Source organism: Delphinapterus leucas, chromosome 21 (genome assembly GCF_059928025.1).
Source record: "Delphinapterus leucas isolate spDelLeu-1000000601 "Yukka" chromosome 21, BTC_Dleu_Yukka2, whole genome shotgun sequence".
Lineage (NCBI taxonomy): Eukaryota > Metazoa > Chordata > Mammalia > Artiodactyla > Monodontidae > Delphinapterus > Delphinapterus leucas.
In genome coordinates this window covers 17,026,763-17,098,851 of record NC_143149.1, presented here as the reverse complement: position 1 = coordinate 17,098,851, position 72,089 = coordinate 17,026,763, and the positions used below count along the sequence as shown (strand labels likewise).

The following is a 72,089-nucleotide window of genomic DNA, read 5'->3' as shown; positions in this document are numbered from 1 at the left end:
TCCTGCCCCCGTGCAAGTGGGATGCACCACCCTCCCAGGACCTGGACGCATTCACCAACCTTATGAATGACAGAAGGTATTCCTATCTGAGAAATTCCAAGAGTTTTAAGGAGCTTTGTGCCAGGATCCAGATCAAAGACCTAGTACAATTCTTATTACACCACAGTCTAATTGTAAAATATAACAGACACAGAAAACCGCATGAAACAAATTCATAACAATACATTTTATAAAATACACATCATTTAAGCCACTACCTCGGTCAAGAAATAAAAGGAGGGGGACGGGGAGGGGGAATTGGATGAAGGTAATTAAAAGGTACAAATTTCCAGTTATAAGATAAATAAATACTAGGCATGTAATGTCCAACATGATAAATATAATTAACACTGCTGTACGTTATATATGAATGTTAAGAGAGTGAATCCTGAGTTCTCATCACAAGGAAAAATAATTTTTTTCTTTTATTTTGTATCTAAATGAGAAGATGGATGTTCACTAACTTATTGTGATAATCATTTCATAATATATGTAAGTCAAATCATTATGTGTAAATACATCTTCAACTTACACAGTGCTGTATGTAATTATATCTCAATAAAACTGGAAGGAAAAAAATATTAGGTTTTAGATTGTTGCCAGAAAAAAAAAAAAATAGGAAAGAAATAGAATGTTGCCAAGCACCCATCCTAATCATGACCCCTCCTTCAGCCCTAATGGTAAACACATTTTGATTTTTATGATAATCACTTCCTTGCTTTTCTTTGTAATTTTATCATCTATTTTTCTATTCCGAAAGAATAAAGTTTAGTTTTGCCTGTTCTTTTAAATATTTATTTTAATCTGCATGTTCTCTTTCTCTCTCTCTCCCTCCCGCTCCCCCATTCTCTTTGCAATATATTTGCTGAAGAAATGGGATCATTTGACTTGTACAATTCCCCACTGTATGGATTTTGCTGATGCACCCCTGTTCCTTTGTTCTATCTCCAGGTGGTTGGGCCTACAGGCTTGATCAGATTCAGGTTTGATCATGATTGAGGGAAGAATACCTCATCGATGGTATTGTGTTCTTTCACCAGGTGGCATAAAATGACTGGTTGACTCACTTTTTGTGATGTTAGCAGCCATGGATGCTCAAAGCCTTCATCCATTAATTCATTAGAGGTTGCAAAAACAAATGATATTCTAATTCAACTGTTCCATCCTCACATATTGGCTGGAATATTTCTACAAAAAGAAACATAATTCTCCACTAATATTTCATTACCCAGTGAAATAGGTAATATAGGAAAAATTGGGGAAAATACTCAGTTCTTTCCCTATATTTACCACCTTTAATAAAACAATGAGCTATTTCCCTGGAATCCTACAAAGGTAACCATATAGGTCTCTGGTTTTGTTTTCATTATAAACTCTTATGTTTCAGTCCATTACAGTTATTATAAAATTTTCTCATCTTTGGCCTTTGGGAGCATCTTAAAGTTAGCGGAGGCCTTGTCACATGATACTAGAAACCTTTGAGAACTTCCTTGCTATGTGATAAGACAATAATTTCCAGGATTATCTTGTATATTTCCAAACCCAGACTTGGAATTAGTCATTTCTCTAAGAAGCTGGTTTCTCTTAGTGGTAAGGGGTATTCCTAGATCATAATCTGAGTGCTGAGGAAGTTCATTGATGCTGGGTTAGTCACTATTTCTAGGACAGAGCTAGGCAATATTCTATACATATAGCTGTTACCTATTTTCTCTATCTATACCTAGACCAAATATAAATTTTCCACACTGAGAATCTTGATTTACAGGGACAAAGGAGATGATAGAACTAGAAAGTTACATAATTATTTATTTACTTAATCACACAGTATACACACACCACACAATGGCCCCAGAACACAATATCATTAACACCAACTCCAATGAGATTACGGCAAACAACTAAAACTTTTTTTTCAAATTCTGAATTTTATTTTATTTTATTTACTTTTATTTACTTTTTTATACAGTACGTTTACTTTTTTATACAGTAGGTTCTTATTAGTCATCAATTTTATACACATCAGTGTCTACATGTCAATCCCAATCACCCAATTCATCACACCACCATCCCCACCTCCCCGTGACCTTTCCTCCTTACGTGTCCATACGTTTGTTCTCTACATCTGTGTCTCAACTTCTGTCCTGCAAACTGGTTCATCTGTACAATTTTTCTAGGTTCCACATACATGCGTTAATATACTATATTTGTTTTTCTCTTTCTGACGTACTTCACTCTGTATGACAGTCTCTAGATCCATTCACATCTCAACAAATAACCCAAATTCATTCATTTTTATGGCTCAGTAATATTCCATTGTATATATGTACCACAACTTCTCTATCCATTCATCTGTCAATGGGCATTTAGGTTGCTTCCATGACCTGGCTATTGTAAATAGTGCTGCAATGAACATTGGGGTGCATGTGTCTTTTTGAATTATGCTTTTCTCTGGGTATATGCCCAGTAGTGAGATTGCTGGATCATACGGTAATTCTATTTTTACTTTTTTTTTTGTGTGTGTGTGTGTGCGGTACGCGGGCCTCTCACTGTTGTGGCCTTTCCCGTTGCAGAGCACAGGCTCTGGACGCGCAGGCCCAGCAGCCATGGCTCACGGGCCCAGCCGCTCTGCGGCATGTGGGATCCTCCCAGACCGGGGCACGAACCCGTGTCCCCTGCATCAGCAGGCAGACTCTCAACCACTGTGCCACCAGGGAAGCCCTATTTTTAGTTTCTTAAGGAACCTCCATACTGTTCTCCATAGTGGTTGTATCAATTTACATTCCCACCAACAGTGCAAGAGGGTTCCCTTTCCTCCACACCCTCTCCAGCATTTGTTGTTTGTAGATTTTCTGATGATGCCCATTCTAACTGGTGTGAGGTGGTACCTCACTGTAGTTTTGATTTGCATTTCTCTAATAATTAGTGATGTTGAGCAGCTTTTCATGTGCTTCTTGGCCATCTGTATCTCTTCTTTGGAAAAATGTCTACTTAGGTCTTCTGCCCAATTTTGGATTAGGTTGTTTGTTTCTTTAATATTGAGCTGTATGAGCTGTTTATATATTTTGGAGATTAATCCTTTGTCCGTTGATTCGTTTGCAAATATTTATTTCCATTCTGAGGGTTGTCTTTGCGTCTTGTCTATGGTTTCCTTTGCTGTGCAAAAGCTTTGAGTTTCATTAGGTCCCATTTCTTTATTTTTGTTTTTATTTCCATTACTCTAGGAGGTGGATCAAAAAAGATCTTGCTGTGATTTATGTCAAGGAGTGATCTTCCTATGTTTTCCTCTAAGAGTTTTATAGTGTCTGGTCTTACATTTAGGTCTCTAATCCATTTTGAGTTTATTTTTGTGTTTGGTGTTAGGGAGTGTTCTAATTTCATTATTTTACATGTAGCTGTCCAGTTTTCCCAGCACCACTTATTGAAGAGAGTGCCTTTTCTCCATTGTATATCCTTGCCTCCTTTGTCATAGATTAGTTGACCAAAGGTGCATGGGTTTATCTCTGGGCTTTCTATCTTGTTCCATTGATCTATGTTTCTGTTTTTGTGCCAGTACCATATTGTCTTGATTACTGTAGCTTTGTAGTATAGTCTGAAGTCAGGGAGTCTGATTCCTCCAGCTCCGTTTTTTTCCCTCAAGACTGCTTTGGCTATTCAGGGTCTTTTGTGTCTCCATTCAAATTTTAAGATTTTTTGTTCTAGTTCCATAAAAAATGCCATTGGTAATTTGATATGGATTGCACTGAATCTGTAGATTTCTTTGGGTAGTTTGGTCATTTTCACAATATTGATTCTTCCAATCCAAGAACATGGTGTATCTCTCCATCTGTTGGTGTCATCTTTAATTTCTTTCATCAGTGTCTTATAGTTTTCTGCATACAGGTCTTTTGTCTCCCTAGGTAGGTTTATTCCTAGGTATTATATTCTCTTTGTTGCAATGGCAAATGGGAGTGTTTCCTTAATTTCTCTTTCACAGTTTTCATCATTAGTGTATTGGAATGCAAGAGATTTCTGTGCATTGATTTTGTATCCTGCAACTTTACCAAATTCATTGATTAGCTCTACTAGTTTTCTGGTGGCATTCTTAGGATTCTCTATGTATAGTATCATGTCATCTGAAAACAGTGACAGTTTTACTTCTTGTTTTCCAATTTGTATTACTTTTATTTCTTTTTCTTCTCTGATTGCCATGGCTAGGACTTCCAAAACTATGTTGAAAAATAGTGGTGAGAGTGGACATCCTTGTCTCATTCCTGATCTTAGAGGAAATGCTTTCAATTTTTCACCATTGAGCATGATGTTTGCTGTGGGTTTGTCATATATGCCCTTTATTATGTTGAGGTTCACTCTATGCCCACTTTCCGGAGAGTTTTTATCATAAATCGGTGTTGAATTTTGTCAAGAGCTTTTTCTGCATATATCGAGATGATCATATGGTTTTTATTCTTCAGCTTGTTAGTATGGTGTATCACATTGATTGATTTGCATGTATTGAAGAATCCTTGCATCCCTGGGGTAAATCCCACTTGATCATGGCGTATGATCCTTTTAATGTGTTTTTGGATTCTGTTTGCTAGTATTTTGTTGAGGATTTTTTTTTTTTTTTTTTTTGCGTACGCAGGCCTCTCACTGCTGTGGCCTCTCCCGCTGCAGAGCACAGGCTCCGGACGCGCAGGCCCAGCGGCCACGGCCCACGGGCCCAGCTGCTCCGCAGCACACGGGACCCTCCCGGACTGAGGCACAAACCCGCGTCCCCCGTATCGGCAGGTGGACTCCCAAACACCGCGCCACCAGGGAAGCCCTGTTGAGGATTTTTGTATCTATATTCATCAGTGATATTGGTCTGTAATTTTCTTTTTTTGTAGTATCTTTTTCTGGTTTTGGTATCAGGGTGATGGTGGCCTCATAGAATGAGTTTTGGAGTGTTCCTTCCTCTGAAATTTTTTGGAAGAGTTTGAGAAAAATGGGTGTTAGCTCTTCTCTATATGTTTGATAGAATTCACCTGTGAAGCCATCTGGTCCTGGACTTTTGTTTGTTGGAAGATTTTTAATCACAGTTTTAATTTCATTACTTGTGATTGGTCTGTTCATATTTTCTATTTCTTCCTGGTTCAGTCTTGGAAGGTTATACCTTTCTAAGAATTTGTCCATTTCTTCCAGGTTGTCCATTTTATTGGCCTAGAGTTGCTTGTAGTAGTCTCTTAGGATGTTCTGTATTTCTGCAGTGTCTGTTGTAACTTCTCCTTTTTCATTTCTAATTTTATTGATTTGAGTCCTCTCCCTCTTTCTCTTGATGAGTGTGGCTAATGGTTTATCAATTTTGTTTATCTTCTCAAAGAACCAGATTTTAGCTTTAGTGATCTTTGCTATTGTTTTCTTTGTTTCTATTTCATTTATTTCTGCTCTGATCTTTATGATTTCTTTCCTTCTGCTAACTTTGGGTTTTGTTTGTTCTTCTTTCTCTAGTTCCTTTAGGTGTAAGGTTAGATTGTTTGAGATTTTTCTTGTTTCTTGAGGTAGGCTTGTATAGCTATAAACTTCCCTCTTAGAACTGCTTTTGCTGCATCCCATAGGTTTTGGATCATCATGTTTTCATTGTCATTTGTCTCTAGGTATTTTTTAATTTCCTCTTTGATTTCTTCAGTGATCTCTTGGTTATTTAGTAACGTATTGTTTAGCCTCCATGTGTTTGTGTTTTTTACATTTTTTTCCCTGTAATTCATTTCTAATCTCATAGCATTGTGGTCAGAAAAGATGCTTGATATGATTTCAATTTTCTTAAATTTACTGAGGCTTGATCTACTGGTGGTCGGTAGAGCTGACTGTTGCTCTGGTGGGCAGAGCTCAGTAAAACTTTAATCTGCTTGACTGTTGATGGGTGGGGCTGGGTTCCCTCCCTGTTGGTTCTTTGGCCTGAGGCAACCCAACACTGGAGCCTACCTGGGCTCATTGGTGGGACCAATGACAGACTCTGGGAGGGCTCACGCCAAGGATCACTCCCCAGAACCTCTGCCACCAGTTTCCTCGTCCCCACGGTGAGCCACAGCCACCCCCCCCCTCTGCAGGAGACCCTCCAACACTAGCAGGTAGGTCTGGCTCACTCTCCCCTGGGGTCACTTCTCCTTCCCCTGGTTCCTGATGCACACACTACTTTGTGTGTGCCCTCCAAGAGTGGAGTCTCTGTTTGCCCCAGTCCTTTCAAAGTCCTGCAATCAAATCTCACTAGGCTTCAAAGTCTGATTCTCTAGGAATTCCTTCTCCAGTTGCTGGAACCCAAGTTGGGAAGCCTGATGTGGGGCTCAGAACCTTCTCTCCAGTGGGTGGATTTCTGTGGTATAAGTGTTCTCCAGTCTGTGAGTCACCCACCCAGCAGTTATGGGATTTGATTTTACTGTGATTACACCCCTCCTACCATCTCACTGTGGCTTCTCCTTTGTCTTTGGATGTGGGGTACCGTTTCTGGTGAACTCCAGTGTCCTCCTGTCAATGATTGTCCAGCAGCTAGCCGTAACTCTGGCATTCTCACAAGAGGGAGTGAGAGCACGTCCATCTACTCTGCCATCTTGGTTCCTTCTAAAATTTTTTTTGTATTTGCTATCCCCACTATCTTTTCAAGTTTTATAGCTGTATTTTATCTACATTGTCAAGTGTATTGCCACTGCAGATTGTAGCCTCACACATCCTTATTTAGTCTTATTTGTCCTAGCGTAAGTACAAGTACACATATACATACATACAAATATATGCATATGTGTATGTGTGTATTTAATGCTTACGCCAGTCCATATGCCAATGTCTCTTGTCATTATGGTTGTCTGAAGCTGGTTCTCAAATAGATTCCTTAGGAAGTGCTCCTGGGAACAACATTCCCTGAGTTTTGCACCACAGTGATAACATTTTGTATGCAGCCTTTATGCTTAAGAGCCCTTGATTCACATTTGATTACTTTGAATATCTTAAGTATGTTATACCATTTGGTTCTGTCTAAATCATTGCTGTCAAAAAGTTTGATGACAAATCTGATTGTTTTCCTTTATAAGTGGACTTTTTGCCTGGATGCCCAAAAGAATATTGTTCTTTTTTTTCTTTTTTTCTTTGCCATGCCACACAGCATGTGGGATCCTAGTTCACTGACCAGGGATCGAACCCATGCCCCTTGCATTGGAAGCGTGGAGTCTTAACCACTGGACTTCCAGGGAAGTCCATAAGAATATTGTTCTTTAAAATCTAGTAATTTTACTATAATATGTATTGATTTTGCTAGTTCTGGGTCAATTTTTACAGGTATATAGTATAACTTTTCAATATGTAATTTCAAATATATATTTTTTTAAATTTAAGAAAGTGTCCTTGATCATGTTTTCTTGCAGTTATTCTGCCCCTTGCTTTGGTTTTCTGCTTTAGGGACTCCCATTAAACATTTGTTATAGCTTCTTTGACTATTTCTAAATTTGTCTCTTTCAAATTCTTTCAGTATCTTTCCTTCAGTTCTTTTTTTCTTGTAATTTTTTTCTCTTTCATCTTCTATTTTTCTTAATTCACATCTCTTGTGTTTACTAATTTTTTTTAATTAATATATTTATTTGGCTGCACTGGGTCTTAGTTGTGGCACACAGAATCTTTTGTTGTGGCGTACGGGCTCTTCATTGCAGCATGAGGATTTCTCTTGTTGTGGTGCACGGGCTTCTCTCTAGTTGCAGCACGTGAGCTCTAGAGCGTGTAGGCTCAGTAGTTGTGGCATGTGAGCTTAGTTTCCCTGTAGAATGTGGGATCTTAGTTCCCCAACCAAGGATCGAACTCACATCCCCTACATTGGAAGGCAGATTCTTAACCACTGGACCACCAGGGAAGTCCCATTTGTGTTTACTAATTCTTCAGTTACTTTTAGTTTAGTCTTCATTTCTGAATTGATTTTGTTTCTGTTTCTAACTTTTTCCTGAGTTTTATCACCTCATTTCTGAGGTTTTCTAGTTCTCATTTTTGTTATTGTCCCATATCTTGTACAATGTCTTTTTATTATTCTTTAATTTCAAAACTATTTAGAATTTTTTATTTTTTATATTCTTCCAGTTTTATTGGACTATAATTGACATACAGCACTGTATAAGTTTAAGGTGGACAGCATAAAGATTTAAGTTACATACATCATGAAATGATTACCACAATACGTTTAGTGAACATCCATAATCTTATATAGATACAAAACTAAAGAAATTGAAAAAAATCTATTTTTTCCTTGTGATGAGAACTCTTAGGTGTTACTCTCTTAACAACTGTCTTATATAACATACAGCAGTGTTAATTATATTTATCATGTTGCACATACATGTATTTATTAAATAAGATAAATGTATTTTTCTTGTAAGCATAATTTTATAACTTTTGATCCCCTTCATCTAATTCCCACTCTCACTAACCCCCACCTCTGGTAACTGCAAATCTGATCTTTTTCTTCTGTGAGTTTATGTGTTTGTTTGTTTTTGAAGTATCTTGTATGATTTCTTTAATGTTTTTAGCTCATATTGAAAAAGTAGGTAATGGTTTTATCTTTTTGGTAGGCAGGCATTTTTGTTATTGTCTGTATGGATGTTATTCAGTTTCATATTTTCTTTTTTCTTACAGTGATTTTATATGGAATTTAACCTTGATAATTTTTTTTCTCATTTTATGTTGTCCTGAACTTTTAGAAGGAGGCCAGGATTTGAGATAGCTTTTCCAATTTCACAGCTCTATTACTCTCTTTTTTGTTGTTTTGTGTAATGTTTAAAAATACAGCAGCTTACTTTCTGAGATCTTTTAGCTGTTCTCCTTCCTCACTTATTGGACTCTCTCTTTTCTTTGTCTCTATTGTCCCTGTTATACTCAGCATTATTTTCCCAGAAGTTTCTCTTCTGTGCTGTGCTTGTCCTGGAGTTGAAATTTGTCTGATTAATTTTGAACATTCATTGAGCCCCTCCAGACACTTTGCACACCCCTGCCATCAGTGTGGGCAAAATTTCTTCCAGTTTTAGCTACGATTCTCAAAATGAACCAGCAAGCTTTCTAGTAAGCATTTTTTGGCTGTTTTGAGACTCTCAGATCTATGAATGCCTCACTGTTTCCCTCTGCTTTTACTGTACAGCTGCAGCTACCACCCAGTTCCTGTGGCTGTACTTTTCCTCAATTACTCATATCTTGGGGTTCATGCAAATACCTTATCACCTATAACAAACCTGTTATAGGTGCTATCCACGGGTTTTGATTTTGCTACCCGTGGTCTGCTGTTTTTATGAGGAGATTGATGACCCTCTATCTTGCAGATACAGTGACTATCAAATAGAAGCTCTTGGTCACCACAAACCCTGTATGGTGGACATTTCTTGACAGCACAGAGAATGAAATTTTCAGACAGGTTGGCAGAAGCCCCTGTGGATGCTAAAAGGGATCCATAGAGAAATCAAAGGGAAAGAGTAGAAGGCAACAGGCTTTTACTTGAAGTCTACTATGTGCCAGGCATTTTGCTAGTAGTTTCCACATCTGTTATTTCCATTTGCTTTAATCTAATCATCACCACGATCTTCTGAAATAGAATTTAAACCCAGGTCTTCATAAGCCCTATGTTCATTTCACTTGTAATTATGAGAAATGTAATCTCTGTGAAGGAATAAGAATTGATTAAAATGCGACAGTAGAGATAGCTGCTTCAGCATGAGAGAACCTTGGAGGATCCCTTTGTTTTAGTCAAAACTATGTTGTTTGGTTGGAATCTTGAAGTAAGGTTATGAAAATCTTTTAAATGCAAAGGATGACATAACTGAAATTAAAAAGCATAGGAAAAATATGTTTACTAAGATGTAAAAAGAGTGGATTTAATAACAGAGATGCTCCTATCAATGCAGGCAATTCAGAAAATATAGGAAAGTTGGCACAGCACTGTAAACCAACTATACTTCAATAAAAAATTTAAAAAGAAAATATAGAAACATACACTTGAGAAGTTACTGATTAAACAGCAGTAAAATGGTAGCTTGATAGGTAGCATGGATTCAAGAATTTCTTGGTTAAAATTCTGAGTCATTAAGGTTAATTATGATTATAAAAATAATAATACCAAACCTTGATTGTGTGCCATGCACTGTTATAGGCATTTTATAGTTTATATATGTTATTTAATTACTCACAGCAACCCTATTAAGTAGGTATTATTTTACCCATTTTATAAATGAAAAATTGAAACCCGGTTTGGTTAGAAATACGCCCAGTGTCACACAGCTAATAAATAACAGGATTAGGATGGAAACCCAGGTCAATCTGACCTCCAAGCACCAAACAACTGTACTTTATAACTCTTCATAATTCTCCATTAGATTTACTTTTGTGCTCCAACCCCAGATCTATAGCTCAAAAATAATACACAACTTAAAACTAACTGTAAGTTTTAAATGAAAGGATCAGGAATAATTGTATAATCTGTTGTTAAAGATCTCTTAGAGAGGAAACACTAGAGTCAGGTCACACCTTAGTCAATTTACTTAAAAAACAGAAACATAAGGAGGTAATTCTGCTACCACATCACTAAATAGATAGTGTAAACAAATATACATTTGCATATGGCATGGCTGCATGCTTAAAATTTCAATGGAGGCAAATAAAAATTAATTATTATACACAACTAGAAAACAGAGTTCATCATATCAACAAATGCATTAGATACCTGGAAGTAATTTAATTGAAACATGTTTTTTTATGCTTAAATCCTAATGGGAAAAAAATTTAAAACATAACTAAAGAATTGGGCCATGTGTTTTTTCAGAGAGACTAAATAAAGACATCAATATTTTTTATTTTAATATATAGATTTATTGCAGTAAAAGTGAAATTCCTGAGAGAACTAGTAGTGAAAAATAAATGAATGACAATATCAACATTTTCACAGGTAATAAGGATGGATTCAGCCTAGCAGATTTGGAAAACTGAACTCACTGCCACAGTGATCAAAATCATGGTATTGAGTTAATGTAGTTTGAAATATGACCTATAACAGAGACAAAACAAATATTGGACAAGGGATAACCTCTTAATACATTGTCTTTCAAATAGTTGGCTAACAAGTTGGAAAGAATCAACTCAGATAAACGCATGAGACCCAAACACTACAATAAATTCCAGCTGTATCAAAGAGTAAAAGAATTTTTTAAAAACTGAAGAGTAGCTTATTTATCCCAGGTGTGGCGAGAACATGTACTTCTAATCACTGGAAAACTGAAGGTTGTTACCAGGAATAAAATAGATTAATTGAATATGCTTTTAAAACTTTTAATTTTCATGTAACAAAATATAAAATTAAAGTATTATAAGAGAAAATTTCTAATATAGAATAGATATGTTATAAACATAACCTGATTATAGATTTCTCCCAAAAATATATGAGGAAATAAATGATTATGTAAGTCAATAACTACTTTCCACTTGATAAATGGTCAAAAAGTATACAGTCAAAAAAATGTAGACTAAATCATCACGTTTTTTAAAAAAAAATCACAGTTGTATTAAAAGTGAAAAAGAAAAGGCAAATCCAGCCAACTTCATGTCTCCCTTACAGACATATTAAACTGGAAGAAATTTTAAAATTGTAAAACCCTATCTTGACTAGTCTCTGGGGAGAGGCAGAAGGTATACTTTATACATTAATGGTAGAAATGCATGGTAAAATGGTTAGATCTTTCTGGAGGATAATCTGTAACATGCTATTTGACCCATTACGCATTCTTTCTCTTCGAGGGAGGAAAACTAATTTACATTGAAATTGTCAGAGCAGCATTACCTACAATAGGGAAAATTAGCATCAATTCAAATGCCCCAAAATATTTAAATAAGTAAGTAAACCGCAATATATTGTCATATACAAATTAAAATGACAAGTGGAGGATGTAATAGTGAATACATTTACATGAAATAAAGTAAAACAACTTGAACCCATGATTATATTACAAAATTATATAGAAATGTATGAATATAATTGATATAGATCAGAAAAGGACTTTGACTGATATAAATGGCACAAGATGGCTCATTAGATTTCTTTTTTTTTTAAAGAAAATGCAATTATAATAATGATGTGTAACATTTGTAGAATACTTGCTATGTGCTAGGCATTGTTCTAAGTATTTTCGCATGTAATAATTTTATTTGATGTTTGCAACAACCCTATGGGCTTAGTACTATTTTTAAGTTCCATTTTATGGATGAAGAATTTGAGGCACAGAGTAGTCAAATAATTTACTCTAGGTTATACAGCTTTGCTTAGTTGTTCCAAAATGACAGTGTCTTAAGAAGAGTTTAGATGACTTCTATTAGCTGATCGCTTTAACTTGCCCCCAAATTTTGGGCCTTCCATCTCTTGTCAATAACCCCATTCATTAAGAACTGAAAATCTCAAGACTATTCCAGTAAGTCGAAACAATGAATTTTTGAATATAGAACTGGAAAGGAGAAAATAGAACCATATCCCAAAAGAGTTTATTTAGGGAGGTAAAAATAAAAATGATATAGTAAACATATTCTGGGATTCAAAAGAGAGACTTTTCTATAACCACCTCCCCACCCCCACCCCACCCCCACAGTCATCTCCCTCTTCATTCTCTGACTCAATAACTTGCACAGACACACCCAATGGACCCCAACAATTCTAAGGCTTTGAGAAAATCAAGTGGCTCCCTCTGAGAAAAAGTTTAGCACCTCCAGAAAAAAAATCCTCATGGAATAAAAGGACTGGCCATTTCATCTCTCTGGAAATGGACTAACAAATCCATCGCTTTAAAAGGGGGAAATTTTCCCAATTAGTTTGATTTCAAACCTTCTTGTAGGTTGACTCTTCCCAGATAAGCCTGACCTGTCAGACATCTTTGTTGCTGCTGGATGGAATTATTCCTTATCTTTGAGAGACCAAGGTGAACCGGAAACTAAGAGATCTTTGAAATGGCTTTTTAAAAACATTGTAGACTGTTGATACGTCTTCTGTTTTATCAGGTAAAAATGCTAAGCCAAGGAAAAGAAATAAGTAAATTCAATCTTAAGTTCATGGACCCCTTGTAGATAATTATAAGGATGAATTATCTGTATGCATGTGGTAAAGCTCTGTGGACCATGAAAGTAGGATTTATAACAGACCCATGACTAGTATTTCAGGACAACAGCCATAAAGCAAAGACTTAAAAGTTTCATCATTAGACTAATTGTAATTCACTTGATCCTCCAGTGTAACAATATCCTTCTATCCAAGCCATTATTCCTTCCATTCAGCATATTGGTTTGTCTATCATTAAATATTCATTTTCTACAGCACTTTTTGGAAGGCAAGCAAAGCAGTCACTTTACTGCTTTGTATTGATTCCTGCCTGGGTTGTCCTTAGGAAAAGCTTTCAGTAGGTTCAATAGTTTTGAAAGATATTTAGGTTTACTCCGTGACTGGCAAATATATTTCTTTCTTCTTACTTCAAAAATGGAATCTGAGAACTTAGATCTTTATTTTTTCATCTTGTCTATACTCTCATTATTAATGAAGACCTTAAATGATACTGAACTGTATCTACTTACAAAAATATTAAAATAGGAAACAGGACCACTTTGCATGCTTCCAGACATGATTTCAATTGTTTTAAAAGGAAGTTATACAAACAGTGAAGAATGGAGCCTTCAGAGAGCCCTGAAGTTAAAGGCTTCAGGTATATTTTTTACTTCTTTGGGGAAGAACTAAATAGTTTTATTTAACTGAGAAGGCCCTTTATCAAGATTTACTTAAAACTGGTTTAAACCTGAGCTTGTGCTTTATAGAATCCTTCCAAGCAGCCTCAGTGCCTTTTTACAGGATACTTATCACATATTTATCCAGGTTCTTATGAGACCCCTCTTTGGTTTGAGTGTGCGATGTCTTATCTTCCATAAAGTGAATTTAAATAAAATAGTTTTATTTTATGTTCATTATATATTTGACATGGTAAATACTTAAGAAGGGCCAATTAGAATGGAAAATATACATGGATACATATAATAGTTATTTTCTTTTTTTTCCCAGCTTTATTGAGATATAATTGATATAATGTTTGTAACTTTAAGGTGTGTCATTTGCTTTTTATTATAGCTAATCCAAAGATATTTACTAAATGGATGTTGTGTTCTCTGTGCTTTAGCATGTGCAAATACTCTAAAATATCCACTGTACAAAGTATAAATCAAAGTATAAAATGTAGTTTCTGACCTACAATATAAAATTATAGTAATCAAGATGTATAATACTGGCAACAGAATAGACACATAGATCAATGGAACAGAATAAAGAGCAGAAATAGGCCAACACCTATATGTTTATTTCATTTTGGGCAAAGATGCCAACTCACAGAAATAGAAGAAACAATCCTAAAATTTCTATGGAACCACAAAAGGCCTGGAAAAACAAAATCAATCCTAAGATAAAACAGCAAAGCTGGAGTTATCACACTTCTAGATTTCAAACAAAGGTAACAAAGGTACCAAAGCAATTCAATGAGGAAACAAAAGTCTTTAATAAATTATGCTGGAAAACTGGATATTCACGTGGAAACAAAAGAACTGTGACCTCTACCTCATTAATTCAAGATAAATCATAGACCTAAATGTAAAGGCTAAAACTCTAGAGAGTCTAAAGGAAAAATATCAGTATATTGTCAAAACCTGGGAAAAGGCAAAGATTTCTTAGAACAGAGAGAGAAACAACCATAGAAGAAAAAAATTGATAAATTGTACTTCCTCAAAATTAAAAAACTTCTCATCAAAAATCACTTAAGAGGGGCTTCCCTGGTGGCACAGTGGTTGGGAGTCCGCCTGCCGATGCAGGGGACACGGGTTTGTGCCCCAGTCCGGGAAGATCCCACATGCCGCAGAGCGGCTAGGCCCGTGAGCCATGGCCGCTGAGCCTGCGCGTCCAGAGCCTGTGCTCCGCAATGGGAGAGGCCACAACAGTGAGATGCCCGCGTACCGCAAAAAAAAAAAAAAATCACTTAAGAAACTGAGTAGGAAACCACAGACTCGAAAATGGACTTGTACCCAGAATGAAAAAATAACTGCTATAACTCAATAATAAAAGATACCAATCCAAGAAGAAAAGGTGATAAAAAACTTTGAGACACATGGCAAAAGAAGCTTTATGAACGTCCAGTAAGCATACAATAAAGATCTCAGTATTATTAGTCAACAGGGAAACACAAATTAAAACTGCAGTGAGGGAATTCCCTGGCAGTTCAGTGATTAAGACTCAGTGTTCTCACTGCTGTGGGCCTGGTTTGATCCCTGGTCAGGGAACTAAGATCCCGCAAGCCGTGCAGCAAAAAAAACAAAACTATGATGAGATACTACTCCATACCCAACTAGAATGGCTAAAATGAAAAATACTGAAAATACCCAATATTGGCCAAGGCGCGGAAGAAATGAAACTCCCATACATTGCGGCAATTTCTTATATAGTTAAACATACATCTACCTTATGACTCAGAAATTCTACTCCTAAATATTTACCAAAGAGGAAAGAAAATACACATCCACAAAAAGGCATGAGAACATTCACAGGCATCAAAAGCTGAAAACAACCCAAATGCTCATTAACAGGTGAATGGAAAAGCAAATTGTGGTATATTCAAACAGTGGGAAATTCTCCAGAAGGAAAGAACTACTGATACTTCCCATACCAGGGATGAATCTCAGACATTATGCTGAGTGAAAGAAAGAAGGTAGACACAAAGTATGAGTCCACACTGATATATATGAAAGAAAAAAAGGAAGAAAGAGAAAAAGGAAATGCTTTCTACTGTGCCAACTAATAAATATTGAGGGAATGGTGGAATTAGAAAATCATCATGCTGTGAATGAAAGTGGGGTGAGAAAAGGATACTTACAGAGTCTCCAAGTTTCTCCCCACAACTTTCTTATTCATTTAAGAGGCGAAAAAAATAATAACTTGGGGTTTCCCTGGTGGCTTAGTGGTTGAGAGTCCGCCTGCTGATGCAGGGGACACGGGTTCGTGCCCCGGTCTGGGAAGATCCCACATGCCACGGAGCGGCTGGGCCTGTGAGCCATGGCCTCTGAGCCTGCGTGTCCAGAGCCTGTGCCCCGTGATGGGAGAGGCCACAACAGTGAGATGCCCACGTACCGCAAAAATAAATAAATAAATAATAATAATAATAACTTGACTGTGGAGAAACCTCCTATACATAACCCTAAGTAGGTGTTCAAAATGATCATCACCAACACAGATAAACTGACATCAAAGTACTCCTGATTTGATGCCCTGAGATGCACTTTTTGATGTACTTTTTGCCATGTGTCTCGCAAGCATGCAAAACTGAACTAGAAAGAAACCTCAGACAAACCCAGTCTGAGGGATATTTTACACAATAATTAATCTGCACTCTTCAGAAGTGTCAAAGACTGGGAAGACAAAGAAAGGCCAAGGAACTGCACAGGAAAGAAGTCTAAAAAGATATGACACTTAAATGCCATGAGTGTTACTGGATTGGATCCTTGACTGGGAGAAAAAAATAGCGATAATAAGATATTTGGGGGACAATTGTCAACATTTGAATATGGATTTTGGGGTTAGATAATTTTATCAAAGTTTAATTGTTTTTTGAAATTAATACTGTAGTTATGCAAGAGAATATCCATATTCTTAGGAAATATACATGAGTATTTGGGGTAAAGAGAAAAAAATGTCTCCAACTCTCTCAAATTTTTCAGAAACCTAGTGTGTGTGTGTGTGTGTGTGTGTGTGTGTGTGTAGAGAGAGGGAGAGCATGTGTGTAAATGATGCAAAGTGCAACTGGTGAACGTGGGTAAAGGATTACAGAAGTTTCTTGTATTATTCTTGCCACTATTCTATAAGTTCGGAATTAGATCAAAATAAAACATTATGTAAAAAGTGGTCATCTAAATTTATGTAATAATCCTTGGGCCCATGTATCTTGGTCTTAGAGCTGGAACATAGGCAAGACTTCACAAAAGCTATAACTAAGATTTAAAAGGCAGGGACTTGTAACTTGAAAGAGGTGAAGACTAATTACTGTACTGCAGGCCTCAAAAGGGAAATTTTTGTAACATAGATTACATAGGGTTTTATAAACGTATATATTCACTTTAATACCTATAACCTTTATTCAGCATTTTTATTCACCATATCAATCTCCTCTTTATGTCAGCAGAAGAACATACAGCTTTGAATTATTTGAAATGCAAACTTTTTTCTTTGATTTCATCATTCTATTGATTGTATTAATTTTCTGGTGCTGCTGTAACAAATCATCACAAACTGAAAGGCTTAAAACAACACAAATTTATTCTCTAACAGTCTGAAGGGCAGAAGTGTAAGATAAGTCTTAAGGAGCTAAAGTCAATGTGTCATCAGGGCTGGTTCCATCTGGAGGCTCCAGGAGAGATTCCTTTCCATGCCTGCATTCCTCGTGTCCTTGCCCCATCACTCTAATCTCAGTGGCATGGACTTCTCCTCTACTGAAGTTCAAAATGTTCCTCTGCCTCCTTCTTGTAAGGACTATTGCAGTTGCATTTAGGGCCTATTGGGATAAGTCAAGGTAATTTCCTCATCCCCAAATCCTTACCTCAATCACATCTGCAAAGTTTCTTCCTATATAAGGTAAATTCATATGTTCTGAGGATTACAACATGGACATCTTGGGGGGGCATTATTAAACCTAAAACATTGATTAACTATTCCATCTCTGTCCACCACAAAACTCAATGAAATACTTGGAATTTTAATAATTTAGGAACTTAATTTGGGAATATTTATATAATTTAGGAATAATTTGGAATTATAATAATTTAGGTCTATGCTTTTACTCTTAATGTGAATTAATTTATTTCTTATAAATTAGAATCTTTAAAATTGTCAAACCTAAATTTATAATGATCACTTTTATAGTATTAATCTTATTTTTTCCATTAATTCAGTTCTCTCTACACTTAAGTTTATAAAGAGTAGTTTATCATGAAAAATAATAAACATGAACCCATTTTAGAAGATAGCATATCTTATTCTAATTATCTATTGATCTGTTGAACAAATACTTATTGAGTGCCATGTACAGTACTGTTGTAGACATTGGCCAGAGGAGAAGAGTCTTTTTCCATCTGCGTTTATCTTCTGTTGCAGATTGTGTTTCCCAAGATAGTTACAACAAAGTCTCCAACCCTACCTGCTCATCTTACAGTGTAAAGTTGTCACTCTTCCCATTATATTCCCTTGTTCTGAATCTAGGCAGGCCTGTGAGTGTAGTAGTTTTGCTATGTGACCTCTGAGGTTAGGTCATAAAAGTCAAAACAGAATCTGCCCCATTCTCTTGGGAAGATCACTCTTGGAACCCAACTCCCATAATATGAGGGAGCTCAGCCACATGGAAAGGATCATGTGTTCCATCATGTTGGTATTCCAGGCAAAAGCCCAATGATACTGGCAGGCAAAAGACTAAGGAAGCTTTAAAGAATAATTCCATTCTTCCAACCAACCCCCAGAATCATGAGGAATAGAAACAAAATAATAGAGTTGTTTTAAGCCACTGAGTTTTAGAGTGACTTGTTATACAGAGACATAACACGAACATCTTTTATCAACTCATTTTATGAACATAGATAATATTTATACTTACATTTCACTATACAATATATGAAAATTAGAATGAAATCTGCTTCTTATCAATTTTACCAAGCTAAATGATACTGTGTGTGTCATTCTTTAAAATCAATGAAAAAAATAGCCAAGTAAACTCAAAATACTTTGTATGTGCTTCTCACTGATGAGAAAAAAGAATAAAAGGAAATAATTAAAGCAAGAAGAGATTAAAAATTCTGAAGCATCATGACCTGCTGGACCAAAATCACTATTCTTTTTTTTTTTTTTTTTCTGTCTCATTTTTAGGGCATCTTAACCTTCAAAATTCCTCCACAATCTGGTCTTCTTCTAAAATTTCCTGTCTCCATGTCTATCATTCTTATCCACTCAGTTGCTTAAGCCAGAAGCTTGGGCATTATCCTTGACCTCTCCTTCAGCACCCATATCCAGTCAAGCACTAAGTCCTGACCATTTCTTATCAAATAGCTTCCGAATTTTCACTCTTCTTTCCATCTCCTCTGACCCTACCTCAATTCAAGAGAAGTCTACTTAGAAGTTCTCACCAAATCTCCCAAATCTCTAGTCCCCACCAAATCTTTGCAGTGTGCCCGGAGGGGAATTCAGGATGAAGAAAAACAGGATATTGGCCCTAGATAGTTAAGACACATATCAAAGGAATAATTTCAAGGAGCCCAGACTCTTGCATCTTCCCATGAAATAATGTCATTTGCAGCCACATGGATGGACCTAGAGACTGTCATCCTGACTGATCAGTCAGACAGAGAAAAAGAAGTATCCTATGATATTGCTTATATGAAGGATCTGAAAAAAAATAATGTTTTGAACTTATTTACAAAACAGAAACAGACTCACAGACTTAGAGAACAAACTTGTAGTTACCAGCGGGGGAAGGATGGGAGGAGGGATAGTTAAGGAGTTTGGGATTGACATGTACACACTGCTATATTTAAAATGGATAACCAACAAGGACCTACTGTACAGCACAGGGAACTCTGCTCAATATTATATAACAACCTAACTGGGAAAAGAATTTGAAAAACAATAGACACATGTATATGTATAACTGAATCACTTTGCTGTATATCTGGAACTAACACAACATTGTTAATCAACTATACTCCAATATAAAATAAAAAGTTAAAAAGAAAAGCACTAAAATCATTGACTTGAGATGTCTGTTTTTTGTGATTAGCATTAGTCTTTTGATGTTCAACTACATGTGTTATGGGTTTTGGGGGTTGTTTTTGGTTTTTTTTGTTTGCTTTTAGCAAAAGCTCCTATATATCCTGGCTCTTCCCTTACTTCTTTGGAACAGTTCCTCAGAGCTATATGAGAGGCTGCCTTCACAGGCTATAGTCCTCAGTAATGTCCTTGAATAAAATATAATTCTCAACTTTTAGGTTGTGCTTTTTTTTTTTTTCTAGTCAGCACCTCCTTTTCTTGGTTAATACTTATTTAACAGTCTGGTCTCAGCTTAATAGGACCCTTTCTCAAAGAGTTCTGCCTTAATCCCTCAGCCTAGGTCAAGTACTCTGCACTTTTACATTTGCATGACTGTGGAAAGGAAAAAAAAAGTACAAAAATCTATTCATGAGATTTTTTTCTACCATTATCACTGAAATCTCTTGCCAGAAGCTAACTTCATTTGTACTGAGGATAGACTAGATAGAAAAAGAGAGAGGGTGGGAGGCCAAGAAGCTAGGAGCTCTTCAAGCTGAGGGTCAGGAAGAACTTTGGGAAAATCTATTTTGGTCAGGTACTAATGGCTGGGTGCCATATTGAGAATTTAAGATAAAGGAAATAAAAGATATTTTATTGTGCAATAAGAATGGACTCACCCTTGGGTATTTTCTGCATAGTCTGCAATAAAGTTTTAAGTTGCTTTTATTTAATATGTTCTTCTAGACTCACCAAGATGGTGGCTGGTTTATATGGGTTACACATATTGAGTATTAACTTAACAACTCTCTCCTCTCCTCACCCCCACTTGCATACAAACTTTATAAGGTCAGTGGCCTTATGTGTTTTGCTCATTGTTTTAGCCCTGGTGTTTGCAATATTAGTAGCAAATGCTGAATCAATATTGATTGAATTAATGTGTGATTTGAGGCAATTTGCTTAGCCTCTCCAGGCCTTAACTAGCATTGCAATTTATGCTTCTCAACTTTTTCAATAGATAGCACCAACTGCAGAAGAGAAAAAAAAAATTTACACCTAGAAGTTTGGGGTAGCCTGAAGCATCCAATTATAGTTCTGATATATCTCTGAAGATTCTTTGAAGTTTTGAAACCAAGCAGGACCCTGAGGGGCCCTCCCAGGTACAAAAGCCCTTCCATGTCCCCCACTTCTTGTCTCAAACAGTTACTAATTAGGGAAGTGAGGAAATGCAGAAGCAAAGGAAAAGTAGTTAAGCAAGAAAAGTAATGTTACCTTAAACAATAGTCAGCAGGTAAAACAGAGTTCTAGTCCCTCCTCAAGGGATAACACATAACAATATGACACTTATCTTTGAGTTATTCTGCAGAAACTAAGACCACCCCCCTTCCAGGTGGCAAGTGGTGAGCACATGCTGACAACAAGCACGTAGACCCCAGACTGGTTAGAACCAAAAGGCTGATGATTAAGATTCCTGAAACGCCACCTTGTTGCCTCACCAGAAACCAATCAGAAGAAAGTCCATGAGCTGCAACCCTCACTCCAAATGTTGCCTTTTAAAAACCCTCCCATAAAAGCCATTGCCAGGACTTCCCTGGCAGTCCAGTGGTTGAGATTCCACACTTCCACTGCAGGGGGCACACGTCTGATCCCTGGTTGGGGAACTAGGAAGTCCCCCTATCTATTTATTTTTATTTAGTTGCGTCGAGTCTTAGTTGTGGAAGCCGGGCTCCTTAGTTGCAGCATGTGGGCTCTTTTAGTGGTGGCAGGCAGCAGGTGGACTCTTTAGTTGTGGTTCAGGGACTCCTTAGTTGTGGCAGGCAAGCTCCTTAGTTGAGGCAGGCACGTGGGCTCTAGTTCCTTGACCAAGGGTCAAACCTGGGCCCTGTGCTTTCCTGGTGGCACAGTGGTTGAGAGTCCACCTGCCGATGCAGGGGACACGGGTTTGAGCCCTGGTACGGGAAGATCCCCCATGCCACGGAGCAATGAAGCCCGTGCGTCACAACTACTGAGCCTGCGCTCTAGAGCCCGCGAGTCACAACTACTGAGGCTGCACGCCACAGCTACTGAAGCCCACACGCCTAGAGCCCGTGCTCCGCAACAAGAGAAGCCACTGCAATGAGAAGCCTGCACACCGCAACAAAGAGTAGCCCCCTGCTCGCCGCAACTAGATAAAGCCCGCATGCAGCAACGAAGACCCAACACAGCCCAAAAGAAGCTAAATAAATAAATTTATTTTTAAAAAAAAGAGTTCAGGGCATCTCAGTGGCATGGTGAAACCTTGATATATGAGTTGCAAAAAAGTCAAAAGGCTAGCATGGGTAATGGCCTTCATGAGGTCATGGAAGGAGAAACACACCACAAAGATACAGGAAACTAAAAACAACATAATCTATTGAGCTGAAAGCTCAATTAAGGGAGATATCTCTGAAAAAAAGCAGAATATTGCAGGCCATGAATTCTAAGTTAGGGGGTTTAGAATCAATCCTGTAAAACTTTATTTTAAAAACATAAGCCCCTTGGTATAATTTGGTTCATATTTTGAGACAGCTGGGAACGTTTTGGCACAGGCCAAAGGGCTATTTTAAATATTTCAACTCCTTTAAAGAATATTAAAAGGAGAATTGAAGAAACCAGATAATTGTTTGCAGAGATCAAGTGTCAGGATTGCAATATTGCTAAAAGAATAAAGAAGGAGAGTATGGCTGTGTCTTTCAGCCGAAAGTGAGCTGACATCATGCCAAGTGTGGGAGAACAGAATAGAAGTAAATTCAAAAAGGAGTTTCAATATAACTCCTGATGCGAGGCTAAAAGCAAGTGGCCTCCAGGATAATTTGGAATACATTTCAGTATTATTGAATGAATAACACATGGTTCAAATCTTAATCTGAAAACCCAATCAGCTACAGGTGATGAAACCTTGATATTTGTAGAAGGCTGAGCTTTGGGGGCATGATGTAAGCGAAACAGTACCTGGTGATGATGATAACTCTATTTGGTCAATTAAATGGGGTATTTGAAAATCAAGTAAAAACTTTGTTAGTACACAGCATTAGAATTTTTTAAATGGAAGCATTTAAATGCAAAACAAATCCCTACTTTAAGAAGTTTCTATAAAGCATACCTTCTTTTGCAAAACTTGGAAATGGCCACAAAACTTCATGCTGGAGTCATATCCATTGAGTACATTTGAACAGTGAGTAGGGTGTGCCACATTTTATATAGAAAAAAAGTGAAAAAAGAATACACCTATTTGCTGGTATATGTAAAAAATAACCCTGGAAGGATACGAAACAAACTTAATCTTGCTTTGCCTCCAGGACACAGGAGTAAAGGGGAGAAATTTCTTTGTATGCCATTTTGTGTTTTAAAAAATTTTTTTGTTGTCTAATTTTTTTTTTTTAATTTCTTTTTGGCTGCGTTGGGTCTTTATTGCTGTGCGCAGGCCTTCTCTAGTTGCGGCGAGCGGGGGGGCTGCTCTTTGTTGTGGTGCGCAGGCTTCTCATTGCGGTGGCTTCTCTTGTTGCTGAGCCCGGGCTCAAGGCACGTGGGCTTTAGCGGTTGCAGCACATGGATTCAGCAGCTGAGGCACGCGGGCCCTAGAACGCAGGCTCAGCAGTTGTAGCACACAGGCTTAGTTGCTCCTCAGCATGTGGGATCCTCCCGGATCAGGGATCGAACCCGTGTCCCCTGCATTGGCAGGTGGATTCCCAGCCACAGCCCCACCAGGGAAGTCTCTGTGTTTTAAAATTTTGATTCATGTTCATTATGTAGTCCAATAAGCAGATAGACAAACAAATTGAATGACTGCAAATAAACTGGTTATCTTTGACATGGTTTCTGGAGATTTGATGTTCAACGTATTAATAAATAAATCAACTTACATCATATAGTCAGACAGGTAAGACACTAACCCTTCTGCAGCATATCTTCCCCAAACTTTAGCATGCATCGGAATACCTTTGCTAAATATGGAATTGACATGGTAATATTACACTTTACCCATGGCATTGTATGCAATGCCTCAGTGGAACATTTGGGGGAGAATATTGAATAACTAACGTGCAATGAATATGCCTTCTGTTGAGTAATGGTTGCCTCTGATTGCTTTGAATTTGTGAGTCAGAATCCGGAGGAGGAGGGAGTGGAATCATTCTCTCCCTTTTCTCCCACACGGCGCCCCTTACTGACCACAAATTCTTGGCTTTGACTCTTATTAGGGGTTTTCTGTCAGATTTTATGGTTTTCCACATTCTAAAATACAAGTTGTATAAATAAATGACACATGCTTCAGGCCCACAGATGCCTTTAGATGTTTTTGAGATTCCCTGTGGGCTAGTTCTCCACCTTCCTTCATAATGTAACCCAGATTGGGCGTTTGGACTTGAATTAGCAGACAACAACTGGATCTTTACTCTGGACTTTCATTTGCCCATTGCTGCAGTGGCTCTGGGTGGGGTGTGATTAGGATACAGCCCACAGGATTTCAATTAACAAACTCTTAAACATTGCTTGAAAGGTCCCATCTACCAAAGTCAAAATTTTGTGATGTCTCTATGAATATTGACAATGTGTTGGTGTATCATGTGTTTCATTCTGTGAGGTTAACCTGTAACATATCAAAGGCAACTGGTTAAGATAAGACTCAGTGAGCTCCTACCCTCAGGTTCAAGGATACATCCTGCCAGGTAGGCAGAAGCTGAAGCTGAAGTTTCTGCATAGCAGCTTGGATTAAGGCATAATAAAGAATATTTGTAAGCTCTTCCCCCACTCAACTCTATCAAATTAGGGGGAGAGAGATTTCTAGGATCCAGAGAAAGGACTGAGCATTAGGTAATCTTGGCCTATAGCATCGGGTGCAGATGAATGCTTCCATGGTGGAACACCATTTCGAAATTGTAAATATTCTTCCACTGCTCACCTCCATCAACCAGGTGAAAGACATAGTATTTTCTAATTGCTCTGAGTCTGAGGGTGCCTGAATCCTCCTTCATCCTGCCCGAGTTTGGGCTTTGATACAGAAACAACGATTGAAAAGACATGCTTTCTTCCCTTTGTCCCTGTAGATGGTTGCAAAGGGGATCCTTTCCAGCTTTTATCATTGGGGGTTAGGTCAGATCCACAGGCACAAATGCCATGTAGCTAAAATACATTCAAAAGTCAGTTTGTTAAAATGATTTCTAACGAGGAGAATTAGAAATGTATTAAGAAAATATTTCCGTTTTTCCTAATTTTATTTATCTATCTATCTATTTATTTATTTTTGGCTGTGTTGGGTCTTCGTTGCTGTGTGCAGGCTTTCTCTAGTCGTGGTGAGCAGGGGCTACTCTTCGTTGCAGTGTGCCGGCTTCTTATTGTGGTGGCTTCTTTTCCTGCGGAGCATGGGCTCTAGGCGTGTGGGCTTCAGTGGTTGTGGCACGCAGGCTCAGTAGTTGTGGCTCACGGGCTCTAGAGCTCAGGCTCAGTAGTTGTGGTGCATGGGCTTCTTTGCTCCGCGGCATGTGGCATCATCCCGGACCACGGCTCAAACCCGTGTTCCCTGCATTGGCAGGCAGATTCCCAACCACTGAGCCACCAGGGAAGTCGCCATTTTTCCTAATTGTGAATGAAAAATTCATGTGTAATGGTTACTTAACCTTTTTTAAAAAAGTAGAATTTACAGAATTGAAATTGTTAGTCCATTATTCTTTAGTTGTTTTCTTTACACACGTACTTCTTTCCTCTATGACTCATTTCTTTCTCCTGAGCTTAGACACATAGGTGTTAGGTGTTAAGAGTATGAATTCTAGAGCTAGGGCGCTCGGGTTCAAATTCCAGCTCAATGCCGGCTAGCTGTGTGATCTTAGGCATTATTACTCAACCGCTCTGTGTCTATGTTTCTTCATTCATCAAAAGGGAATTTTTATAAAGCCTAGCTCAGAGGACTGTTGAGAGGATTGATAAGCAGAGATGAAGCACCAAGAACAGCATCTGACACTTGCTTAAACACCACGTTAAGTGTCAGCTTTACTCCTGTTCTTGCTGAGGGATTTTCTTGTACCTTTTGCCCGATGACTTGCTTCTTCCTGATGCTTCTTCTCTCCTAGTCTTAACTCTAGCCTTCATTCTACATTAACACGGTGACTTCATTTGTTTGTTTATTTTTTGGTGTAGATTTCCCCCAGTGGTTTTGAATCACAAGATTCCCCGGGTGGTAGAGAATGACCTTTATTATTAACTACCAAGAGCTTGGTATAAATGTAAAGACTGTCACTTGCTAAGTGATTCATTTATTACCCACTACTGTCGTGCACTGGTCATAAGACAATCGAAAGGCGATTAAAAGAACACTCATCTACTTTAATTGTTATGTTTTGGAAATAATGTGTAACATTACCACCACAACTCCAAATCATAAAACCTAAGATTTGGGAGAGACCAAAAAGATCACTCAGTTTACTACCCAGCTGATGCTTGTGTGCATTCGCAATATTCTCCACAAAAATTCCAGCTTCAATGAAATCCTGTGATGCTAATCTTATCAACTCAAGAGGCAGCTTATATTATCTTTTAGGTAGCTTTGAATCTTGGGAGAGTCTTCCTAACTTTAGTCAAAATTAGCATACTTGCATTTATTTAGTTTACTCTTGAGTTCTTAGGGAATAAATATAATACATATTTCCATAAAAATATTTCGGATATTTGCTGACTGTTCACATGTTTCTCCTGGGGTTCTCTCTGGGTATTCCCTGTTGAGCTAAATATTACTAATTTTGTTCATTGTAGACAGTCTTTTCTGCATGAACTTATAGTTTCTTAATATCCTTTTAACTTTGGTCCCAAATTGAACCCAATATTCCATATATAGCTGGGTAAGTCCAAAGTAGTTATTACCTATATTTACTATTCTACATTCTAGATGTTATACTTCTACTAATGGATCCCAAGATCATATTAGCTTAATTTTGGTAGCTACATTACTCTTGTGAATAATATTGTATTAATTCTGTCCAACTGACTGTCCCAATACAGATCTAATTAGCAACTCATTCTTTGGAGGTTCCATAGCATTTTCTATAGACTTCTATTATAAGACACAGTGCAAAGGTATTCTAATTATTTTATTGTGTTTTGATTTTAATTTCTTCTAATTATTTTATTGTGTCCTTGCATTTGACTATGAACTCCACATACGTGAATTTTTCAACATTTTGTTGTAGTGACTAATAACTTATCTGTTACTTAAAACATGTTTACTGAATAAATGTTGCATAATCCCTTTATAGTGCTTTTTAAAGGTAACTGTAGTTAACAAAGATCATTGTACCATAAAGTCACATGAAAATTTTGATAGAAGAGGTCCACAGAGATTAATAAACCCATCTCCTTTCCTAGAGGCCTGCAGACCAAACCATCTAGATGAAGAGTTATATAACCTAAATCTAATGAACATCAGGAAAAGGGATTATTAAACCTAATAGCTTAGCCAAGTGTATGCCCTATGTATGCCTCCAACTGTACAACCATTGGAAACATCATGTAAGATATGAACGGGTTACCATGCAGCGTCAGCACCCACCATGACAAAGTAATCAGCTTTAGAAGACTGAAGCCATGAGCAAACCTGTTCCAAGGAAACCTGATGCTGGGAAGTTCCCGTGAATTCTGCTGCCTTGGCAGTTACATGACATCCAACGGCCTGGACCAAGAGAACTTATTTAGAGAACAGCATGCCTTTCAGGAGATCGCAATGACTCTGACCTTAAACTAAACATAGGAGCCTGGAAGGTTAGGGTTCTATTTCTGCTGTTTGGGTTTTTAATATGTCCTTCATATCCCTTATTTGGTCTTTGGTTAATACACATTCTTTGGTAACAGCTGCTATACTGAACACAGAGGAACAGCTACCCCAAGACTGTAAATTCTATTGGATTTTGCAAACTTGATATACAATTTCCAGATTAGCATTGATAGCAATGCTTCCAAGTGATAATTAATAGAAAATGATGAAACAAGTTCTCCCGACAGTGAGGCCCTGTGTGCACTGAGGCGATGTGGAACGCTAAAAATGTAGGTGTCCATGTCTTTGAGGTGATTCAGGGTGCATCTAGTCACAGCTTCCTTCCTTTCTGTCCAGAAATTCCCATCATAAAAGTTACACCCCAAATAAATAAAGCTGTTGTTTGATTACTGAAGGGCCTTTCCATTACCTGAGAAGAAGGGAAGATATTCTAGCCCTTCTTTATTAGCATCTTAGGAGGCATTGGTGAAGCAACACCTGAGAAGATACAAGTGATAACATACGTGAGGGACAATCAGTTCCCAGGGACTGAGTTCGTCCCCAGGCCCACGCACAGAGCCTCTCTGAAGACCCTGAGCCACCTAAGGCAGAGAACGCGGTGCAGCAGTGGTGAGGTGTGAAGGCCTCTGCCAGCCGACGTCTAGGGAGTTCACTGGGCTGCTTCCTTAGGGAGGAAGGACTAAAGACAGGAGAGGAGAAAGCCTGGATTCACCTAGGATTTGATCTGCAAAGAAAATTGTCTCTGGGTGGCATCCTTTGCCACTGTCACTTTGCAGGGTAAGCAAGCCACACCTGGGAAGCCCGCCTGGGAAGCCACAGGAGCAGACCTGCAACACTGCCTGTGAGCACTTAGGCAGGCAGTCACTCTGTTTCCACTCTGTGTAGGCAGGGAGGCGAGGCCTACACTGCGGGCGATTCCGCATTCAGTGCTCATGGTGTCTTACCAAGACGACAGAACCCAGAGCACAGCCACCCCGTGAAGGGCCTCAGGTCTGGTACACCCTTCCCGCCAAGTTCATAAACACCAGAGTTAGAAAAAGCTAACAAGAGTGTCTCCATACCCCACCACTGTTTCAATTAACCACTTCACAAAATTCCCTCCTGTTTTCTTTCTGCTACTTTAGGAAATTTGAACAAAATATTTTTCAGGTAAAGTATACAAGTATTTATTGCAAAATATTTAAATTTTTATACTTTAAAGCATTCTCTGGCCCAGAAAGCATTCTGTCCTGAGGACTTGTCACATCTTAGAATGGAAGGCTCTGTTTTGGTGGGTTTTATTTATGGATATAGGAAAGAAAAAAAAAAAGGGTAACTGAAACTGGTCAAATAGACTGCCCCACACTTTAAAAAAAAAATTTTTTTTTTTGGTTCTGGGCTTATGTCCAGAATGAAAAAGTTTTAGTCTCTAAATAGACTCTTTCAGGAAGTTTTGGATGATGGTGAAGGATGGTATAAAGAGAAGTCTGACACCCTAACTTTGTCCTTGATGAATATTTTCTTATGCAAAAACTACAGTGACCATTGGGCTCCAGGGATCAGTCTTTCATTAAATTATGAAACGAGGAGAGAGACAGCTGTCACTCATGCCCCTTGGCCAGTAGTCTGGTCCAGGCTTGCTGACTGAAGGAATGAGTGTGGAGCGCTCACCAGCTGTCTAAGCATCCTGGCTGGGGGCATCCGATCCTCCAGGGGTCCCTGAAGGATTTGGGAAGCACACCTGATAGCCATCTGCATGTTGTAATAATCACTGAGGTGCTGCTTTCTTGCACTGTTTCAGAAAACTGTATGAGACTATAGATCTGAACTTTTCACATCAAGTTTTATCACATTGGGGTTCAACCTGGAAGACTGTCCTTGAACTAAAACTAAGATGTCAAACGGCTCAGCTTCTCTGAATGAGAAGAGTGTTGAGGAGTGACACCAAGGATGTTTAAACTTTGGGGTGAATCAGATTTGTTTATGCACCTTGTTAAAAAGTAAGTGGCCCAGGCTGACAGCTTGATATTAAAAATAGCCTTGAAAGTACAACACATGGTCCTTCCAAACTCCCAGTTCCTCTGAGTTACACATCCTACTACATGCTGACTCATACACAAACAAGATGCAGATGTTCTTTGAACCTAGGCTTCCAAGATCCCTATTTAGAAAAATTTCTTAATCATATTCACCAAATTACTTACATATTCTGAGAGTTTTCAGAAACATTCTTTTTCTGGTGCTACTGGTCTCTGAGGCAACATGGAACTCCATTTAGGGTTTCATTTTAATTTGACATTACTTTGCATAATCTTTTTTTTTTAAGTATGTAATTTCCTGCCTCTTCAACATGAGTGAATACATGAGGATATAATACTCTTTCAAACCACAGCTATTAGAATAGGACAAAAGTTGCAAGGGAATGATGATTTTCCACCCATGAGCTACTTAGTGTTGTTTCAGATTTAACTTTCTCATAACTAGGGAAACGTTAAGTTATTTTTAATCTTAAAAAAAAAAAACTGGTGATGAAAAAGGTGGTATCTCTAGAAGACCTTCTTTGAAGAGTATGGGATTTCTAAGAATCTCAATTAGTTAGTTGGTCACCAGAAAAGGACAGAGAAGGCTTTATAACTAGCTGATTTTTCTGAGGTTTCATTTTACATTTCAAGAGCTCTGTGTTCCAATATCACTCAACTGAAAAGAGATAGAGTAGGTATAATTAAAGGGCAAAAGTGAAAGAGATGAAACAGCTGGCATGTCTTAGCCACCTTTAAGAGCTCCCAAACTACCTGTTATTCCAAAGAATTATGACGTGCACAATAATTCCTAAGGGTTTAATCATTCTTCTGGGAGAGAAGCCACAGCAGAAAACAGAGAGTGAGCTAGTATCCAACAAATGGGTATCTGTTTAGCACCCTGAAGAAAAAAAAAAATCAAATTACTCCTAAATCTAAACTGCGTAAGGTCATCTTCCAATGAACTAAAAAACCTAGTACTTCTAAAATATACTCCTGGCCTCGTTCCAATTGCTATATGACCTTGGAGGAACCTCTTTTGAAGTTTTCTGTGTCTGTAAAACCTGGATAATAGTACTATCTGTCCCAGATGGTTGGAATTGTATGAATTAATTAGTTCAATCTGGAAAGGTCTTTGATAATGTTAAGTGCTGAATATTGTTATTGTTAGAGGTGCAGGTGGAGGCAATGTTACATAGCACATCTATAATTAGAAAGGCCTAGAAACTGCAAACGGTGCCAATGCCCCGGGACTTGACACAATACCCTGTGTCAAGTCGGCTTGTTATGAGAGAACGCCTAATTCGCTCTTTTATCCTCTTGCAAAGGTTGCAGCTTGTCATGAACTTGCTGCCCACCATAGAGTATGGTTTTTACTGGGTATATAGGCTTTTGAAGGCACTGTTCTAAATGAAGTGCTGATATTCATTGGAACACAGGGTACAGTCTTGGGATTACAATGCTTGTTAATTCATGTGAGTCAAGGGAGTAACAAAGTCCTTCCCCAGAAATACCTGTCCTCTGCAAAAATGCAGAAAATTTCTTCATCTGAAAAAATGAAGAGGTCTAAACCTTCTTTTAGAGATGATAAGCATTCTTTTTTCCAAACAAACAAAACCCCATAACATATAGCAGTGTTATGTGGAACCCAAATACATAAAATAGATAAAAAGAGCTGTGTTGAATGAAAAAAAAGGAAAACTTCCTGTTCCCTACAGTGACCCTGAGGCTCGTTATCAAAATTAAAGGCTCCCCCGAGCCCATTTTAGAGACCACTGGACCAGATGGTGTGTAAACCAGGTTTCATTCTCTAACTTTTTAGTTTTTATTTTATTTTTTGGCCTCACTGCGTGGCATGCAGGATCTTGGTTCCCTGACCAGGGATTGAACCCACGCCCCCTGCAGTGGAAGCACGGAGTCTTAACCACTGGACCGCCACGAAAGTCCCTAATTTTTTAGTATTTTAAATTCCAGTAATATGAAGAACCTGGATTGCGGGGCTCTTATAGCTTGTCCAGAGAAAATACAGCTTATCCAGAGTCATAATTCATTTTATCTGCTACCTTGTCTGGAAAACCTTCTCCGACCATCTCTCTTCTCACACCTTCAACTCTTGGTAAAGGTCACACAGCACTCCAATTCACCATTACTACATTCCTTTTTTATCTTCCTCATCTTCAATAGCACCACCACTGTCATCGTAGTAAATATTTATGGAGCACTTAGTACATGCCAAGCACAGTATATCTCATTTAATCCTCACAGCACTACTATAGGGTAACTATATTATTATTCATATTTTAGAGATGAGAACACTCAGCACAGGGATGTAAAGTAATTTGTCAGAGGAAAAAAAGGCAAAGATAAAATTTAAACCTCAGTTAGACTGCAACCTTCTTGGGCAATAGCTAAACATTAAACCATCTCGTTTATTGCTTGGAGAAGACTAACTGCGTATATGTTGACTTGTCTTTCTCCCCAACGAATTTCGTGTTGACCAAACAATAGATTATAGGCTGTAAGGAAGGATCTTGATTTTATGATTTGCATCCTTTCTGAAATTGTAGATCTTGGGCAAATTTGTGAAGTTGGTACTTTCAGGGACACCTCCCCACCCACCTTTTGTGAAAAATATCATTTGTCTTTTGGTGGAAACCTCTTCTGCAATGATGTCAGGTATTTAGCATTCTTGCATTTCCTTTATACTTCCGTTTTATTTAAAAAAAAAGGGGAGAGGGGCTCAAGTTTCTTTGCCATAATGTAATCACCTGATATAAATCAAAAGCCTATTTGCATTTTAAAAAGGGGTAAAATCTAACAAACCACTCTCTAATGGTAAAATTTTAGAGGAATTTGTTTATACTGGGGTCTTCCTCATGTTTTGACTTCAGGTAAACCAGTCCGACTTCCCTCTCTCACGTCTAAAGTCAAATGACCTATCTATTCTCTCTAACTGCTTTTATTTCCTGCTCTCTGGCTATTCTCCCCACTAGGTCCATTGAAATAGGCGTAAGGACACAAATAACATCATCACTAAATCCAAACATTTTTCATTAGAACTCTTTCTCTTCCATCTTTTTATGGCATTAAAATTCTTTTTCATTCCTTCTGCATTGAAAAACTATTACACTGAGATTTATGTAACACTATACTTGTTTAGCTCTCCTCCCACTTCTCTATAAAATCATTTTTTAGTCCTTTAAAAGCTTTTCTTCTTTTGATCTCCTAATCGCATGAGGTCTTCATGCTACTACTTGAGCAAATAATACCCATATTTAAAATTGCCACTGGTCCCCCATTATATACCTTCCCAAAGTATGATCTGTGGAACACTGTTCCCAGAAGACTGCATTAAAAAAAAAAAAAGTTCAGTTATCTATGAAACAGACTCACAGACATAGACAACAGACTTGTGGTTGCCAAGGGGGAGGGTGGGATGGGGGAGGGAAGGACTGGGAGTTTGGGATTAGCAGAGGCAAACTATTACACATAGAATGGATAAACAACAAGGTCCTACTGTGTAGCACAGGGAACTATATTCAATATCCTGGAATAAACCATAATGGAAAAGAATATGAAAAAGAATATATATGCATGACTGAATCACTTTGCTGTACAGCAGAAATTAACACAACATTGTAAATCAACTATACTTCAATAAATTTAAAAAAATTCAGGAACCATGACAAACACTTTTCTTCCCTGTACATTCTAGCAACTATAAAATTAAATATTCTCTTTCACGATCTTACTTCCAGATAGAATAAATACATGACAAAATTCTGGCCAATAAGGCATAAATTGAAGTCTATTGACCCTTCGCCCTTCTGCTTTCAAATGGACTCAAAGTAGAAACTGAAGTAGAAAACTTGTGATTTTGAAGAGAGGGCAAAGTGAGTTGCAGAGAGATCAGCTTCCACACTGCAGAGCACTGAACCAAGGTCAGCAACCTCCTACCTCCTGAGTTCTTGTTATGTAAGATGAACAAATCCCCATTTGTCTGGACTTCCATAATAAGTGATGTACATCTTGCAGCTGAACACACTCCTAACTAGATCTAAAAGTGCAAAAATGGTTCACCCTTTATCTGCAGAGAATACATTCAAAGATCCTCAGCGGATGCCTAAAACTGTGGACTGTACTGAACCCTATATATACGTTTTTTTTCCTATACATACATACCAATGATAAAGTTTAATTTATAAATCAGGCATAGTAAGAGATTAATAACAATAATAAAATAATAATACACTGTAATAAAAGTTATATGACCATGGTCTCTTTCTCTCTCTTTCTCCCACAACATTTTATTGTACAAATTTAATGCCTTTTCCATCTTAACTAAGCACTTTCCATGCTCTGTGGCTGTAATTTTTGCAGTTTGAGGTGCGACAGCAAAACCAGCACAAATTTCTTTTTTTTCACAATTTCACAGAAAGGAGATTCGGTCTTACCGTAGATCTTAGCAATCCCAGCAGATGATTTTTTTTCTTTCCTCACTGAGAATTTTCACTTTTTCACTTAAATGAAGCACTTTACAGCTCCTCTCTGGCACATCCGAACCAATAGCATCACTACTTTTGCGCTTGGGGGCCATTATGAAGTAAAGCAAGGGTCTCTTGAATATAAGCATTGCGTTACCCAGACAGTTGATCGGATACTGAAGCGGCTACTAAGTAACAGGTGGGAAACTCCAGACAAAGGGAAGATTTACGTCCGCGCGGGATGCAGCAGATGCACGCAAGCTTTCATCACGCTACTCAGAAGCTGCATAATTTCAAATGTAAATTGTTCATTTCTGAAATTTTCTATTCGAAATTTTCAGACCATGGTTGACGGTGGGTAACTGAAACCTTGGAAAGGGAAACTGCAGGTAAGCGGGGGGACTACTGTATGTTCCTTTTGGAACTTCACAATGCGCCTAAGCATATTAAAGGACCTGAGAAAGACTCAAGAGAAGAAATCTGTTGAATTTTGTGTCTTCTCCTAGACTCATTTGATCAAGGAGCCCTTTTCTTCCTGTATTAACTATTACTATTCCACAGAACTACCGTTGCCTACATTTTTCCAGGTGGGATCCCTAGACCAGATTCCTAAATCTGCATCACCTGAAAACTTGTTAAACAACTAGAAGCTGAGGCCCCACCCCAGAATCACTTTAACTAGATGCCCAGGTGATTGGTATGACATTAAAGTTTGAGAAGCCTGCTTTGGGAAGCACTGTTTAGAGGATAAAGTATCAGTACAACTAACCCTAACATCTTTTTTGTTTGTTTTGTTTTGTTTTGGCAGCCCGGGAAGCATGTGGGATCTTAGTTTGTCGACCAGGGCTCCAACCCACGGTCCCTGCAGTGGAAGTGCGGAGTCTTAGCCACTGGACCACTAGGGAAGTCCCAACCTTAACATCTTTATGTGACCCATTATTTCAAGACATCTGTTATTATTGCCCCTTAATGCCAACTTCACTAATAATTACGGCTAGTTCTTATTGACTGCTTACTTTGTGCAAGGCATTATTCTAAGTACTTTACTTGTGTAATCCTCAACTCAACCCTATGAGGCAGGTACTGTTATAATCTTCATCTTACAGATGAGATTACTGAAGTTCAGAGAAGTTATGTACCTACCCAAGGTCACACAGCTATTAGCTGGCAGAATCCGTGGTTTAAGGATGTAAGGATCACTAAATCATATTGCCTCTCTAGCCTTTTTTTGTTTCCATGCACTTTTTGCTTTGTGTACTTTACACAAGGATTTCTCTCTGCCTGCAATGATTTCCCACATAACACCTAGTTAAAAGATCTCAGCTCAAAAAGTTAGTTCTTCTGGGAAACTTCTCTGACCCCCCTTCCCCAAGCCAGGTCAGGTTCCCTGCTATACATCCCCCAGGCACACATTTTTTCTTCATACTTATCAGCTTTTAGAATTATTTATATTTTTGTGATTGTATGGTTAGTGTATGTTTTTATCCAAAAAACTTCACGTGGGTTTGAAGTGCGTCCTCTGTGTCTGACACATCCCAGAAGTTGCAGCGTGGGTGCAATACATTTGATTCAGCATGTGAAGACTTGGATTTGAGTCCTTGTTCCCCTACTTATTAGCTTTGTAACTTGGAGCAATAACAGCCTCTCAGATCCTCAAATTCTCAGCTCTTTTAAATGGGGATAATAATACCTCACAGGATTGGTATAAGAATTAAAATGAGGCTTCTGAAAGAAGTGTGTAATCTACATAAACATCCTAAAAATACGAGAAAGTGTTTTATAGTGATTAAGATCCTGGGTTGTATTTAAAGTTCTAGCTTTGCAGTCAGAGACCTGAGTTCATTCTCGATTCATGATATTTATTATCCACGCAGTTGATTTGGCAATCCATTATTTGCTGGATTTTTTTCATGTATTTTTAAAACTGCATTCATATGTAATTTATTATAAGTTTATGCTGTGTTATCTCCCAAGTCATGTATATACTCTATGCTTTTTATTTTTTGTTCAGCAATAATCTCTTATTGTAGTCCTTTGCACGTAGGAATTCAATTAAATAGTAACATAATCTACATTTATTTGGTGAATATCACATATTTGCTGTACTGAAAGTACATTAAGTCATAAAGGCAAGTAAGAAAAGTAGTGCACATAACAACTGCCGTCATTATACATGTGAAGGTTCAGATTTGCTATTTTTCAAATCACTTAAACAAAGATGAACTGCAGAAATGAAAGCCCAGCAGGGACAATTAAACAATATTTGGAATAAAATCATTTGGCCTAATTTTCATAACCACAGATTTCAAGGAATACCACCATCCATGCCAGGTGTACCAGACTATCCCATTGTCTGTTTTAGCCGTGTAGGGGCCAGTGTGATATAAACCATTCAGGTTTGCAGAGTGACACCTAGTGGGAGGAAAAATAAACACAAAACAATCAGACTAGAAAAATACCCTTTGAAAGAAACCATTTTATTTTGCTAGCAAATGATTAAAAACATTTTAATTATGAATTCTGCCTTTTTTTTTTTTTTTTGGCCACGCCATGCGGCTTGTGGGATCTTAGTTCCCCATACAGGGATTGAACCCACACCCTTGGCAGTGAGAGTGTGGAGTCCTAACCACTGGACCACCAGGGAACTCCCTCTGCCATTTTTAGATAAGGGAATATTTATCAGTTTCCAAAAGCCAAGTGATTCTACAACATGAGTTTTTTAAACTGGTGGGTTTTAGTACCATAACAACTCTCAGGATAAAACCTAGGCCACTTATAGAGTACTGATAAAGAAGGAGTTCTGTTCTTAATAGAAAAGGAAGGGAGGAAGGAAGGAAGGAAGGAAGGAAGGGAGGGAGGGAGGGAGGGAGGAAGGGAGAAAACAAGCAAGCAAAAACATGACCTTGTAAGCCTGAGCCTTAGCAAGAGCAGTATGGGTTAACAAAGCAAGGCGTGGCACGCTGCTCTATTTGCCAGCTCCCCTGTATACTTTACACTTACAGTGTTCATCCATCTGCTGCCAAGACTTAGCTTTCGTAATTAAAATTCCCTTCCTCCCTCTTAAAAGTCAATAGTACATCAATTATTTTAAGCTTAAGGATAAGAAAACAAAACCTAAACCACCATTTAAAATTTCCCCAGCCATCAGACAATAATCATTTGTCTTAGTTGCTGAGTTAACTTTTTACATTTATTGCTCCAACCTAGATAAGTTGGTTAGGTTATCACAAATTTTTAAATGTCCCCCTTCCTCCTTTGGAATCTGTAAATTTTGTTCCTGATATGGATAAACTGAGGATAGGTGATAATTCTCTGTGTACTGTTATGAAATTAGTTACTGTATATTTATTGATATAACCAATGAAAAGATATCAGACATTAGGACCTAAGGAGAACATTCACAAGGAATAGTTCTTAAAATCTTTGGAAAGCACCTAAATTACTGAATCAAAGAAAGCATATAATTTACCCATAAACGCTGAGTGGCTGGCTTGAATCCCTTACCCGCCTTGTAATTCTCTCCTGCTGACCGTACTGTCCTCCTAACTTAAACTGATGTAACTAATCCAAACCATGTATGCTAAATCTGCAAGTGTTAAGAGCCTACTGTGTTTTAAAAACTGCAATGGAAAGTAACGTCAAAAGACAAAATACTGGGCTCCCTGGTGGCGCAGTGGTTGAGAGTCTGCCTGTCGATGCAGGGGACACGGGTTCGTGCCCCGGTCCGGGAAGATCCCACATGCCGCGGAGCGGCTGGGCCCGTGAGCCATGGCCTCTGAGCCTCCGCGTCCGGAGCCTGTGCTCCGCAATGGGAGAGGCCACAGCAGTGAGTAGGCCCGCATACTGAAAAAAAAAAAAAAGTCAAAATACTCTAAATTGAGCCTCCAGAACATATATTTTGACATATTTCTGTCTTCCTATAGACATTTACTACATGTACTTTTTTATTTGGTCTGTGATTTGAATGCTATTAGGAAACTGACTCTGGTCAACACAGGAAATCTTAGGAATTCTAAGACCAACTTTCTAGCATCTTCCACGTTCTAGAACAGCCTGGACTTGAAGCTAGATTGGGGCTTCCTTGGTGAAGAAGTAGCTGCGAGCACACACATGAGATGCTACACCAGAAAAGCAGAGAAGACGTCAACACTCAGTGATTAGTTTGCTATGCAGAGAAGGAATGCCTTGTAAGTGGAATATACTTATGAAGTGCCAAGATTTCATGTAAATTGGAAGAACTATGGGACAGAAAAATAAAGAGTAAGGAGGAAGAGGATGATGGAGTTAAACCACAGAAGTAGCAGGTATGGTAGAAGTAGCACTGAGCTCCTGGAACAATTGACTTTCTCTCCAGCTTTTCTGTTTTTCCACCTGCACAGCCTTATCATCTCCTTTGCCTCCAAGGGTAATGCAGGCTCCTTGGGTGGCTCCAGCAACTGAATTGCCTTTCTTTGTCCTTCCTGGACCCCTATCTTTAAAGTCAAGTAAATCGTTTATTAGCCCCTGTTAATCTGTGTGCCAGCTGTTGTTCAACTGGGTAGGTGCTTAGTTTTGATCTCCTGCTAACAGTAACATTGTGGTTGTTATTTCCGTGTATGGAATTCTGTTCCAAAACAAACATTAAGGGATGCTTGCAACTTTGTGAATTATAGATGTTTTACATAATGCTGATAATTCTTACATAAGGTTAACTTAGAATAATGGGAAGAAAAAGGAGGATGAAGAGAAGCTGATAAAGATGGTTTTAAGAGAACAAGAAAACCACTAGGGAAAAAGATTAACACCACCTTCAACTTGTTAAACAGGAAAGATAACTTTGTTTCTCTGTCTCCTCTCACTGCTGTGTGTGTTCCACTTCCCTTACAAAATGACCAAAAATTAAATGGACTCAAACTTTGAAAAAAGCAAAATCCAGATAAAATAGTGTTTTTACAACTATTTAGATTCAACTTGACACTCCACACTATATACAACAAGCTGTACCTCCATAGAATCTACAACTCTAAAATCAGCACATCACAATAACACATGATGTTCATAATGGCGATTCTCATGATTTTAGGGAAAATAGACATATGTCTGGCATACCTCCACTTAATAAAATAGAGGATGCTTAATGTTTTTAAAGTATTTACATAAGCAAAAAAATGTTAACATTTGGATTATGGAATTTAAATGATTAGTCCTCAATTACATGGAAAACACGGCATGCCAGAAATACTCACTAAAGATTCTGTAATGCAAAGTTATTTTGAGGGGGCCCCTGTCTTCTAAAGAGAAAAGATGTTCAAAGCTCATGTACTGCCTAACAGTCTGAGCACATCTGCTTTGCAGACATAGCAGGCTTATCAGGTTATTTCTAAGGAAGACTGTTTGAATTTTTCCATTCCTGCCTTAACTTTGTGATTACAACAAAGGGTACTGTCTGGATATCATCGTGGGTGGAGAACAGTTACAGGAATGAGGCATATCTAGCTTAGAGAAGAGAAAACATTGAGGAATACAATAAATATCTTCTTATCCAGAACCCGAAGATATTAAGTTGAAAAAGAATACAATTACTCTGTAGCTACTGAGAAAAAAAAACTGGCAAAGTAATAAGAAGGAAGATTTCAGGCAAATAAAAGGAAAATGAAGAAAAACTGATTTAGTACAATCAAAAATGGAATAAGGAGGGATGGGAGGGGAGGGAGGGGAGGGAAAAAAAAAATGGAATAAGTTTGCTGATAAAGTAACATTGAAGTATTCAATGAGAAGGTGGAATTAGGTTTCAGGAATGTTGTAGAGGAAACTTATGCATTGGAAGGAGCTTGGATTCAATGATTTAATGAAAGTCACAGTACATGAAAAGTAGTATTACACAGAAAAAATTACAATAACATGGCCATTTGGTATGATACGAGAAGGTGGAGAGCTACTTGGTTATTAGAACGTCGAAAATGTTCTCTATTTCTTTGTGTCAATCTGTGACCCACTACTTATAATAACTCGCCCATGATTCCGTTTGCAAAGAATCTTTGTAAAAGCAGTAATTTGATTTATTTCTATGATATATCTTTCAAGCTTTACTAATGTACACAATGAACAAATCCTTAAAGGTACTTCATCACTTAAGAATTCTTATAAAGATGTTTATTTAATAATACCAGTATCACAAAGAAGACCAACATTACCTCATATATTATAATTAATGCCCACCAGTGAGCAATCATCAACACCACTACAATTATGTTTATAAAATGTCAAACCTGTTAAACCACCAGCCAGACTGATCTTCTTTTGCACAGTTCCCTTCGTAGTTGTCGTTATCTCTGTCCCATGTGCTGAATTTCATTCTTTGGTGACTGGCCCACCATTGCACTTCAGGATGAAAATTCCCTGCCAGGGAGTCTCCAGCTGTTCCAGAATATTCCCCAATATGCAAATCATAGGAATTCTAAAGGAAAAGAGGTGACTTCCATTATCAGTTGTTACTATTTTAACAGGCTTATTTAATAAATAAAAGATTAGGTTCTATTGCATATTTTTGTTTCCCCTGACTTCAGGTTTATATTGTATGTTTTACATGTTAATTCATGATGTTAGTTATTTGAAAATGTTAGTACCTTTTCATCTCCAACTTTGAAATTTCTATATTGTGCATAACGGCTATTTTTTTCAAAATCTGCAAGGTTGATTTTTAATGTGTAGTCTCCTGAAAAAAAAAATCGTAGTTGTTTTTTTTTTAATTTGTAAGATGACACTGACTTACTGAGGCTTAAAAACAATTTGCGGCTCTATTTTACTTAGACCATTTCCTTCTGCCATGAGTCAGTTTTCAAAGAATAAGCAGTGACTCCATTGTATTTACAACGTGAATGTTTTGTTGTGTACTTTACTCGAAAAAAATTAGGGACGCAATATTAAAGGTAGAACATTTCTACTACATCTATCACAGGTAAAAACCAGTGTAATTCACTTGGCAAAGAACAACAGAAAGCAAGTCATTTTTTAGTAAGTAGATTAAGAAATCTAACAATAAAAGAAGTTTTAAGACGTTTAAACGTTTATCCTCTTTTTCTTACTTTTGGTAAGAATGTTGATCTTAAATATAAATAATGACTGAAATAGTTGATATCATCAAGTAATCATCTTTTCTTCATTGTCCCATCATTTGCAAATAACAAAGACTATTCTTTTTCAGAAATAGAACTATTGTCAGAAACAAAAAGTTATAAATCTAACTGTTAGATAATAACTATATTCAATCCTCCTACTTTGATAAATAAACCTTCACAGTGACCTGTAAGATCAGGTTTGAATTTAGTCTTGGCTGCCTCCCAGTTCCGGGCCGGAACATGGAGACACGGCATGCAGGCCTGGTCTGTGGTCTACTTCCCTTCTCTTCCACCTCTGTCTCCACCACACACAGCAAGGGGCTTTGCCCACATGCATGGGCCTTCCAGGCTGCACACCCACGCTCTTTTTACACCAAAATAAAAGCTCTTTCTTTACCTCCCCTCAGACTTAGGGGTGCACACACCAGCTGTATAATTGTTCCACAGTGGGGACAGATGAAGAAGAGGCATGAGCAGGTCCTGGAGACAAGTTCAAGGCTTCTTGGCAGGGAATGCTGGATTCCCCACCACTGGAGCGAGTCTAGGAGGCACTCTGGCCCCACAAATTCCTTGTCCCATGGAGCTCTCTAAAGTGGGGTTTCAAGGAAGAGGCCACTTTCATCTGATCAAAACATACTAAATGTTATGTGAGCTAAGACTGAAAAGGGGACAAGAGCAGTAACACAGGCTAAGTCAAGACTCCTAAAAAAAGTGCTTTGTATTATAGAAGAGATTCAGACTTTTAGGTAACCATCTAAATATCTCTTTGGTCAATGAGTAAATAAAAGTTCAATTACAGACCATTTCTAAATTAACTTTATTGCAAACACTTCAGCCAAAATTTGTATAATGGGGATAAAGCTATTTTCAGAGGCAACTCCTTAGCCTTAAAGGCCCTCATAATTAAGAAATGCAAGGTCAAAGGCACTGTTTTTCCTTGGGATGATGTGATATGCAGTTGTGACGCCTGGAACTAATCAATACATTTTTGCTACCATGAGAGTAGCCAGCCTGAAACACCAATCAAAACCTGAAGGGGAAGCAGATGTGTTGGCAAAGCACATCTGGGCAAATAAACACTTAATAATAATTTGAAAAATAATAACTTTGAATTTTGTATGTTTAGAAGGAGCCAAAGTTTACTTCTTGGGGTTTTCTTAGTTTCAACAAGAAATCAGATGCATATTAATGTGTGAAAGAAACAGAAGCTGGTATGATAAATGTTATATATCTATCATAAAACACTTAAAAGTGGGATAATAAATACATTGAAATTTAGAGAGCACTGATCACAAGAAGAATATACAAAGAAAGCATTAGATGTCTAGGATTATCCATCCTCTCTGAGTTACTATTCTGGTGTCTCAAAGATCTCTATAATTATGATCATACTATTATGAATATAGAAGCACCAATCACTTTCCTTAACTTATTTGGAAAAAATAAACCCTTGCTCTTACATTTAGTGTATTGCCAGTGTGATTTAGCATGTTTTCCTGAGCAATACAGTTGCCTTTTATGAAACATTAAGAATCAGATTTGAGTGGAACTGACTATAATCTGAGATAGCAACTAAGGTAAGGAAGGTAAAGGATTGGAGCAAAAGAACATGGGAAAGAGAAGCTTGGACAACGTATTATTAAACTCGTGATATTTTAGACAAATATTGAACTCTAGTTAAAGATATCCATGCAAAAGCATATAGGGGGACTTTTACAGATGTACACAATTTACTTTGAAATATGTCCAAAAAATAGATTGATGGATGGATAGATGGATAGATATGGGATTAAAATGTTAATGTAAAATCTCGGTGGTAGGTTGAAACTTTTTCCAGTTTTGCTGTGTCTTGGAAATTTTTCAAAATAAAATTTGGAAATGGAATGGGAACAAAAATATTTAGTATATTGTGGTATTTGATTCCAAAAAACTGCCATAATTCCTCAATTCTTCACCCTTCCCTTTGCAATGAGACTTCGTAACTCCTCCCATTAAGTCTATTTCCTTTCCCCTTACGTCTGAGTTGGTCCTGTGACTTGCTTTCACCAATAGAAGGCAGTGAAAATGACCGTGTGCCATTTCTGAGTCTGGGTCTCAAGAACGTTATGTGCTTCCACTGTCTCTCTTGGAACTCTGCCTCTGCTTCAAGAGCAAGTCCAGACTAGCCAGCTGGAAGATGAGAGAGCAAATGGAGTGAGCTGAAGCATTCTATCCAAGGCTAGCCTAGAACAGCCAGCCTCCAGGTGACCAGGAAGTTGATCACCAACCCATGAGCAAGCTGAGCCAAGATTAGCAGAGCCCAGCCCTGATCAGCAAAGCCACCCAGCCAACCTGTAGATCTGTGAGAAATAAGAAACAGTTGTTGTTTTAAGCCACTAAATTTATGTCTTGTTACACAGTTTTATTGTGCCAACAGGTAACTGATACAATATATATGTTTTGAGGCACTCAAGGCATTTAAAAAGAATGATTATAACATTAGCTTTCCTTCCAAGGAACAGAACAAAAATATATGAGAAATCTCCCTCCCACAACCCAGGTGCAAGCAGCCACATTTTACAAAGGGAATTATTGCCCAAAAGCGATCATTGCCATCTGCAAATCACAGTAGTTACTGAATTAGTTCTATTGCCTATGATTTAGTGAAAAATATTTGTGTTCTTTTTATTGTATTTCAGATGAAGTTGATATTAGGCAAACTTTACCTTGTGTAGTCAATAAGTGAAGATTTCTATTACCCAGCCAATATTCACCATTTTTTTGGACAAAATTTCCAAAGCCATTTTCATAGTCATTCCAGTCTCTAAAAAATTAAAGTGAAAGCTGACTTTAGCAAAATCCAAATGGACCTTTGCAGTACCCAAGGAGTGCACCTCCATCCCTACCCCCAATATTTTCTTGATTAGCTAATGTATTTTATTATTATTAAGAGAGAATGAAATTCTGTCTAATTAATACACTTCAGGATATAATAAAAAGGCTTAACTTATTGTAAACCTCACATCTCCTACTCCAGATAAATCCTTATGTCATAATTAACACACCTGTTAAAGTTCTCACTGCCATCAGATCGTCTCTGAATTACAGTCCACCCTCCTCCGTCGGACATGTCACAATAAACAGAGAATGCTGCTGGGCTCTGGAGAGGTTTGATTTGGTAAAATCCACTCTGCTTATACCCATCATTGAAAATCTCTGAACAATCTGTTTGGAAAACAAGGTAATGTAGTACTTGTTATCTGTCTCTTTTTTTAAAAGGGAGCCTCTGAACGAGATTACTCAATACTAATGGAGACAGATAAATACATGATGTAGATAAGCAGCTGTTTAAAACTGAATCTTGTACATCTTCCAGTGGCTATTAGGAAATTCTTATTTCTTTCTTTTCCTAGTATTTAACTAGCATCTGCCTTCTTGATATGATCATGGAAAAAATAAAACAGTGAAATATGTATCTGGTTTTTCATTTCTGATTCTTGTAGAAAACAATTGAAAGTATATGTTTCAGTTAAGCACAGTATAGTTAAGTGAAACTTATAGCTTTATCAGACAGAACAGAGGCAATTTTCTCTCCTGTGACACTAAAATGAAAGTAGAAATATAACACCAAACAAATAATTTAATATAGATTATCCTGACTTAGAGCATTATAAATCATTCTGAACATCTGGAAGTGAACTCAAAATAGTAATCTTCTGGTTAGATTCTTATAACCTCCCAGTCTCATCAGATTTTTTACTAACCCACTGAAATTTATAACAGTCCATGCATTCTTAGATGTTTTTGCTGAAAACTGCAAGATTCTACTTTTGTCCCCACAGTCTCCTTTGCTATGGTATTTCTTTGACCCCTGAAGCAAACATAGCTACCAGTTTGTCACCAAAAAGTAATATCTGTTTCTTAAACCACTTGAGCGTGGGATAAATTAATATCTATTTGGTCTTATCTAGGCTGATCTGTACTGACTTCGAGAATATGGCAAGTATGGACTCACTCTTGTTTAGACGCCCAGGAAGCTATGTTATAGGGTAGTTGAATTCGTGGCCACTGTAAAGAGATAGTTTCAAGGACACCCAGTCACAGACTTTTGAATAAAAATACTATAATTTAACATCACAAACTTTCAAATTTTACCCTTATCATTTTATTTCCTTCCTTTTTAAGAAAAAATACATTTTCTACAATTCTGTAACTATGTATGGCAATGGATGTTAACTAGACTTACCGTGGTGATTATTTCACAATACATACAAATATCAAATCCTTATGTTGTACACCAGAAACTAATATAATGTTTTATGTTAAATTGTACCCAATAAAAGATTTCTCTTCCTGATTGGATAATTCCATTCTTTTAGCATATTTTAAGTTCTTTCTTCACTTTCATTGTTTTGATGCCAAATTGTCTACAACAATTTTGTTACAAATAAAATATACTCCACATTAAATACATTGAATAGCCAATAGGAATCAGAAGAGAAATGAAAATAAAGAACCTTCATCACTTTCTAAAAACCCTTATCAGGTTGAGACCAATCATATACTACTGCTTTGGTGAAATGTTCATTTTTCTAACGATTTAGGCTTTATTCATATATTTATTTTTGAGATTCAGAAGCCCAAGTGTTCTTTATACATGCTGGATTATTTTTTAAAAATCCTGTTTTGGCAATTAAACAAGCAGAAAAACAATGGGAAAATGATTATCTAAAATTAGTTCAATGTTATTCAAAAGCTTACATCTGTGATCAAGTATATCACACAATATTTTTCATTAAAGTAAGCAGATTTTAACGTTGTTAGGAAAGGAGCTCTTTGCTTACATTTAATTACCTACCAAAGAGCTGAATAGTAAAGACTCACAAGTTCCAGACCATTTTCCAAGCAAATATGAAAATGATTAGCTATAACAGTTGCCTCTGGAAAACTCTGTGAATATGGAGTTTTCAGCCAACATTTTCTATTTGTTTTTATTTTATGCCAACTCTGAGTTTAAGTTTTTAAAAAATTTTTCTTCTTCCCAGAGGAAAATGCCAAACACAACTTAAGATCCAGAGGAAGGATTTCAACTGAAAAAACAAAAACAAAACCCCAACAAATAAATAAACATCAAAAAAGTGCCAGTAGCTCAATTGCTTATAGCAAATAAGTTAAGGAGCCTGCCTGGGGGAAATGTGACTTACACTGTGATAGAAAGTTCAAGCAATGTAGTGTTTAAAATATTAAAAACTATGATTTTCAAAATGTTTCGACACACTCAATGCCCCCAAGAATAGGCAGGAGAAGGGCTAAAGAGCTCTGTGTTCACGGGAGTTTAAAAAAAAAAAAAGAATTTTTGGATACTTGCATAATGCTAGAGTGAGGCCAAGGATACCTGCCCTCTGTTTGATAAACACTGTGTTAAACTGGGTGAGGTGAACACTTTCTCTGATCATGCAGAAAGCAAGCCGTTTTGGAAGGCTGAATGTTGAAGCTTCAGGAAGTGACATGACAGCCTGCCAAATGAGCTTTTTCCTCTTGTCCCAGAATGGTGGCTGAGCCCAAAGCTGAGAACGAATGGCACTAAGTACCCCACATTCTAAACTCAAAGAAAGGCCAGCATGAACTCAGCCACCACGCCACAGAGCATGCTGGGGAATGCCAGAACTGGCCCTACCACTGCCATCCTTACCCCCAGGCAACATAAGATAAAACTTAAGAGGAGAGAGAGGAAGTTGCAATATTCTTGTAGGGAAGGGTTGGTGGGCTCTTTCCTCTGAAAACAAGGGAGAGAAGATATAATAATGTAGATAGATAGCTGGCACTCACTGAGCTAAAGGCTAAATGCTTTTGTAATCATGTTACATGTATTAACTCATTTGCTCTTTTTAAAAAATTGTTATTTTTGGCTGCGTTGGGTCTTCGTTGCTGCACATGAGCTTTCTCTAGTTGCGGCAAGCGGGGGCTAGTTTGTTGCGGTGCGCGGGCTTCTTCTTGCGGTGGCTTCTCTTGTTGCAGAGCAACAAGAGGTGCGCAGGCTCAGTAGCTGTGGCTCATGGACTCTAGAGCACAGGATCAGTAGTTGTGGCGCACGGGCTTAGTTGCTCCATGGCATGTGGGATCTTCCCAGACCAGGGATCGAACCTGTGTCCCCTGCGTTTGCAGGCGGATTCTTTTTTTTTTTTTTTGCGGGACGCGGGTCTCTCACTGTTGTGACCTCTCCCGTTGCGGAGCACAGGCTCTGGACGCGCAGGATCAGCGGCCATGGCCCACGGGCCCAGCCGCTCCACGGCATGTGGGATCTTCCCGGACCGGGGCACGAACCCGTGTCCCCTGCATCGGCAGGCGGACTCTCAACCACTGCACCACCAGGAAAGTCCAACTCATTTGATCTTTACAACAAAGAGATAGGTATTCTTATCACTTCCATGTTACAGATGAGGAATATGAGGCACATAGAGGTCAAGTAACTTGCGCAAAGGCCATGGCTAGCAAGGGCAACTGGACTTTGAAACCAGGCTTTGGACTCTCTACAATAACCACTACACATACTGCCTTGAGAGACTGTCTCATAAAGATTGGGGGCTCCTGCAGAAGTGGGCATGGTTAAACTAGTGGTCTTGGCTGAACAGATGTGATACCAAAGGCTGTTACGATTGTCACCAATTAGTGTGAATTTGGTACTACAATCTTTTAATGTAGGCACATAATTCAATCACACCCAAAAGATTAAAAAAATACATTTAATTATATGTTGTATAAAAATGGTGGTGGTGTGATGAATTGGGAGACTGGGGTTGACGTGTATACACTGGTGTGTATTAAATGGATGACTAATAAGAACCTGCTGTATAAAAAATAAAATAAAATAAAATTCAAAAAAAAAAAAGATACTGAGATAGGAGGAAGATGGGGCCCTGGGCTGGACAGCTGGAGTTTGTCCAGCGGAGTAAATTGGAGCTTTGTTTTCCCTGACACTCCAAAGACAAAGTTAGGGCAGGAGCTGAGCTCTGCTAGAGTAAAGAGATAAGATGACCACATCTATTACCTCCCCAACTGCATATGTGCAGAAAAGCTCCTCAGGGGTCAAAAAGGGAGGGGCACAACCCCATAACAAATGTCAAATCTCCCACAGGCCTCTGCACTGAAATCCATCTTGGCAAAAAGATGTGCATGCATGTTGGAGAGATTTCTAGGGCAGGGCAGGTGTGAAAAAAGAAACAAGATAACTGGCCAAAAGTAAACAAAGACCTGGAAGAACTGCCCTATATACATGATTTGACCCCCTCTTTACTGCGCTCCTCATTAGGGAGGACACCCACACCCTTTCTCTCTGGGTGTGTATTTCTGCCTCGCTTCTGTCTTAAATAAATAAACTGTTTCTCTGTGTGCTCTCCCACATGTATGCTGTGTCTCTAATAATAAACTTTGTACCTGTTTTTGCAAAAAAAAAAAGAAATCATGTGATTTGTGCATTGTTTTCAAAAATTGCTAGGTTGTATGTAATTAGGCATTTTCTACTATGAGATGAATTAGAATTCAGAAAATAATTGATTTAGTAATAATACAGTAACTTGTAAATAAGAACAAAGAAATTTATTTCTACAGATCATATACATGTATATTTAATTTCTTAATTTAAGGAGACCAAAAACATACACTTTGGTGTGAGCAAATTTTTATATATTTTATATAATATTATATATTATGTAAATATATTATATATTTTCTTAGAATTTATGTCTTATTATATATTTTATTTATTGAGTGTTTGTCCTTGGTAGGCTCTCTAGTACTATTTTCCTATATGCTGAAAAATAAAATACAATTGAACTGGATTTATATTTCATAGCTTATTCCTCCTTCTCCTTCATGCTTGCATCATCATAAACACACCATCATAAACACATCATCATATAAACAGATCTACTGCCTTCTGGAATTTTTTTAGCTGTTATACCCAGAAACAGTCATCTAGAATGTCTATTATCTATCATATTATACATGCTATAATTTTATAACACACACACACACACACACACACACAATAGTTTGTCTAGACCCTGTCCCTATGACTCTTCTACCCAACTCCTACTTATACAGTCAGTTCTGCGCTGTCCTTGCTATTTCAACTTCCTAGTAACTGACTTCTTGCCTTACTCCTTGTTTCCTAAGTTTCCTAAGTTCCTAAGTTCTGCTCTCAGCACTCTCAACACAGGGGTGAGAGTTTTAGTGCTTAAACCTCACTCTTCCCAGAGCTGGTTGCACAGTCCCTGTAACAAACACCCAACTGCCTGCCTCCTGCCATTATCTGACACTTGAATCTGTGTTGACAACCCACTTAGATTGTTTAAATAGACACGCTGGAGCTTGCGTTGGTATTTGGAATAATGGTACTTTTTTTTTTTTTACAGCCGCACCATGCAGCTTGTGGGATCATAGCTCCCTGACCAGGGATCGGGCCAGGCCATGGCAGTGAAAGTGCCGAGTCCTAACTACTGGACCGCCAGGGAATTCCCTGGTACTTCTTCTCTTACACTGATCAGTTTCTTGCCCTTGAGATAAGTTTTGTTCCTACTTTTGGAATCACATATCCTTTGCAGACCAACCTGTTACCTTCCTCTGAGTTGTTATTCAAATAAATATCTTGTTTTACTCCATGAGTACATTTGAAGCATCTGCCCTCTCTTTTTTTTTCCATCTGATTTGTTCCACCAATTAAATTTTAAAAATATATATTGAACATTCACAATATGCCAATCATCACATTAGATGCTAAAGATACCAGTACCTAGACAGTTTAGCAGGAGATAGACAACTAAACATGCAGTGACAATACTCCATGATAAGTGCTGAGACAGAAAAGTAGGGACTTCCCTGGTGGTCCAGTGGTAAAGAATCCACCTTCCAACGCGGGGGACGCAGGTTTTATCCCTGGTCAGGGAACTAAGATCCCACATGCCGCGGGGCAACTAAGCCCGCGCGCCACAACTATTGAGCTCGCACGCCTAACTAGAGAGCCCGGGTGCCGCAAACTACAGAGCTCATGAGCCCTGGAGCCCGCGTGCCACAACTACAGAGAAGCCTGCACACCACAGTGAAGAGCCCGCACGCCACAACAAAAGACCCTGCATGCCTCAACGAAGATTCCGCATGCCACAACTGAGACCCGATGCAGCCAAAAATAAATAAATAATAAATAAATCTTTAAAAAAAAAAAAAAGAAAGGAAAGTAAAAGGTACTTTTGGAGTACATGGAAGTGATGCCTAATTCAGTCTTGAGGGTCAGGAAGTTTCCTGAAGGGCTAAACTGGGGTCCGAAGGATGAATAATAGGAGTCAGCCCAGGGGACAGGATTGAGTAGAGAAGATGCTCCAGACAGAGATAATGGCTAATGTAAAGTTCCAAGGGCTCAGGAAAGCAGGGTGCTGTTGAGAAACTGAAGTCAGTTACTGTACCTGGACTGGAACATGCAAAAGAGAAGCATGAAAACAGTTAAGGTCAGAATTCTAGCTCCACCGTATACACTTCTAATCCCATACCTGTGCAGCCTCCACAAAGCCAGTACACTTATAATACCAGTGATCTCTCTGCCAGGCAATCCCCTCCAACACCAAAGATACTTTTAACTCCTTATCATTCTACTTTGAGCCCCTGTGGTCTAGAGGCAGCGTCATCCCTGGAATCAAAGACTCTCCTTCGCGCTTACAACCTCTTCTCTCTCCTATTCTTGTACCACTCCCACTCTTCTCTTTTCCCTAGCTTTGATTATGCACTTGGGGGTTTTGATGGCTGCTTTCTCTGACCTCCCTGCCCCAGCCCTGACCGCTCTTCTGACCTGGGGGGCTACAGGAGAGAGAACAACAGGGGCTGAGGGTGACAGCAGCAAATTCAAGGTCATGCTGGAAGTTATGTCAAATTTAAATGGCAAAGACTTTATATCCATTCTCCCCAAGGAAATTGGGGTAGGCAAGATATAGATACGGTAGATATAGATAAATCTTTTCATTTTTGTCAGGATCCCTTGTAGTTTTGTATCTAGTTTATTGTGTAACAATTTATCTTTGAAACATAAAAAAAATAATGATAGCTATATTTATGAGTACTTACTGTGCGCCAGGCACTGTTCTCATTGTTTAACATGTATTTATTCATTTAATTCTCAAAATTCTCTAAATTAGATACCGTGATTATCCCCATTTTACAACTGAGAAAATTGAGGCATAGAGAAGTTAAACAAATTGCCTGAAGACCATTGTTAGTAGTGCTACAATCCATTCTCCAAACAATAGGCAAGACTTAACCTCGCTTTAAAATAGACTGTTATATGTGTTTGGGTGACTAAGGGCAGGGACATCCACAGAGGGCAGATCCAGGCCGTTATGATGGAGCCCAGAGTCGTTGTGTAATCTACTTTGTTTCTATAACAGCCTCTGCTATTCCTCTAGGAAAATTCACTGGCAACAGCGATCCTTCCAGTGTTTCTTCTTTAGAGTCGGTTATGTCAGAACATGCCAGTTTCATGGGTTGCCTGTCTGGTTTTACACTTAGCAGGGGAAGCACACATGTTATTCCTACTTCGCCGCTGGCTAGGCGCCCATGGCTCCAGATTGAACTGGGCTTCTTAGAAGAATTAAGCCAATGCTTGATAGCCCCGTCATAATATGGCCACTAGCTGACCACAGACTTGGGCAGTGGATGGGGCCAGTTGGCTGCTACTTCTGGTGGATGCAGCTTTTGACCAGGCGCTATAATGGAATGATTTTAGGTCTCAGGCAGGTCTGTTGTGTTAGACTTGAAAGAGGTCCAGTACCCATGTCTTTTCAATGCTTAGAATTAGTAACTGTAATGTCTCTTTAAATCTATGAGCATATCTCAGAATGGCAACCTCATTTCTCCCCATCCCGTGCTTGGTAGAAGGAGATGAGAAACTGTGAGGATGGCAGGTCTGATTCACTACTTTGTGGCAGAGAGCAGATGCCTAAGCCATGCACACCCCAGGCCCTGTCCAGGAAGGCACCCTCCACTGCCCTATTGGCTGCAGTGTTCTTCCAGCATCCTCTGTTGATCCTCAAGTGCCCCTGTGGGAGGAACACACTGGATTACATCTTTCATTGAGCAACATCTCCTGGAAAGTACATTATCTTGATGATGGTAGACAATCTTTTGAAGACGGCACATTTTAATCCTTGAAAGGGCTTCCTCATTTGTACCAGTCACTGACAATCTGTTCATCAAAAAGATCATCCCCCATCAGGCATTTAAAGACACATGATCTTGACTGACACGGAACATGTCTCCTGGATTTAGGAAGCGATGTTAAAATCTGCCTGTCCACTCCCTCCTTGATCAAATGGAATGGATAGCCTAGGATGCTACCTCACAATAACCCCTGCCAACTCATCTACCTGCCTCACCACTGAGGAATTTACCCCAAACATGCTTCACTCCTCCACCAGGAACACTCCATTCCAGAGCAATCATGGCTCTCAGCCCCTTACATCTCTGACCTCACCGACATTCCACTGGTCAATCAGGTTCTGAACAAACTACAGATCTCTCAGCTAAGATATCCTCTAGTGAATCAATGACAGAGTGGTCACTGGTTGGCCCAGAGCCCTGACAAGCCCTGATGAAAGGACACCTCTAGTAACTTTTCTTTATAAAAGTACTACCTTCCCGAGCCAGAAGCTGATATCTAAGGCAATGTAAGGTATATTAGCTTGCTAGGGTTGCCGGAACAAAATACCACAGATTGTGTAGCTTAAATAATAGAAATTTATTTTCTCACAGTTACGGGGCTCGGAAGTCCAAGATTAAGGTGTCAGCAGGTTTGGTTTTCTCTGAACCCTCTGTTCTTGGCTGACTTCTTGCTGTGTCCTCACATGGTCTTCCCTCTGTGCATACACATCCCTGGTGTCTCTCTGTGTGTCCAAACTTCCTCTTCTTATAAGGATACCAGTCAGATTGAATTAAGGACCATCCTTAATGGCCTCCTTTTGACTTAAGCACCTCTTTAAGGGCCCTACCGCCAAGTACAGTCACATTCATAGGTACTGAGGGTTAGGACTTCAACATACGTATTTTGGGGGAACATGATTCAGCCCATAAGACAGAGTAATCAATCAAATGGCTTTTTGACTATTCTGATTACCCACTTCTCTGTGAATCAATCCTGTCATCTACAATGATTGACCAAATTAACCCAGCGAGATCTTACCCTCTAATCTGTGTCTTATTGACATTTTCTGCAGTCTCAGGATAGGTACCTGAAGCCTCCTTGTTGGATACATAAACATATTACAACCAGGTCCCAAACACCCAATAAAAAGAGTACCAAACTGGGAACTTCCCTGGTGGTCCAGTGGTTAGGACTATGGGCTTCCACTGCAGGGGCCACAGGTTCAATCCCTGGTTGGGGAACTGAGATCCCTGGTCCGGGAACTGAGATCCCACATGCTGCACAGTGCGGCAGGAAAAAAAAAAAGTACCAATCTGGTACAGGACCCCACCTCCTACCTGAAAAGAAATAAAGCCTCTGCTTTGTGACCTCAGGGAATCTTGGACTTTTTCAGCTTGTAGGAAGAAATTTGGTAAGAAGCCTGATCTGGTCATCCACACCCAACAGGGAAAGCACTCCTTTTCAACCCTGTAAGGATTATCATTTAATTGGCCTGGATTGGAGCTCAGGCACTGTTTATAATTTCCCATGGGTCACTTGCATCTCTGCACATTTTGCACACAGAGCTTGTGTTCTGGACTGTTTTTTTCAAGGATGTTTCTATAGTGAACAGCTTTGGGCAGATAGAGATAGTGGCTGCCCCAGGGCAGATGGCGGGTTTGTGTGCTTCCTCTGGGGTACAAAGGCTGGGCAGATTTGCTTGTAACCTATTATAAAAGATTGAGGTTTCCTAAGCTCAGGGTTCCTCAGTTGTGACCTAGCCCACTGCCTGCACATCTTCCACCTGGATTATTCCACACTGCTTCCTTGGTATTTGCAGGCTGGACACATTGGTGCAAACATGAAGCTCATGTCTCTGACCCTGGAGTCTCTTGTCTTCTGCCAGCGTCCCTGAAACTGTGACAAGCCATCAGCATTTTAAAAGGTCACCAGGCGATTCTCAAGAGAATCACTGTCTTCAAGAAATCACTACTGATTCTGCTTCCTGTTTGATTGCTTTCCTGAGTCTTCTTTCACTGTCTTGCTTAATCTTCCCAGTAATTCTCCACTTAGGTTCCAGTTCCTGGTTCTCTGCCCCTGTGATGGCTTCAGACCGTCCCTTGTTTCTGAAGCCTGTTTTTACACAAGCGGTCCTTGGTTCCTCTTTGTTCCATGCTTCAGAGCCACACGCCATTCTCACTCCGTATCCAGTCCCACTCTGCAGAACTGTGGCTCTGGTCTCCTTCTGTCCCCTAAAGTGGGGAAGGCAGTTGGACTCCAAGGATCAAGGGCAAAGGATCAAGTTGTTGAACAACAGAGTCAGGAACTCAGGGCAAAGAGTCTGAGCAAAGAGAGATTAGGATCTCAGTAAAAAGAGAAAAAGGGAGCATTTTATTGAAGCATGCGTTCTAAGATTCTCACAACTCATATCTAACACTGATGAGTATATTTAGAAACACAAAATAAAGATGTTTTTATTCTCATCAGCTTGGCATCTCATTAGCCTCTACAGGTTCTCAGTTATAGTCAGATATATTTCCCAATTTATAATTGCTTATCTTGCTATTCCTATTTCTATGTACTACCGTGTTTTCATTCATAAATATGAGGCTGTAGCATGTTCCAAGGACTCTGATGGGAAATAAGAAGGAAAGAGTGCATTAAACATCATCCCAGACCTTATAAAGTATCCAGTTAATTGACAAAGATAGGCTCATAAATGGAGAAATTATAATATGTCATGGCAGTACAGTAGACATATAAGAACAAAGCATTCCAGATGTCATTCTCATTTGTGACAACTATTATTTGTTTATTTTAAAGTTGCCTGGAGGAAATCAGGTGAACACTTTTCTGTAGGGAACAAGACCTGTGTAGGGATAAGTGCAATATGTTAGCAGTTTAAGATCATTTAGTTTCTGGGGGGAAACCTGGCCTAATCAAAGGGAAAATGACCAAAATGTAAAATATACACATAAAACATAAATAATAGGAAAATGATTTATTTTCCTAAATAACTCTGATTCTTTTTCCTGACCTGCCCTTTTATTCTATTACCTTACTTGCTATTCTAAGGCATGTAAGGGTTTCAGAAGGGAAAATTGTATAAATGAAATGAAGCAAGATACAGTACACAAATAAAAAACTGTAAAATTTCACAAATATAATCTGCCATTTGCACACTGATATTTAAACAATCCATTGTCATGATCTCGAATTAAACTATTGGAATCCTCAGATAATTGGCATATGCTATTAAATATCCCTTGCAGAGATAATAGAGAGAAAGGGGTAAAATATAGTAGAAGACGTTTAAATTTGGTATAATGCTTCATGTTCCTTGTTACTGGAATAGGAAAAGCTCTTTAGCAAAACCTGAAGTGATCAAGTTACTAGCACCACCATTGCACACGGGTGTATGATGTAAGTTATGGAAACACATAAGGAACATAGATTCTGACCTGCGTATTGCCTCTTGCCTCCAAGGTCAATGACGCTATTCTCCTCTCCTTTATCAAGGAACTGGACTTCCTTCTCATGCAAAAGCTGCTCGATCTTGACTCGTTGCTGCTTGACCCTGGTCTCAAGCAGGTGCACCTGGGCTCTGAGCCGCGCCTGCTCGTGCAGGCAGTTCCCGAGAGCCTGCAGAGTAACGCGCATCTCGTTCTTAGGAAGAATAAACGCTCCGAACAAGCTGGATAAATTAACGATTCAAATTTGTCCCCAACTCCCGTTTCAGAATAATATTCTAACCAGAAAGTGGTTTGCAAGTTCTAACACTGTTTGTTATTTGGAGAATAAGAAATTATGGCTTACGGTAAAGTGCTTGAACTAAAAAATGATATAAAATAATCTGAATGACTACACCAAGAGTTGTAGAGTGGTTGTCTCATTTGATCCTTGTAACGATTCCACGAGGTAGGAAGGGAATCATCCTTGAGGAAACTTGCAATTTCTCAAGGAAACAGGAAATTCTCAGCGGGCAAGAGGAGTCAGGATTCATATCCAGTTCAAGGATCCTACTCTCAAACTCTGCATATCACCGCCTGAGTGCTTTCTTAACAGGAAATTGCTTTACAGCATCATTACATGTGACTAGTGTGTCAGTCTCTAAAATAAACAAGGCTTTTGAATGACCTTTTTGTATTGATATGTTTTAAAAATATATTGAATGGTCATAACCTGATGACACATGGTCACCTTTCTAAGGGATGCTACTTTAGACCCTCAGATCCCTGAGTATCTTACCCATTTACCTGTTTCTGGAAATTCTACTGGAGTCACTTCACCTTTTGGCTTACTTATTGTTTTTCCCTTAATTACTTCAAAACAGGATGGAGAAGCCTGAGTCTTTCAGTTAAATTGTTTACTTTCTATAAAAAAGGCAAATAACCCAAGAATATTGCATGTGAAAGAGTTTATCAGCTTCCTTCTACAGTGGCATCTGACTGAGCGGATTTCTCCAGAGCTAAAGCAAATGTGGTGAGTTGGGAAGGGGAGTTGCAGAGGTGTGCCTCCTGGGAAGAGCTACTGAGACCAAGAAGCTGCAGTAAAGACCCTTAAGTACTCAACACTGGGAGAGTTACTAGGGGATAGTGAAGAGAAAGGACAAAAGACAAAGTTTTGCCTTTTTCCTGTTTTTACTTTGACAACTCTGTTTGCAGCTCATGTCATGATCTCCTGTGATAAGCATAAATGTTTGCTGAGAAATTATGAATTTTAACATGTAAGTGCCTTACACTATTTTATATACATTATTTCCTAAAATAGGCATTTGAATACAGTCAGACATATTTCCCAATTTATAATTGCATAACTTCCTGTTTCTATCTTTATGTGCTACCTTGTATTCATTCCATAAATATGAGGGCATACTGTGTTCTGGGCACTTTGCTAGGCTGTCTGAACAGCATGCTCAGATATTCTGTTTGGGGCAAAAGAAAGAGGAAAATACATTGTCTTCCTGTGAAGGACTATAACGTAAACATAGAAATTCAGCCTCTAAACTGAAGGTCATATAGCAAGAGAATGGAGAAATGATAGTAGAGGACTCCTCCCTCCTGTCTCCAGGCCCAAGTCACTGAAGCTCTCCCAGCTGTTTCTCTAGGACTATTTCTTATTTTCAGGCTCTCTCTTCAACTCTCTTTGATTTATCCTCTCTGAACAAGTTATTTGCTTAGCCCCTGAGTTATACCTGTCTAAAAAATGAACAGCAAAGACATTTTATGGCATCTGGAATCCTGTGTTGCTTTCTAATAGTGGGAAATTGGTTGTGATATTGTTAAATATAGTGGACTATACAATTTAAAAATAACTAAAGGATTACAGGGCAAGGATGTTCAATTTTTATGTGACTACATATACAGTGTTAGTAAGCTTATTTAAAACTTAGGCGTTTTCTTTCTCCCAGAACTTTGAGTAAATGATTGTTTTTCCCTTTTTACTCATGAATGGAGAGAGGCACAAGTTCATTGCAATTACTTTCAAATAATCTGTTTAGTTTACACTGACAGTGTCCGATACTGGAAAGCTCAAGGTCAATTTCCAAGGACAGTTTTAAATTCTTAATATTATGCAACCACCCAAATAACCCCAGTAAATAAAAAAGATTTTACTTAGTATGAATACTGATTTTTACTTTAAAGGTTTTTTTTTTTTGCAGTACGCGGGCCTCTCACTGTTGTGGCCTCTCCCGTTGCGGAGCACAGGCTCCAGACGCGCAGGCCCAGCGGCCATGGCTCACGGACCCAGCCGCTCCGCGGCATGTGGGATCTTCCCGGACCGGGGCACGAACCTGTGTCCCCTGCATCGGCAGGAGGACTCTCAACCACTGCACCACCAGGGAAGCCCTAAAGGTTTTTTTTAAAGCACTTAATAAGTGCCTATTATGTGGCAGGTGCTTTTTCATTTTCCCGCTAGTTAAGTTTTTTCAGTGACAAGTTACTATAGACTTTCTGCAAAATAAAAGAAAATTCAGATCTAAGTGGGTATTTAAAACAATAGCTTTTGTAATGAGCTTACCCAGCTTTCCCTGCCCATTGCCAGAACAGTGGTGAGAAGGATGAAACTGATCATCTTCGTCATTTTTCCCATTGAAAGAACTGCAAGAACAAAAAGAATTTCATAAACTTAATTTATTGTGAATTTTTCATGAGGCCAATGCTGGCTTGACTCAATGTGATCCAGGAGGTCAGACACAGCTCCAGGCCGTGTCTAATCTGAGAGTCGCCATGGAAATTCTCCTGGACTTTCCCAGGCTTCTCCCCACAGAAGGATGCTCACTGTTACCTTGTATAGAATTGAACTAGTTCCACAGCAAAAACAAAGGAACTCTGGCTCTTGGGAATATGGAAAAGGCACAGGCTCTTTAAGCACAAAGAAGTGGTTTCATATTTTGGCTCAGCCAGTTCCTAGTTGTGTGACCCTAGGCAACTTACTATAAAATGCTCCTGATCTGTAAAATAGACATCATAATTCTCACCTTATAGGACCATGGTCATTTTGATGTAATATTTTCAAACACCCTAGCATATGATAAGCGCTAAATGAATAGTCACTCATTTTGTATATGGAAGGCTTTTTATTTTGACAAAAAGGAAGAAAGAAAAAGAGTTACAACAAATAGAAGGTGATATGCATTATTTTTCTGTGTCTTAATGTATAGGCAGCTACCAAGATAATATAAAACTTTAATCTCTCTTTAAAGTTGTAGAGGAAAATTAACTTTACCACTTCTTGAGATTATTTTTTAAATCAGTCTTGAATTTATGAATCTTGATGAAAAATTTTGTTCATCCTCAAAATAACTTCTGTATGCTGCCAGTGGTGAATTTTCATAAACTTTGGAAGCTAAGGAGCCTAGAAGGGCAGAAATACCTGCATAATCTTCAAACAAATTGATACCTATGGTTTTTGCTAAAAAAAGAACCAGAATCAACTGAATTATTTATTTGTCAGCCTATTTTTATTCTTATAAAATCTATGACCACTAGGTCCTTTTAATGTATCTCTTTCTCAATTTTTACATAATTTAAAAAGTGGTTCCTAAACGTTGCTGTCCGTTGGGATCACTTGGGGAGCTTTAAAAATATTTCCACGCCCAGAAATTGAATCAAATGTCTAAAGGTGGCAGTCAGGGCTTAGAATTTTTAAAAGACTCCCAGCTGATTCCAATGTACAGCAAAGTTTGAAAAGCAAGGAATTAGGGACTTAATAGACAACTATTTTTTCCAGTCTATGCTAACAAAATAGGTAGTTCTCAGTCCTTCTGGGGCCAAAAAAAAAAAAAAAAAGTTACAGAATGAGAGGGGCACTACTTAAATTCAGGGACAAATAGCATGCATGGGCATCTTGGGAAGCACTGCAAGATATAATGTGAATTTCTTAAATATGTGAAATTTGTGCAGTACAGAGAGTAATAAAGAGTCTCCTAGATAAAACCATATAATTTTACTTCACACAGCTTTACTTCTGGCTGATGTATTTTTTTATTACATACCTAGCACTGTCCTAGGCTATGCATTTTATAAGCATCTTATTTAATCCTCAAATAACTCTATAAGGCAACTATTATTATCCTCATCATACAAATGGATAGATCAGAGAGCTTAAGTCACTGAAGGCCCAGCAATTGGGCTGAGGGCTTTCCACCTTGAAGGCCCGTGACCCCCAACCTGTATTCTGCATGGCCTTCCTTTCTATATACATATACACCTGTTATATATATATATATATATATATATATATATATATGTAGGGACACAGGCTGCACAGAGGTATAGAGGTCCTGCTACTTGGCTTTCTCCAGTGAACACCACTCGCACTTCTAAACATGGCTGTGACTTATTTGTTCCTAAGTCATGTGCTTCTGCAAAGGAACATTAGGTCAACCTGGCAGGAGAGGACAGGTCTCCTGCCAGCTTGACAGGAGAGGAGACAGCTGCACTAAACAGAAGCAGTTCTAGAGAATCGTGGCATCAACAAGCATTTATTGATTATTGGCTATCTGCTCAGCACTGTGCCGCATGCTGTGGGAAAATAAAATATAGCTGCCACATCAAGGCAATGTTTTGGGGAAGAAATGAAAATAAATATTAAAAGGGAAATTAAAGACAACATAAATTTAATTACATATTGTTTCATGTATATTTCAATTTAATCTACATTAAACCATATGTAATTAAATATAAATTATTCCAAGTGACCTCTCAAGACAAAATTAATTACTTCCTCCACTGTGATCCCATACTCTGTTTACAAACCAATATAGCATTCATTCACTCAGTAAACACTGTTTGCACGCCTGCTATGCTCCAGGCACTGTGCCAGGTGATGGAATTATCACTTGATTTGTTTTTACATGTCTCTCTCCAACTGCTTCCTTTTGTCCATGCTATTTTGTTTAGAATAGGATTCTTGAAGGCAAAGGCCACACCTTGCTATAACTGTTGTATCCCTAGCATCTAACTTATTATGGCGACCCTAATAAAAGTTTAGTTATTGCCTCTGAAGAAGAATTTCCCCAAGAGGGAAAATCTTTCTCAGAGGGAAAAATATGAGTTCCTTGCCATAAAGCTAGTCTGTTTGCAGTGACATACTTCCCCTCCTATGCTTATCCTTGTCAAGGGGAAAACAATGGGCTAAGTATATTTTTGAAAATAAGTGTTAAGAAGGTGTTAGGGGGGCTTCCCTGGTGGTGCAGTGGTTGAGAATCTGCCTGCTAATGCAGGGGACACAGGTTCGAGCCCTGGTCTGGGAGGATCCCACATGCCGCAGAGCAACTAGGCCCGTGAGCCACAAATACTGAGCCTGCGCGTCTGGAGTCTGTGCTCCGCAACAAGAGAGGCCACGATAGTGAGAGGCCTGCGCACCACGATGAAGAGTGGCCCCCGCTTGCCACAACTAGAGAAAGCCCTCGCACAGAAACAAAGACCCAACACAGCAAAAATTAATTATTTAATTAATAAACTCCTACCCCCAACATCTTATTAAAAAAAAAAAAAGGAGTTAGGGACTTTGGGTTGGATTGAACACATACATTTTTTTCTTTCTCACAAAGCCCCACTAGAAAGGAGTAAAGAAAAATGGAAAAGACATGGATTGACAAGGTGGAAGAGAAAGGGAGAGGAGAAAACACCTGGCATACAACGTCAACCAGATGACAAAAAGCACATGGGGGAATTGGCAGAGCTGCTAAAACTGAATAGCAAGCAGTAGCAGCAGGGACTACCACAAGAAGCAAGCTAGGTTGCACTGCAGTATCCCAGATGGTGCTGGCTTCGAGGTGAACACTAGCTTGGAAGGCAGGGTGGAGGTGATGGGCTGATACTCAGCTTCTCACCTAAACCGTGAACAGCCAGGTGAATAATGTTTTTCCCACCCCATCAAAAAATGAAAGGCTTCTTCTTTTTTTTAAAATATTTTTTAAAAATTAATTTATTTTTGGCTGCATTGGGTCTTCATTGCTGCACGCGGGCTTTCTCTAGTTACAGCGAGCAGGGGCTACTCTTCGTTGTGGTGTGCGGGCTTCTCATTGAAGTGGCTTCTCTTGTTGCGGAGCAGGGGCTCTAGGCGCGCAGGCTTCAGTAGTTGTGGAGCATGAGCTCAGTAGTTGTGGCTCGTGGGCTCTAGAGCGCAGGTGGATTCTTAACCACTGTGCCACCAGGGAAGCCCTGAAAGGCTTATTTCTATTAAGGTCGAACCAAAGAGACTCCAGGTAGCATGACCACAGGCACAATGGAGGTCAAAAGAGAGACACTGTTCTGTAAGTTTGAGCCCTCCCCAGGTTACTTCCATCCTGGCAGCTAGATAGACACGCAGGCAGCTCTAAACTCCTCCCATTATTTTCCAGGCCAGAGATTGTGTGATTCCTCTCTGGAGGAATGAATAGTGCCACAGAAAAGATCTTCAGAAGTTGACATTGGGAGATTCCACAACAAAAGAGCTATGTTCTTACCTGATCATTCTCCAAAGAAGCCCACCAGTTGGCAAGCTTCTTTTATGCACACAGGAAAGGTATAGGCACAATATTTTGCTTATTTCTTTTCTGTCTGAAGGGAGGCTTATTTTAAATTACATTCTGTGTCCAGATTTACTTAACAGTTTAAAGAGAAGCACTTAAAGACCAAACTTTCTATATGACAACACTGGGCAGAAATCCATATGATAGCAATTAATTTACCATGAAAGTATATAATTTACTTGTTATCATTTAACCCTTTTATCCAACATTGTAGCATATACCCAGAGAAAACCATAATTCAAAAAGACACATGCGCCCCAATGTTCATTGCAGCACTATTTACAATAGCCAGGTCATGGAAGAAACCTAAATGCCCATCGACAGACGAACGGATAAAGAAGATGTGGTATGTATATATAATGGAATATTACTCAGCCATAAAAATGTGAACGAAATTGGGTCATTTGTAGAGACGTGGATGAAGCTAGAGACTGTCTTACAGAGTGAAGTAAGTCAGAAAGAGAAAAACAAATGTCATATATTAACGCATGTACGTGGAATCTAGAAAAATGGTATACATGAACTGGTTTGTAGGGCCGAAATAAAGACACAGATGTAGAGAACAAACGTATGGACACCAAGGGCAGGAAAGTGGGGCAGGGAGGTGGGGGGTGGTGATGGTGTGATGAATTGGGAGATTGGGATTGACATGTATACACTAATATGTATATGATAGATAACTAATAAAAAAAAAGTTAAAAATATCCAACATTGTAAATAAAATAACCAAAATACACAGAAGGAAGTGAGGTGCTGAGTAGATTACACAGCTAAATGGACAAAGAAATTAGATAAAACACAAGAAGACATACAATTGTTCATTACAGAAAAGTTCCAAAAAGCATATATAGACCCATTTTTTTTCAGTAAGTCATCCTTTTATACATGCATATGATAAAGTTTGTAGCAACAGTTTAGGAAAATGGATATTTTACTCTGTTATCCTAGTAGCTAGTTTTCTTTAAATTCAAGCATGTATTGTGTACCTGCTTTATGCCAGGTGCTATGTATACTAGATGCCTATACATATAGCTTATTTTAAATATATTTAATTATATTAAAAGTATTAGCTTATATTAACATGTAGAGAAAATTAAGTTAATTATGGCATTTAAAATGTTTTCCAGTGTAAAATACAGACACCCCACCCCTGCTCTGTGGGCTTTTAGAGGGGATAGAAGTGGCATGACAAGAAAAATGCAAGCAAACAGAAGTATGAGCAAATTGAGAAGGAAGATGAATACGCTTGCTATCAGTATCTTCTAACTGATCAAATAATCTTGGAATTCTATTAAAAACTCATCTAGGTAGCTTTTTTTTATATGAAAGATAAAGTCAGAGCCCATTTGCAATGCAGTAGTCCCCTAAACTTTGCATTTGCTTATGTTGAGTTCATACCTACAAAATTCGCAAAATTTCAGGTTGAAATAAAAACCCTAATCCAAGACATCTGATGTTATAAACAAATACATTTTCATCCTGATCCTGGGGGTAGCTTCATGTTTCTTTTGTCTGGGAGTTCTTGGAAGGATCTGCCATTATCATTGGTCCATCTGTCAAGATTCTATGTGTAAAGAAAGAGCTTGCAGAAGAATAAATTCTCACTACAATTATGACAATTTAGGTATATATGGAATGAAGACATTTCCACCTTTCCTGTTAGGCATAGCAGTCAAGCACTGCTATAGTAAGACTTATTTTCTTTAGATTTAGCTATACCAGTGGTATAATCTTGTTCATTTAGACATAATTATATGCAATTAAGGCCTAATAAGATACAACAAATCTCTGAAAACTGTGCCTCCTTTCCTCCATCAGAATGAAAGATAGAAAAAAAATATGAGGAAAAACAAAAAAGAAAGAATCCAATTAGTTTCAATGTCTGTATTCCATAAATCCCACTGGAAAAAATATGTATATGTTGTCAATGTATCTACTGTTGTCTGTACTAAGTGTCAGTGATTTTGAGCAGTATTTCACTGTAAACTTATCACTGATGTTGTTCCTAAGAAGAGCTGAGATGGTAACTAGTGCTCTCTAAAGATCATAAAGAACAAAAAGCTATTTATCTTGTTTATGAATTATATGTAGTACTTTTCTACTTGAATCATAAATATCTTCAATGTTTTCTGCTATATTGACCAGCTTCTGAATTATCTATCCTTTTTCAAAATAGAAAAGGCAAGTACCCTTTGACTTTAATACTATCGCTAATTCTCTCAGTTAACATGTTTTTCAATACTATGTAAAATTGTGATTTAAAAAGGCTACTTTTAAAAAGAAAAAGGAACAAACCTCCATACTGTGAAAACGCAGATATAACAGAAAGCAGGGACTTGAACAGACAGTTGTACACCAATGTTTACAGCAGCATTATTCGCAATAGCCAAAAGGTAGAAACAACCCAAATGTGTATTGACAGATGACTAGATGAACAGAATGACATATATACGCACAATGAAATATTAACTTGAAACTAACACAGTATTGTAAATCAACTACACTTCAGAAAAACAGAAAAAAAACCCAACAACAAAAAAAGTGTTAGATTCCAGAGAAGGGGGATGGAGTAGAAGGAATGAGCCCAGGGACAGCTGATTTTCATCATAAGCCTCTCTGTATTATTTGACTTTCTTTAACTATGTACACTTTGATGCACATTTTTAAATATCAAATTTTAAAACTCCATGATTTAATTTACATATGTAGAGGATTTTCAGACAGTGATTCCCTGACATGATTTTAAGTGTTTTTAACTGTCATTATCTAAAATTATTTTAAAATAACAACATATTACCACATACTGGGTGGCTTAAAATAACAGAAGTTTATTTTCTCACATTCTGGAGGATAGAAATATGAAGTCAAGCCAGCATGCCTATGCACCCTTCAAGAAGCTCTAAGAAAGAATCAATCCTTCCCTGCCTCTTCTAGCTTCTGGTGGTTGCCAGCAATCTTTGGCATTCCTTGGCCTGTGTCAACATAACTCTACTCTCTGCCTCCATCTTCACATGGCTGTCTTCCCTTTGTATGTCTCTGTGTCCAAATTTCTCTCTTAATACAAGGACCCCAGTCATTGGATTAAGGTTCCAATATGACCTATTGTAATTTGATTACATCTCCAAAGACCCTATTTCCAAATAAGGTTACACTCACAAGTAACGGGATTTAGAATTGAACATATCACTTTAGAAGACACAATTTAACCCAGTACAGGTACCCAACAAAATATTTGTTGAATGGATGAGAAGAAAAATTGTGAACCTAAGTTACAATTTTAGAACTTCCCAGTATCTGTTATTGCAATTTTATAGTTGTTTACTAGAGACCGAATTCAGTTGGTCTGCTGAATTTATTAGATGTCCCTGTCAGATTCCCTCCATCATCTCCCCACTCCCAGTAACAACTAGAAACACTTAACAAACTATGCCTTTCATAAGGTTTTTATTGATTTGCAAATATGATATTGCAGTGTGTGATAGCTTAAAAAGAATTACTTTTAAAAGAGATATTTGGATTTATAAAATCCCCAAAGGAAAAAAAAATAACTGAAAACTTAATACCTAAAATATTTAAAATTTGGCTCTTAATGGGCTAAAGCCATTATCATAGCTATCTCATAATAAATTATTAGTTTGACTCATTTTTCAGTTGGTAATAAATATATTTCTTGAGCAAAATTACAACAGGTATGCTCCTATTTAAAAGAAAATCTCATTTGTATCCTTGAGGTCATTTATTATTTAATTTTAAAATTTACCATGAAGCTCAAGTAGCAAAAAGTAAAACAAAACAAAACAAAAAAACTCTCCACATAACGGAGGTTTCTTAACATGTAATCAACTACACAGTCATAAACATATAAAGTTTTTTAATGATACAGAAAATAAGAAGCAAGATAATTGTTTTATTATAAGCAAGCAAAAGAAAATAAAGACAGAAAATAGTTGTTTTTTTTAAACACATAAAAGAGATTTTTGAAGTAGAAAGCATTATCCCATGAGGTTAGAACACACAATCAAAATATAATTAAAGGAAGTGAGATCATCCAGTTGAACACTGCCAACATCTGAGGAAGCAAGGCTCAGAGAGGGCATATCATCTGCCTAAAGAAATAAAATAGACCCTCCTAGAGTAATGAAAATAAAAACAAAATTAAACAAATGGGACCTAATTAAACATAAAAGCTTTTGCTTTTAAGCAAAGGAAACCATAAACAAGACGAAAAGACAACCCTCAGAATGGGAGAAAATATTTACAAATGAAGCAACTGACACTTATTTGTGGAATTTAAGAAAAATGATAAAATGAACTTATTTACAAAACAGAAACAGACCCACAGACATAGAAAACAAACTTATGGTTACCAAAGGGGAGAGGGGTGGGGACAAATTAGGAGCTTGGGATTAACATATACACACTATTATATATAAAATAGATAAACAAAAAGGACCTACTGTATAGGTAGGTCCTTGTTTTATATATATCTATATATATAACTGAATCACTTTGCTATACACTTGCAACTAACACAACATTGCAAATTATACTTCAATAAAAAATTATGTTCTTATATCTATATCTGAATCTGGCTCTTGCATAAGTGAAAGTGTGTGTTAAAAGTGCTCTGGGAGGGCTTCCCTGGTGGAGCAGTGGTTAAGAATCTGCCTGCCAATGTAGGGGACACGGGTTCGAGCACTGGTCTGGGAAGATCCCACATGCCATGGAGCAACAAAGCCCATGTGCCACAACTATTGAGCCTGTGATCTAGAGACCGCGAGCCACAACTACTGAGCCCACCTGCCACAACTACTGAAGCCCGCGTGCCTAGAGCCCGTGCTCTGCAACAAGAGAAGCCACCGCAATGAGAAGTCCGTGCACCACAATGAAGAGTAGCCCCTGCTCCCCGCAACTAGAGAAAGCCCGCGCAGCAATGAAGACCCAACGCAGCCAAAAAAACAAAAACAAAAAAAGTGCTCTGGGAGATGCTGGGAAATTATATACAGATTGTAATGCATTATATTTGGTAGAAAATAAAGGGGCAGGAACTTCCCTGGTGGTGCAATGGTTAAGAATCTGCCTGCCAATGCAGCAGACACGGGTTCGAGCCCCGGTCCTGGAAGATCCCACATGCCGCGGAGCAACTAAGCCCGCATGCCACAACTACTGAGCCCGCATGCCACAACTACTGAAGGCCGTGTGCCTACAGCCCATGCTCTGCAATGAGAGAAGCCACCGCAATGAGAAGCCTGTACACCACAACGAAGAAGAGCCCCCATTCACCACAACTAGAGAAAAGCCCGCGTGCAGCAACGAAGATCCAACGCAGCCAAAAATAAATAAATAAATATATTTTTTAAAAAAAGAAAGAAAATAAAGGGGCAGTGAAAAAGCTTTGGCAGGTTTCTGTTGCCATTGAATTCCCAATTCATTGCCATTAAAATAATCAAATCTGATCTTTCCCAGAGAGAGGAGGCAGCCCCTAGTCTGGCAGATCCTTAAACAATAAGGCATTTCAAAATGTTATTATATATATTTAAAAGTCATTATATTAACTCGATCATCTTTAAAATAATTCCTGAGAATATCTTAAGTCTTTTAAAATTCCCCAGTGCCTCCATTAGTAATTCCAGCCATCTTCTATAATATTGAAGAAATGTTTAGGTATAAGAAACTTGCTTTGAAATTCTGATCTCCATCATTTATCACAGTAAACCATCATTAGACTGCAAACCTGGATTGTGGTGAAGTTATATCAGATTACTTCGCTCCTCACTATACAACTAGTTGTATTTATTTTACAATGTTTTTGCTTTGGTCTATCTCAAAATTTTAATTATTATAAAATTAAAACAGTTTTCAAATGGCTATTCTTTGATGTACTGTATCATTTGATATAAATTGTTCTAAGTGTAAGTCCATTTTTTTCCCAATAAAATCTTTGAGTTTTAATTGATTATAGTAAATTAAATTTAAACACAAAAATTTTAAGTTTGGGACTAACATGTTCTACAGCTGACATGTTAACTTTTAAAAACACAATTACCAAACACAAGTTCATTACTAGCATGTAATGGTAATTCAAAAATGGTTGTTTTAAGTGAGCTATTATGAAAGGATACAGATAAAAGAAATTAAAAAGAAGAAGAAGTTACTGAAGGAAGCATATTTAATAAGTTAGCATTCACAAATGGTAATGTGTAAGACATATTAATGTGTCTCATATTAATGGAAGACAGTTAAAATTACCCATAAACAGACTTAGAGACTCCTTTTGGGTTATTTTCTTCTAATTTTTTCCCTTTTTCTGGTATTGGAATATAACAGTATCTTTGTTACTTATCTCAAGAATTTATACTCAATGAAAGCTTTAAAAAGCCAAATAAGTTTGATTCCCAAAAGAAAGAAATAAAGAACATTTCTGAAGTTTTTACTTCTGAAGAGGAAATTATAACATCAGCCATTTTATTTTCCATTTTGTATATTAAAACTGCAAATCTTTTTATTTACATCAAATTCTCATCCAATTCATTCAAAATGTACCAGGAATGGAAAGGAGATGTAATTCTACGTCTCTTTTCCAAGTGGCAGAAGCAGCCGTCTCTCTAATCAACCTGACCTTTCTCAAGGGCCAACAGTTGTTTCTTGAGTTATGCTTAATATCATACCTAGGAAATCAACTAGCATTACTACAATTATGTCAATTGTGCAGAGAGGTTAAATACCTTGCCTGAAGTCACAAATGAGTCAGAGACACGGCTTAGGCGAGGTCCAGCCACTCTGTTTCCCAGGCTCCTCCAACTGCATTCAGACTTTATAATTGCTTCTCTGTTATTTGATTAGAAATAGGGACAGTGTTGATTCTGGCTTTAGTCCAGAAACAAATAGATGAGGAAATCAGTTTAACTGGAAGGAAAACTACAAGAGGGAATTCAAGGACAAATCCCAGTACTCTGATATTTTTCTTTTTTTTCTCCTATTTGCATGAATTTTTACTAAAAATCCAATAATATATCTTTATAAAAACATATCTCTGATTTTTTAACCACTTACTATTGTGCTCATCCACAGAATTTTTGAATTTTGACTAACTTCAATAATGTTCACTTGAAGATTAAGTAAAACCAAAGTTTGGTTGAAGCTTTGTTTTCTGGTACTAATGATAATAAAATTTTACCTATAAAGATACGGATTAGGGCTTCCCTGGTGGTGCAGTGGTTGAGAGTCCGCGTGCCAATGCAGGGGACACGGGTTCGTGCCCCGGTCCGAGAAGATCCCACATGCCGCGGAGCGGCTGGGCCCGTGAGCCATGGCCGCTCAGCCTGCGCATCCGGAGCCCGTGCTCCGCAACGGGAGAGGCCACAACAGTGAGAGGCCCACGTGCCGCAAAAAAAAAAAAAAAGATACGGATTAAAATTTCATTTCAACTACAATATGGAGAGAAGCCAAATTTTTCTTAGTTCTAAAAATGTGGTAAGTTAATAATTGTCAAGATGAAACAGTCAATTTCTTTGATCTTTAAGAAAAGCAAAAATATTCCCTGAGGTGCAAAATTGTGAAATTTATCTGTAAGCATCAATTATCCTCTGATCGAGCTGTTCCTTTTGTTTTAAACTGTAGAGGATTTTCTAATGTGTAAGATGTTAGCGCCATTAATCATATTGCACAATAGTTTCAGACTGGAAACCCAGGTTCATCATTTCTTTTTCCATTCTGATGTAACTCACGCTGTTGTTTGCTGTTTGTTCTGTGATCCCTATTTATTAACTCAGATTCCAGTAAAAAGTTGTTTTTCTCTCTGTTCTTTGTTGTTTTCTGGACTAAAGTATTGCTGGTGTTTGGCCTTCCCATTAAGCATTTTCTCATCATTCACTCAGAAATTTTCAAGTTTATTAAGGAAAAGGTAATCCTGATGATTTACTGGAAAGAAAAAGTCAACTAGGTTGAAGTGGTTTACACACATGGGATAAGTGGAAATTACACATTCACAATAATGAATTCAAGCTGCTGCTGTTAAACTTCAAAAGAAAAGGTATGGGATTATTTGGCTGATTTGATAATTGCCTCTGGTAAAATGCAGTATTTTGAAATACAGACCTATTTTTTTGCTCCTTGTATCCTTTTTGCCTCCTTCCCATTCAAGCATTTAGTAAACCCTAAGCTCACTTCCTCAGAGGAGGGACCTATAACTATATGTCCCAGTAACAGCAGCTATCACACGTGGCACCCTTATGTACCAGACGTGGTAAATATACTAATTCATTCAGCGCCAACAGCCCCATCAGTGGATACTGTTACTATCCCCATTTCACAAATGAGGAAACCAAGGCACAGAGGTTTAAGTAACTTGCCTAAGGTCAAGTTACAATGAGCAAGAGGTAGAGCTAGGATTCAAAGGCAGACTGGCTCAGAATCTGTGCTCTTTACCGTTAAAGATGATCAATGCTATCTGTCAAGGATGCGAGCAGCACCATGGCCTCAGGAGAAACCTGGGAAAAGCTAATCAGACGATAAGGACAGAATCTAGGGTCAATGTTCTGTGAAGGCGTGTCAGAACCTGAACTTTTTGGGAGGAATGTTAGTACTGTAGACCATGGATGCATTGTCAGAGCATCAGGAAATGTCAGATTTGTGACCTTGCACAATTGTACCAAAGCTATGAAATGAGAATGAGACCTCAGCTCAGTGGCTGACAGAAGTATGAGAAAACAACGAGACAAGAAGGGCAGGTGAGATCCAGTGTTTGAGGAGATGGACCAGAAACAGAACGGTTGGGATGCATACTGTAAGGCAGGGCTGCTTTTTTTTTCTTTCTTTCTTTCTTTTTAAAAAATTGAAGTATAGTTGCTGTACAATATTATATGTTATAGGTGTACAATATAGTGATTCACAATTTTTAAAGGTTATACACCAGTTACAATTATAAAATATGTGCCATAGTCCCCATGTTGTACAGTATATCCTTATAGCTTATTTAATACCTAATAGTTTGTACCTCTTAACCCCCTACCCAGTATTGCCCCACCCTCTTCCCTCTCCCCACTGGTAACCACTAGTTTGTTCTCTACATCTGTGAGTCTGCTTCTTTTTTGTTATATCACTAGTTTGTTGTATTTTTTAGATTCTATGTATAAGTGATACCATACAGTATATGTCTTTCTCAGTCTGATTTATTACACTTAGCATACAGGGCTCAGCTTCTCAAAGGGGCTTCACTGAGCGGAACAGTGAGCTCATTAGGCTTACATCTTAAATTAGCTTGTCTAGAAGTTGGATTTTACACATTTACCCTAAGTGATTATTTTCTGGAGAACGGACTCATACTTAACAGTTTCTCAAGGGATATATAAAACAGAAAAGTTAACTTATTAATTTAGGAAAATAGAATTGCTTGGTAAGATAACCTGTTTAGGAATTTGCATAGAGGACTTCCTCATGGTGGACAAAATTGCCCCAGAGCAAATCAAGCAAAAGGAATTTTGATGAACAAAGAACATGAATAAAGAGCATTGGACTTAGAGGCTTTTTTTTTTTTTTTCAAAGTAAAGTAATTAGATAAACTTTTCTTCTCTGACCCGAGAATGAGCACCGACAAATTTTTTCCTTCTCCTTTTGGAAGACCATATTCAGAGAAGCTTCTCAATTAATACATCAGTTGTAACACAGTTGTCATCCAAACCCTCTGGACTATATATTGTGTCTGCCCCTTACCTGATACCTGACCCAG

General features: G+C 38.2%; 1 protein-coding gene across 1 annotated transcript; it reads right to left on the bottom strand.

The window, feature by feature from the left end:
- Positions 1-36,104: 36,104 nt before the first annotated feature.
- FGL1 (fibrinogen like 1) lies at positions 36,105-69,169 on the bottom strand. Its single transcript, XM_022571070.2, has 8 exons — positions 69,088-69,169; positions 58,363-58,442; positions 55,803-55,983; positions 44,246-44,405; positions 43,907-44,004; positions 40,710-40,798; positions 40,353-40,540; positions 36,105-36,516 (listed from the first exon to the last, which is right to left on the bottom strand). The coding sequence occupies exons 2-8, from the start codon at positions 58,432-58,434 to the stop codon at positions 36,357-36,359; spliced, it is 948 nt and encodes a 315-aa protein (XP_022426778.1). The 5' UTR covers positions 58,435-58,442; positions 69,088-69,169; the 3' UTR covers positions 36,105-36,356.
- Positions 69,170-72,089: the final 2,920 nt, after the last annotated feature.

Excerpts from the sequence above, each read along its gene's own strand:
- FGL1 (XM_022571070.2), bottom strand. The coding sequence starts at position 58,434 with ATGGGAAAAATGACGAAGATGATCAGTTTCATCCTTCTCACCACTGTT. Across the intron at positions 44,406-55,802 it reads AGGCAAGAGGCAATACGCAG|ATTGTTCAGAGATTTTCAAT; the intron begins GTCAGAATCTAT and ends TTTTCCAAACAG. Across the intron at positions 40,799-43,906 it reads TCACTTATTGACTACACAAG|GAGACTACACATTAAAAATC; the intron begins GTAAAGTTTGCC and ends TTTTTTTTTCAG.